This window comes from Pelecanus crispus, chromosome 6, assembly GCF_030463565.1.
Source record: "Pelecanus crispus isolate bPelCri1 chromosome 6, bPelCri1.pri, whole genome shotgun sequence".
Classification (NCBI taxonomy): domain Eukaryota; kingdom Metazoa; phylum Chordata; class Aves; order Pelecaniformes; family Pelecanidae; genus Pelecanus; species Pelecanus crispus.
This window is the reverse complement of record NC_134648.1, coordinates 20,225,601-20,297,689: the sequence shown is the minus strand read 5'-3', so window position 1 is coordinate 20,297,689 and position 72,089 is coordinate 20,225,601. Positions and strand designations below refer to the sequence as shown.

At 41.1% G+C, this 72,089-nt stretch overlaps 1 protein-coding gene across 1 annotated transcript; it reads left to right on the top strand.

The window, feature by feature from the left end:
• Window positions 1-15,152: 15,152 nt before the first annotated feature.
• MUC2 (mucin 2, oligomeric mucus/gel-forming) lies at window positions 15,153-71,755 on the top strand. The gene is made up of 51 exons (XM_075712437.1): window positions 15,153-15,222; window positions 16,737-17,001; window positions 19,501-19,615; window positions 20,301-20,391; window positions 20,789-20,898; window positions 21,138-21,354; window positions 21,786-21,911; window positions 22,627-22,744; window positions 23,064-23,202; window positions 23,860-23,970; window positions 24,988-25,057; window positions 27,668-27,805; window positions 28,374-28,538; window positions 29,136-29,230; window positions 30,161-30,291; window positions 30,944-31,195; window positions 32,097-32,149; window positions 32,427-32,536; window positions 32,967-33,118; window positions 33,582-33,720; window positions 34,286-34,396; window positions 34,674-34,853; window positions 35,983-36,222; window positions 38,156-38,312; window positions 39,630-39,758; window positions 41,682-41,829; window positions 42,696-42,739; window positions 43,299-43,496; window positions 43,870-43,899; window positions 44,272-44,766; window positions 45,669-45,893; window positions 47,285-49,891; window positions 52,056-54,630; window positions 57,587-59,471; window positions 60,650-60,824; window positions 61,393-61,640; window positions 62,733-62,916; window positions 63,048-63,252; window positions 63,573-63,751; window positions 64,409-64,478; window positions 64,799-64,899; window positions 65,064-65,095; window positions 65,271-65,448; window positions 66,049-66,153; window positions 66,773-66,813; window positions 67,465-67,587; window positions 68,048-68,146; window positions 68,810-68,938; window positions 69,606-69,645; window positions 69,935-70,064; window positions 71,500-71,755. Exons 1-51 carry the CDS (start codon window positions 15,153-15,155, stop codon window positions 71,753-71,755), a joined length of 13,986 nt encoding a protein of 4,661 aa, XP_075568552.1.
• The last annotated feature ends 334 nt before the right edge of the window (window positions 71,756-72,089 follow it).

The following is a 72,089-nucleotide window of genomic DNA, read 5'->3' as shown; positions in this document are numbered from 1 at the left end:
GGCATTAAGCACTTTACATAACCACAGAGTTGATACAACACAGTCAGTACCAGTTTGTGCTTTTTCACCCTGTCTCATCATAGTTTTGCTGATGCAGCGTGACCACTGGCAGTAATGAAAAATACATGAATTATTACTGCATTTGATTATGATTTGAGACAGATGAAGGCCTGCCTACAGAAGCTAGAAAGAAAAGAGGACATTCGTGTGCGTAAGACTAAAGCTATAGTGATGTAACCTCAGCACAATTATCTAAGTTGTTTTCCAATTTCTGGCCAAGGTAAAGGCTCTAAAACCCATTAACAATTAAGAAGAAAATTAATGGTCTACAGTGTACAGTACTATGCAAATCATGCTACCTGTTTCAGGCTTCATGCTTTTTGCTTCTTACGTGCCACCTTTCTCGATATTTATCTTTTGACCTTTTTTCCAATGTTTACTTTTATGTGTGATCACTAGAAAAGTTGCCATACTTGGAAATGTTTCTTTTCAAACTGGGTGTGCAGTGACTTTACTGTGACTTTAAGACGGCATATCAAAGGAAAAGGCTACGCTGTAATAACGTGCTCTTATTTATTACCCCTTAAACTCTGCTTCCTGCCCAATTGTTACTTTAAAAAACTGAGGTCAGTACAATGCACTAGAAGGCATGTGGTACTAATGGTACCAAATGTGAAGGAGGTGGTCAATCTATATGTCATATATGCGTATAAATGCATATATAATGATTGCAGGGCTTTTTTCCAACAATTATTATCATGTTGTAGTTCAGTCATCAAAGTTTTTCCTTCTCTTTTTGATGAAGAATATTAGATTGTCCCCAACAATCTATTGCAATGCAGGTATTAACAATACATGTTAGTTTTGCTACTGTCAAAATGTGTATGCTTATTACACACTCGATATGGCCATACATTTAAGAAGGGCATAACCATTCAGTGTACCAGCATAATTAACTCATGGTTAGCTACCAAGGGAAATTTAACACTTGCTCACACTTACTCAAACCCTATAGATGTCAAGAAATGGAATATAAATTATTTCTAGAATTCAAAAATGAGAGAAGGAAACTATACAGTGGAAGCTCCTGGATATGACATCATTTGAGTAATTTACAGCTACATTTAAGAAAATAAAAAATATACCCCAGAAAGCAAGCATGTCTGCAAAGAGCAGAGACAATGAAAAGAAGTGTGTGTCTCTGCATTCAAATAAATGTGGCAATATCTTTCAATCACATTTGTCCATATTCTTTGATAGGAAATACCAGTATCTGCATGATTGACCAAATATAGTTTTTTAGTCACTCGTCTTTAATGTGGCTTTTATGTGTCTGTCTTTTTTTGCAATAGTTCGAAATAGCTTTTATGATGTAAGAAGGAACTAGCACTAGCGTCCATAAAACTATTGTGTACATAAGCAGTTTAGTTTGTAAAAAAGATACATTTAAATAAAGTAGGTAAATAGGGGTGAAAAGGCAAGTCTCGTCTAAGAAATAAACCCTGTAAAAGAAGTCTACCAAGCACCCACATATTATATAACATCTCACCACAAAACTGACAGGAAGAGACAGTAATAAGCAGTCAGAGTAAGAGGATTAGTTAGTCGTTCTAATTGTGAGGCAAATTGGGGCTTTTATTTCACAAGTCCAATCTTGGCAGAAAGTGCTGAGTATTGGTGTATTTTCCCTTTCCTACATAATACTTTTTTTCTGATAATCCCAAACAGGAATTCAGAACTTTTTTTTTGCACTGAACGGTGTCTAAAACTGAACAGAAATCACTGTACTAACAGAAATCATAGTACTAGCTGTGGATACAGAATCCTGTCCTACTTTAGAGAAGATGCTGATTACATGTTAGGACTATGTTAATGCACTTTTGATTGTACATGCAACATAGAAAGAGGCAGAAGTGGAGGAAGGGGTCAGAAGAAGGAGAGAAAGCAGCTAAGACTGAGAGAACAGAGTGTGTCTGCTTAGTAGCATACACGCACAGCAGTTACATGTTCAAAAGAACTGGCACTGTTTTTTCTCACACTTTTTTGTTGAAGATGGTGAAATGGACTCTTGAAAACATACACCTGGGAAAAAACCCCACCACCACACCCAAAACCCAAAAACCTTTTACATTAGTTTGAAAAAAATGAATTACTGACTAAACATGCTTTCTGAAGAGTGGTCGCCTACTCTGTGAGTTCTCAAGCCAGTCAGACTAACTGTGGGACTGTACTGCAAACACTACAATGCTCTATTCTGGCTTGCTGAAGAAAAGACTTGATAAAAGGAATACTGATCAAAAATCCCATTGTTACATGAGATAGGACTGTCCCAAATAATGTGTAACCCTGTTAGGGTGTCCGTACTCATCATCACCTTTATTGAGAGGGTGTGGGTGTTGCATAAATAGAAATGGCCAAGATAGGGTACTTAAGAGTGTGTTGGATTACTTCTATTCTTGCAATGTATTATTCTTTATGTGCAAGTGACTGTACATCATTCTGAAGTCTTCTTTCAGAAGAATACTGACTAAAGACTAGCAGTCACATGTGCTTAATGTATGTTCCTAAGGCCTTTGAATGCAGCATGTTGTGAAATGGTTTAGCTCCAATGAACTTTACCATTTTACTTCAGTTGAGATTTTGGCCCCACACCTCCACAGGTGAGCAAGTTATGCTCCACTCTTGCAGTGAAGAAACTAATAAAAACATTTGCCTGAGCTAGTTTTTGTTTTCAGCACCATGGCCAGGGCACAAGGTAGGGAATATGTAACAGACACAACAAGAATGTACAAACTATTTGTAATAAAAAATAATTTTACCATGGATATGTTGCTGGCTGTACTTTCAGTGGATGGTCAGTAGCATATGGTCACCTATATTCACCAGGCATGAAACTGCTTGATTTCCTTCTCCTCCTGATAGTCAGCCATTAACAGTATATTTGTTTCTCCTGTAAGTCAGAGCTGCCAGCAAGTAAGGTAAATTGCAGCATTATTTATAATCTCTTAATTAGAAGTGAAAGACATTATTGATTTTTCCAGATTCTAAATCAGGCCCAAAGGGAACTACACTCATGTCCTCTTCAGTGGTGTCTTAGTTGGTTTCCTCCTTAGCACCACAAGTCAGGAGTTCAGATGTTTATTCTAGGAAATGTATCCCAAGTATGAGAAAAACACAGTAAGTATAAGAAACTCAAAACTGATTCTGAAGGTGTAGTTTAGCTTCAGGAAGTGAATAAAGAATACGAAGGATGTGCACAGTTGTACTTCTCTTTCTGTCTCTGAATCACAAGTGTAAAAATGGTTGTCTTAACTTGTGCCTCCTCCCCCCCAATCAGTTTGTAATCAATGGCATATCACTCTGTAAGAAAACTTCTGTAGTAATGTTAAATGTGGGATTTTATGGGAAAGGAGAGCGATACTTATTTACAAAAATCTCCAAATTAGTTTATTTTGTCCTCTTACGTTCCTTCTCTCCTGAATTTCACTTACTTGCCCTTGCACACCCACACAGTTACAAGCATTGAGCTTGGGATACCAAGTTTTATGAGGTTTGGCCAGGATTGTTGTTGTGCAAAGTAGAGGACAAGAGACACAGCTGTCAAGTCCCCATTGCATTTTTTATTTCTTCTTGATTGGTGGTGACAAACAGATTTGGACAGATCTGCATATACTTTTGCAGTCATTGTCTGTTAAGATGTGGTCCTTTGCCACAGAATATGGCTTATTTCAGCTTTCTTAAAGCTTAGGTCTTACTGCTTACTGTTTGTTTTTCTCCATTTGAATTACATGTCTTTAGTGTGTTTTCTTGGTGAACTAATGGGAAAAAAATGGTATATGTAACATGTTGTTTCTTCATTGCCATCCTCCTGATACCAGGATGCAGGGTCTTCTGCTGTCAGGTCATCTGTGCTGTGATCTTAGCAGAGTGCAGGTCTTTTTTTCTGGATATAAACAACACTCTTCCACTTTATCCCTGGGAGTAGTGTCTTGGGAACAGTGTTCTTTATTATAATTGTGTGCTATTCTTTCAACGCTTGTTCTGCTGCTTCTTCCAGTGCTTGAACACATACACATTTCCATTCATATTACATTCACATGCATACCAGCCCCAAATCATGTGTCATTAATTCTGAAAATGTTTTAATAGGCTGAACTGGATTGTTACTTTCATCTTGAACAGTTTTTTTTCAGAGTCATAACTAGTTGTGACTGAATGGACATTTCTGTTTTGGTCAGGTTGTAGAATTCATCTGCCTCACATACACTGTTGTTAATGTTGGCTGTCCATGGCCAACAGAAGCAAAAAAAAATGTGTGAACAAATACAATATTCCAAATGTAAGAGCAAGTCTGAGGAATTTGCTGATGCTTTTATGATACCTTTCAGGATAGAAACATCATTTAAGCATCTCAGGAGTACTCAACAAGAGATACTCTGTTTCATGGTGAGCAAGCAAAGCACATGATAAGATTTTCCAAAGCTCAATGCTTCTCACTTCCCCATTTTAAATATGTTGTTTAGTATACAACTCTCATCCTGGTGGCATTACTTGATGAATTAGTAATTTTGTTTCAGATGCATGACAAGGGATATTGTGCCTCTGCCAACTAGCCTGCTGTGTCCTATACTAAAGTGAATTTACTTGTTTTTAAATTTCTTCAAGAAAAAAAGTCTTTAAAGACCAATACTGTGGTTTTAGAGTAGACTACCAGAACATTAGTGGGTCTCACCATTACCTAGCTCTGGAAATGATTGCCTTTTAATGGTATAACCCACACTCAATGGCACTTAATATAAAACATATACCCTTAGCAATGGAAGAAATGATGTAGAAGACAGACAGCCATAGTTGTCTCATGTCCATAGCTGTCCAGTCCATGAGATGCCTCTGAAGACATCCAAGGTCCTTATAAGTGGTTAACAGATCATCACTAGAAACTTACAGATTAACTTTTTGACACTTACAGAACCATAGAATCATAGAATGCTTTGGGTTGGAACGGACCTTTAGAGGTCACCTAGCCCAACCCCCCTGCAGTGAGCAGGGACATTTTGAGCTAGATCAGGTTGCTCAGAGCCCCATCTGTTATGACCCAAACTGGGGTGCCTAGAGAGGATCGTGGAGGTTCTGTGATTCCCTTGGGCTAAATTAATGTGAAATGACACCAAATGATCAATTAAACACTTTATTGATGGTAAACACCAACCTGAACTTGGAAAGCATAATGGTAGGCAACCCAAACCAGGAAAGCACAACAATAGGCACCATGGGTTCTAATTCAAATACTTATAAGAGGAAAGGAAAAGTGTCCTGGTTTTGGCTGGGATGGAGTTAATTTTCTTCCCAGTAGCTGGTGTAGTTCTGTGTTTTGGATTTAGTATGAGAATAATGTTGATAACACACTGATGTTTTAGTTGTTGCTAAGTAATGCTTATGCTAGTCAAGGACTTTTCAGCTTCTCATGCTCTGCCAGGCGCACAAGAAACTGGGAGGGGGCACAGCCAGAATAGTTGATCCAAACTGACCAAAGGGCTATTCCATACCGTATGACGTCATGCTCAGTATATAAACTGGGGGGAGTTGGCTGGGGGGCAGCAATTGCTGCTCGGGAACTGTCTGGGTGTCAGTTGGCAGGTGGTGAGCAATGGCATTGTGCATCACTTGCTTTGTATATTATTATTACTTTTATCATTATATTGTTATTATTACTATTTTACTTTATTTTATTTCAATTATTAAACTGTTCTTATCTCAATCCAGTTTTCTCACTCTTACTCTTCCGATTCTCTCCCCCATCCCACTGGGGCAAGGGGAGTGAGCAAGCAGCTGCGTGGTGCTTAGTTGCTGGCTGGGGCTAAACCACGACAGTATGTAGTATATGGATAGAGGCATTAGGCTTGTAGGTGTTCTAGATCTAACTGTCTTTTCTAATACTGTGTCTCTGTGACTTTATGTTATAGAGGAGGTATGCAGACTAACTGGGTGTAGAACTGGGGAGGTATAGAAAGATCAGGCTGTGTCTTGTGGAAGTATGTTTGCAACTAGCAATGCTCAGGATCATTTGAATATTTTCATTAGGTTTTCCCCAGAGTCAAGAAAAAGGTTCTGGGGAAATTGTGCTGGTTTTGGCTGCGGTAGAGTTAATTTTCTTTATAGTAGCTAATATGGGGCTGTGTTTTGGATTTGGGCTGAAAACAGTGTTGATAATACAGGGATGTTTTCATTATTGCTGAGCAGTGCTTGCACAGAGTCACAGTCTCTTCTGCTTCTCACACCACCCCACCAGCAAGTAGGCTGGGGGTGCATAAGAAGTTGGGAGGGGACACAGCTGGGACAGCTGACCCCAACTGACCAAAGGGACATTGTATACCATATGATGTCATGCTCATCAAGCTGGGGGAAGAAGAAGGAAGTGGAGACATTTGGAGCGATGGTGTTTTGTCTTCCCAAGTAACCATTACACATGATGGAGCCCTGCTTTCCTGGAGATGTCTGAACAGCTGCCTGCCAATGGGAAGTAGTGAATGAATTCCTTATTTTGCTTTGCTTGCGTGTGTGGTTTTTGCTTTACCTATTAAAACATCTTTATCTCAACCCATGGGTTTTCTCACTTTCACTCTTTGATTCTCTCCCCCATCCCACCAGGGGGGAGTGAGCAGGCAGCTGTGTGATGCTTAGTTGCTGACTGGGGTTAAACCATGACACAGTCTCACTGCTGGCATTTTATAGTGCAGATGATCTGCTTCTGACAATTGACATTTAAAAAACTAGTAGCTGAAAAGAAGCATTAAGGAATGCTCAGAAGTATTTTTTGGTTTTCCTCCTTGCTTGTTCTCTATATTTTTCCCTTTGGGAAAAATGGGACGGCCTACATGGCACCAGGCTTGCTGGCGTCAAATGGGAGCCACCTTTCTCAAAGGGGAAAGAGGGCCTTTGCTCAGGAGCTTGCGGGGCTCATTGACAGGACTTTAAACTAGATGTGAAGGGGGAGGGGGAACATACCAGGCTTGCCTGTGACAAGCTGCGGGATGGTACGCAATGGTTAGAGGGTTGGGGTGCTACTGTGAGCCCTCAACCTGTTGCCCAGAGGCATGATGAGGACGCTGCAGCACTGCAGCACAGTTGAAGTCTTGCGGAGATGAGCTGGGGGCTCCTGAGATAGAGCTCACAAGGAAACCTCTGTGAAACACCCCAAGAGAAACAAGGGGTGTTCCACTAAGAAGGTGACACGGCCAGCAGCCCAGATGAAATGCCTCTACACGAACGCACACAGCATGGGGAACAAACAGGAGGAGCTGGAAGCTGCTGTGCTACTAGAAAGCTATGACCTGATTGCCATAACCAAAACTTGGTGGGACGAATCCCATGACTGGAATGTGGCTATCGATGGCTACAGGCTGTTCAGAAGGGACAGGTGAGGAAGGAGGGGCGGTGGCGTTGCCCTCTGTGTAAAGAAATCAATACAGTGTGAAGAGCTGTCCCTGAAGAATAGCCATGAGCAGGTCGAAAGCTTATGGGTAAGAATCAGAGACAGGGGAAACAAAGGGAACCTTGTGGTTGGTGTCTACTACAGGCCGCCTGATCAAGGGGAGCCTACTGATGAAGCCTTCTTCCTCCAGCTCTGGGAGGCTTCACGCTTGCAGACTCTTGTCCTACTGGGGGACTTCAGCCACCCTGACATTTGCTGTAAAGCAACACGGTGAGCTGTAGGCTCCAGGAGATCCTGGAATGCATAGACAACAACTTCCTAAGCCAGGTAATAGACAACCCTACCCGAGGGGATGTGATACTGGATCTGATGGTCACCAATGCAGGTGAGCTCCTTGGTGACATCAAGACTGGAGGCAGCCTGCGCTGCAGTGATCATGTGTTGGTGGAGTTCACACTCCAGAGGGACATGGGAAAAGCGAGGAGTACAGTAAGGACACTGAATTTTAGAAAAGCAAACTTCCAGCTCTTGAAGAAGTTAGTCAGAAGGACCCCCTGGGAGACGGTCCTCAGGGACAGGGGAACGGAACAGAGTTGGCAGATCTTTAAGGACACCTTCCATAGAACAAAAGAGCTATCAGTCCCCAAGTGTAAGAAATCAGGCAAGGAAGGGAAGAGACCAGCATGGCTGAGTCGAGACCTGCTGGTCAAACTGAAGAGCAAGAGGGAACTGCACAGGCAGTGGAAGCAGGGACAGGTGTCCTGGGAAGAGTGCAGGGAAGCTGCCTGGTTGTGTACGGAGGGGGTCAGGAAGGCCAAGGGGAGGATGGAGCTGAATTTGGCAAGGGTTGTAAAAAATAACAAGAAGGGCTTCTACAGGTATGTCAACCAGAAAAGGAAGGTTAAAGAAAGCGTACCCCCCTGATAAACAAGAATGGTGACCTTGTATCAACGGACAAGGAGAAGGCTGAGGTACTCAACAACCTTTTTGCCTCGGTCTTCACTGGCAACCTCTCTCCTCACCCTTCCCAAATCAATGGACCACAAGATGGGGACCAGGGGGGTAAAGCCCCTCCCACTGTAAGGGAAGATCAGGTTCGAGACCACCTGAAGAACCTGAATGTACACAAGTCTATGGGACCTGATGAGATGCATCCCAGAGTCCTGAGGGAATTGGCTGATGTAGTTGCCAAGCCACTCTCCATAACATTTGAAAAGTCATGGCAGTCAGGTGAAGTCCCCGGTGACTGGAAAAAGGGGAATGTTGTGCCCATTTTTAAAAAGGGAAGAAAGGAGGACCCTGGGAACTATCGAGCTGTCAGGCTCACCTCTGTGCCTAGGAAGATCATGGAACAGATTCTCCTAGAAGTTATGGTAAAGCGTATGGAGGACAGGGAGGTGATTCGAGACAGCCAGCACAGCTTCACCAAGGGCAAGTCCTGCCTGACCAACCTAGTGGCTTTCTATGAAGGAGTAACTGCATCAGTGGACAAAGGAAAAGCAATGAATGTCATCTACTTGGACTTCTGTAAAGCATTCAACACAGTCCCCCACAGCATCCTTCTCTCTAAATTGGAGAGAGATGTGTTTGATGGGTGGACTGTTTGGTGGATAAGGAATTGGCTGGATGGTCGCATCCAGAGGGTTGTGGTCAATGGCTCGATGTCCACATGGAGACCGGTGAAAAGTGGAGTCCCTCAGGGGTCCATACTGGGAGCGGTGCTATTTAACATCTTCATCAATAACATAGACAGTGGGATCGAGTGCACCCTCAGCAAGTTTGCAGACGACACCAAGCTGAGTGGTGCAGTTGACACGCCAGGAGGACGAGATGTCATCCAGAGGGACTTGGACAAGCTGGAGAGGTGGGCCTGTGTGAACCTCACGAGGTTCCACAAGGCAAAGTGCAAGGTCCTGCACCTGGGATGGGGCAACCCCCGGTATCAATACAGGCTGGGGGACGAAGGGATTGAGAGCAGCCCTGCGGAGAAGGACTTGGGGGTACTGGTGGATGAAAAGCTGGACATGAGCCAACAATGGGCGCTTGCAGCCCAGAAAGCCAACCGTATCCTGGGCTGCATCAAAAGAAGCGTGGCCAGCAGGTCGAGGGAGGTGATTCTGCCCCTCTACTCTGCTCTGGTGAGGCCTCACCTGGAGTACTGCGTCCAGCTCTGGGGCCCTCAGCACAAGAAGGACGTGGACCTGTTTGAGCAGGTCCAGAGGAGGGCCACCAAAATGATCCAAGGGCTGGAGCACCTCTCCTATGAGGCCAGGCTGAGGGAGTTGGGGCTGTTCAGCCTGGAGAAGAGGCTGCAGGGAGACCTTATTGCAGCCTTTCAGTACTGAAAGGGGGCCTACAGGAAAGATGGGGACAATCTTTTTAGCAAGGCCTGTTGTGACAGGACAAGGAATAATGGATTTAACTAAAGAAGAATAGATTTAGACTAGGCTCCTTCACTGTGTGGGAGGTAGCAACTCTCAAAGTGTTCTTCAATATACACACTTACATTCACAGTGTTGCTGTGAGATAGTGCTCTGTATTGACAATGTTGTCTTTTTGATGATTCAAAAGTTAATTATGAAGTAATGTTAGAAAATGTGCATGGCAGCTGGAAGACTTGCATATGAGTCAGAGGTAGTCTTCCATTTGACGTAGTTTTTCCCTCTCACACACAGCAGAAGGCACTATTAATTACATAACTGCTTATTTACATAACAGAAAAAAGTTAAAGTTTACGATAGCTATGGGAAGTGTAGTAAATTGTACCAGCAGGATCATAGTATTTGGTGGTAGGAGGAGGAAGACTAAAGATTCTTAGCTAAGTGTTCATGCAAGTGAACTCAAGTTTCTATAGTATCCTGTGGAACCATCACCATATTTACACCACAGCTCAGAATATTGTTTAGCTCAGTTATTTGACATTAAATCTTAAATTTATGAAATTCTGTCAGGTCAGTAGAAGTGTTGACTACATGCCATTAAGTAAGCCATTACATCAAGAGTTGAGCAAAATGGGAAAATTTAATCTATCAGCCAAGTTACTAGACTGGACATTTTGTAAAATAGGAGAATATACTGTATTAAGCAGGCATTCGGTGTAATATTTGGAGGGTCATCCAAAAATTCTGGTTTTGAAAGCTAAAAAATAACTCTCAGCAAATGTTGACTTGGAGGCTATATCCATATACTGCTGCAAAAAAGAAGGGAAGAGTGAAGTTTGCTCTCTAGTTTTGTTTGTGGCAGTACGGTGAGTCTGATTTCCCATATGACACCTGAAATTATTAAGTAAATGCAAATTTACTTCAATTCCACCATCAGTGTCAATAGGAATTTTGAGACAAGGAAATGGTAGAAAATATTAGTAGAGGAAATTGCAATTAAAGCAAGTATGCTCACTTTGTTTCTTGCTCAGACTCTCTCTAACATCTCATTGATATGTGAACTGCATTGAAAGAACACAGGTTTAGGTGCACAAGCTTTGCCTAGAATGTTACCCAGCTTCTTAGTGAGCTGTATTTTCAGAAAAATCCTTCTTCACAGGACAGAGGAAAAGGCACACATTTTCCTAGTATTTTACTTCCCAGTGTTTCCTAGAGAGAAAATAAAAGATTTGGTAAATCCCACTCCACTGGGGTAAAATTTCCAGAGAGAAATGAATGTGGAATGTAATTCCCTTGATGCCTTTTCCACATCATCTCTTCTTGGCTCTGTCCATTTCCTTGTAGTAAATCCCACAGATGCTCAAGCAAAAGTGAACTGTTTAATCTTTCTTTAAATTGTCAAATATTTTTCCATATGTATTGATATAGAAGCTGTTGTGCTGAGGCTTTTCGCAGGTGTCTACCTTTTCTAGAAGGTAAGTGTTAATAGGAAAGTTTACTAGTTGAAGTTATTACTTACTACATCCATTGCTAATCTCCAGTTATTGTGTGTCACATGTTTATCCCCATTTGTACTTAACTGGAAGAGGAAGAAATGTTTTGCAACCTTAGTGTCAAGAGTATGAACTACTGACAAAAAGAAGGAAGTATTATGAGTGGAAAATGGGTGCTAATCTTAAAATTTCTACGCCAAACCATTTAAGGAAAGGCATATGAGAATGTTATACTCCAACTAGCATCAGGAGATACCTTACACTATTGTATTTGTTTGAATAAAAAAGAATGCAAATAACCCAAAGACTTACTCAAGGTCACAGTGATAAAATTAGCAGTAGAGCTGAGATTAGTCCAATCAGAAATCTAATACCCTAGGGTAAAATGATAGGATAATTAATTACATTATATTAGCCCATTTCCAGAAGGGACCTAGGATCAATCAAAAGTATGTGGGTTTTTGTAACATTTCCTTAAATAAAAGCTTGACTGTTGAATACATTTAACCGGGCATTGGTGTATTAAAGTTCTTTTCGTAAAAATAGTAACCAGTGAGACTCCCCATTAGAAAGTCTGAGAGCGCAACAAATTGGTTATAGCCATGTTTTTTGCCACCTCTTTCTAATTTTTTAATAACATAAAACCCATAAATTAATAATTTCAGTAATTTTATACCAGTTGTACATCCATATAAATACTGGCTCCTTTTGTGTTGATAATTTTAGGTTAATCTGTTGACAGCATACATGTCAAAAGGAAAGGCATCCCTATTACTTCTACGTCATTGCTTTAACACTCTCTTTCATGCACTGTTCAGCCTTCTGCTGCTTGTCTCTGTGCTTTCTTAAGTTTTTGTCAAGGTGTGCTATAGAGTGCTTACCAGTGTCTCGGTCAAGGAAGTACTGTGATTGCATGTCAGACATCTCTTAATTCATAATCTGTCTATATTTTGCCAGAGCTATTATAGAATGGCTGCCAGGGAGTTCAGACAACTCACCTCTGTGCTTGAGATAAAGGTAGTGATGTGTATATCATGCAGTTGGATGGTCATGTGGAAGGCTTTGTGTACTCTGGTGAAATGCTGGAAGGTAGAAGAGTAGGAGAACAAAATCCCATGGCTACTTCTGCAGAGCAACATCACTGATAGAACATTGTTTCTTGGTTTGACAGCCTGTGATCAGCAGCGAGTCAGGAATACAAAAGCAGATATGGAAAAAATTTCAGTCACCAGGTATAATTATACTTTCTGAGGTATTTGTACAGTGGTCATCCTGTGATTGCTGTGACAAGACTGCAGTGAGATTTCCTCTTGGTATGTTAATGGATAGAAACAGACCCCAAATTCTTGAAAAATTATTCTTCCTAGAACAATAAGCCTAGCCAGGTCTCTGCTTAATTTTATCTTAAAGTAATATAAATTTTCCATAAAGGCTGTTTTCTTCTGCAGTGTGAGTCAGAATGAAGATAATCTTCTGTGTAGGTCCTGTTTTTAACAGAAAGTGTACTGCAAAATAAATTTACACTGTAATTAATACGAACGTTAAAAGTTAGCTATGCTGATGGAATGATTAGAAATAGTCTCATAAAAATTTAAGGGCAGGGAAACAATGCATTGACACAGCTATGACTCAAAACACATTTTTTATCTCTCCTTCTGCATCTGCTGCTATAACAAACACACTTGCCATGCAATCAACTTCTTTTTTTAAACTTTGAATTTTACCATTGGCTGTTGTAGCACTGGAGCTGGGGCTCCTAGGTCAGCCATATAGTGAAAGATTATGGGAACTTGTATTTCTACTCATGGACTTCAGGAGCTTTTAAAAAAAAATCTCTGTTAAGACTCAGCAGTGGGACCTAAATAGGAAAACACTCCTTCTCATCGCTTGTTCTGGTGATGCCACTTGCACAGTGATAGCTTTTACCCAGTTAGGATTCCCCATGTTTTCAGTTGTAGTGTCCCTACTGGGAGAGGATTGAAGTGCATGCAGAATTATAATAAGTATCATTGGTATTAAAGGCAAATGAACACCTAGTATTGGAAAGAGGAAGATGACTTCTGATTAAGATAACCAGAAGCAAGGAATGACATGAAGTTCTACAGACAGGTCAACTCAGATGTAGAGAACTGATGTAAGCTTAAAGGAAAGATGTTAGTGCTAAAGCAGAATTATCTTTGTTCCAAAATGGATTGATTACTTCAGGTTGTCAAACAATTTATAGTAAATAAATTAATACATACATATGGATGCAGAGTTATCTGTGTAGTAACAGTAAGATTCTTCTGGGTTAAAACATGTAATCCAATAATCTGTAAGGCAGCTGAGCATGGAATAAAACAAGGTGAGAGGCATATAAAGCAGCTGGTAGACAGGGTCATTACCCTTCTGGTGATAAGGAAACAGAGATGGTATAGTTTAGGACACTTTCTAATGCTAGGAAAAGTACAAATACTTACGAATTGTGAAGATAAGGTCTGTACTCACTTCTCAGACCAGCACGGCCATGTCAGTGCAAATTCCGTAAGAGTGGTCTCAGTGCTCAAAGGCATGTTGCTTTCCCTTATTCTCCAGTATGGAATGTCACAGTACGCTGCAGCTTCCTATATGTCAGAAGACGGGACAATGAGAAGTTGTTGGTTACTCTGAGAAGAAAAGACTGGAGAAGGAATATAGTCCTCTTAACTTTATAGCCCAAGAAGGAATCATGCTCCCTGTACAGGCAGGCCAGAGCTGGAACAGAGAAAATCAGTTACTAAAACTTAGTGGTGCTTGGCTAAGAGGGGTTAGAACTACCCATATCATCCTTCTTCAGTGCATCTCTCACCGGCATAAGAGAAAAACACCAGCATATTGAACTGAGGGATGGTGCATCTTTAGGTGAAGGATGATTACCTTTCACAATCCCAGCAAATGAATGAGGCTGGTTCCAGATCTAGAAGTTCCGTGGCAAAGAAACCTGACTGGAAAATATGCAAGTTTCCAGCTTACACCTGTGAGCATACACATCCAATGTAATTTAAAAAGGGGTCAGGTCTGCTGTGTACATGGAGTTGCTGTTACAGTTTGCAAAGACTGTATATGAATTAAGTCATGGGGATTCTTTTTTCTGGGGCAATAGTAGTTCCAGACATCAGACTACCTGGAAAAACACAGGAAGGAAAAGAAAAACTCAAAATAAAGTCCTTTGGGAATATTCCTAAATATTTTTAGAAAACATTTCTGAACTAAGAGGTTTGGTCCATAAAAGAAAATACAAATGAAAAGAATCCAACAATTGCCTGCAAAATAATTTTGCAATGCATGGTGTATCATTTTTATTTGTAAGGGTCACTGCTGTCTACAAGGAGCCTCACAAGCATTGTTTAATTTTTACAGAAGTCATTCTATGAGGTGGTGAAAAATGAAAAATCCTTTGGCTTTGAAGCCATTGTTTGAGGGTATCTCATCCTAAATTTCTCATCCTAAATTTCCTTCAAGGGATTTCTTTGTTCAGCCACTCCAAAATTCACTATTTGTTATAGGAGTTACTGAAGGTTAAACTTAGCGTGAGCATTTGAAGGATTTAAAAGCATAGCATCCTGTAGATTAAATAGAACAATAAAAAATTGCCTGATTACTGAATCAATATTATACCATTTCCTGTATACTGAATTCCTTCATTTATGGTGAAAAATATCTGTCTGTTTACTTCTTATCTTCTGTAAATATCACACCTATTTTTTTACCCCTTCTCTTTCCTCCTCCCTTTGTATCTCCTCCCCTGTGACAGAATCAATTGCATCAGTGGCTATTATATAAAGAAAAGTTTTCAGTGGAGTTTCCAATTCATCCACCTTAGCCACCATGGGGCTAAGAGTTGCCAGCCTTTTTATGCTCTGGCTGGCTCTTTCCTATGCAAATGAAATAAGAAAAGGTAAGCTCTAGAAATGAAATGGTAGCAGATTGCCTCCTAGGAAAGAGGGAGAGAATTAAAAGACCACTGCAGAGGTAGAAGGAAGCAGTGCATTTAAATAATGCACTGGAGTTTTAAGGTGCCTTAAATTTCTTAAACTTTTAAATACTGAGGCTATATAGCTCAGCCAACATAGCAATACTGCTGTCTTCAGAGAGGTTAGTACCTATATCTACTGCATTAATCTCTAGTTTGATGTGCTTGGAAAATAGTTTCAGTGTTACTTTTCTTTCCACGTGTTGAGATTTTCTTGGTATGGCAACTACTTGGTAGAAAGCAACTATAGGAGTTTGGGAGGTTCATTGTTACAGCAATGAAGAAAGTGGATGATTGTGCCTTCCATTACTTTGGAATTACATAAATACTTCCTTTGAAAGTGAATGTAGTAACATTGGACAAAGCTCATTTTTGTCATTCAGGACATTAATAATCCTTCTGTCAAAGCTCTAATTTACTCTGTTTACTACACCTTTGTTTGAAGTGTTGAAATGGAGCTGTCATACTGAAAACTATTTTTGGAGGAATAGGTGATAAATTTTGTGCAGTGATCAGGTTTGGGGTATTGATCTTGGTCTGCTGTGTCTTGAATTCAGTAATGGGAGGAAAGCATTATCTTGCATTTGGTGTCCCAGCTGTGAACTCTGGGAGAATCTCTGTGTAGCCTTCCTTCTGGGGAGAGAAGCATACCAGCTTGGCTGGATGTATCTGGTGTGACTGATACCATCAAAGTACAATAACTTAGATGTTCCCTTGGTAGTTTTGCTTTCTCAAATTAAACACTGCAAGAAAATCTTGTGAAGATGAGTGGCATGTGTGCTTTTGGTACCTTGGCAAGCTTCCCAAGTATGCTCAGCTCTTATGTTCACCCCTAATCTACAGCATCTTGAGATTTATCAGCTGCTGTGTTAATTTGTATTATTTGTTGGTATAGATGGCTGGGAAGGGAACAAATCATAGAATCATAATATCATCATCTTCACCTTTTGCTATTGCAAAACAAAAAATTTTTTTTCCTCCTACCATGGTTATTTTCTAACCTATCTTCTGAAGAATTTCTGTTCTGTAGTAATAGAAATAACTGCTTCTGTTAGGAAAAGAAGGAGTTCTTTGAAAACTCCTGTTGTGCGCAAGTCCTTTCATAACATTTAACCTATTTGCCTTCCAGAGTAGGAGTGGTACTTCCTTGGTTTCCTAACTCTGTTTCCTTTCTAGTGCATGTTGCATCAGGGAAGAAAATAGCTCTTAGAAATATTTAATATTGCTAAAAATAATACTGTGATTCAGAATAAATTAATACTTGGCAAAGCTGTTTCTTCTGCTTAATAGGCACATCCTTGATCAGGCTTGAGATCTGTGGAATCACTGTGCACATAATTGCAAGTGGTTTCTACTGTAAAATGCAACACAACCTTTTCTTGACACTAGCTTGTTCATTTCACTTTTTCCATGCCTATTTCTTTTTCAACACTTAACAGGAAGGACAAGAAGCCATGGCCACTATGTCTGCAGCACTTGGGGAAACAACCATTTCAAAACTTTTGATGGAGACATCTATCAATTCCCTGGCATTTGCGAGTATAATTTTGCTTCTGACTGCCGAGACGCTTACAAGGAGTTCTCTGTCCACATTCAGCGTGGTCTGAACAGCAATAACCACCCTGAGATCCAGTATATTCTGATAACAATCAAGGACTTTACGGTGTACCTCACACCAAAACTGGCTGTGGTGGATGGGCGGATGTAAGTTCCTTTAGTATAATAGTATTTCGGAGAAATGTGCTGGGAAACAGGACTGATTCTTTTCACAGCTGTCTGTATACCATTAAGGTAACTGCTACAAGCATTTCTACAAGCAAAAAAAAGCCCTTTGAAATCCAGCATAAAACTGCTTTGGGGAGGGGATTTAGTATTAATTGTCATTTCTACACTGGCATAAGGGATGATTTAAATGCAAGTCAGGAAGAGGTTTGAATGAATTGTTCTTCTGGTTGTGCAGGAAACAATGCAGCTCAGGAGCCAGATCTTTCACTGGCATAAAATAACATAGCTTCATTTGGTTTATGGCATCACCTTGAGTTTACCTTAGCAGGTGGTCTAGTAAATCCTCAAAAATGAAGATGCATTTCTTCAGGGTCTTTTTCTCTTATTTTGTGGCAGAAGAGAGGTGGTTTTTTCTGATCTTCATAAATAATTCTTAAAGGTCCGATGACCATTCCTCAAGGGATTATAACAGATACAATGCACATCAAAATTTACACTAATTTGTATGTGGCAATATCCACTTTTTCACAGTGAGCTGTAGTATTTTTCTTTTCCTCTAACATGGTCACACAGGTAACTAGTCTGACTCAATTACTGGTGCCAAGTAGTGTCTTAACCTAGCCTTTCCTTTTGTTAGCCTATCCTTTCAGTGTGTGTAGATACACTCTGAAACAAGTGAAGCAACTTGTAGGTTAAGACATAGCTCTGAAGATAGAAGAAACTGGCAGTTAGTATGTCTTAGCATAATTTAAAACAAACCCCTTTCTATTGTCATTGTGGGACTGGGTTTTGTCCAGAATTCAGTTTTTGCTCTGAAGTTTGGAAGCCACTGCAAGGAAAATCTGTTTGAAGATAGAAAATAACATTCAGTTTTCCAAGGTTCATATCAGAATGCATAACAAAATGACATGAAGTTATAAAAAATGCATTCTTGCCCCAAATTGAATGAGCCCTTTATTGTGTACTTGGGTCTTAAAAAGAACTCCATTAAAAACAAGTTTAGAAATCCTTTAAAAATTGTTTTTCTTAAACCAAGCCTCTTTTTGTCTTAGGTAGTGTTCATAAAACAATAGATCCCTTCTGAACAGGTTTTTGCTGCATGGGGGATTTAGTTTTTTGTAGAACTTAATTTCCCATATTGCTCTTTAAACGATGTATGATTCATTGTCCTGTAAAATAACATTTCACACTACTGAAGTGAAAACTGTAAAGTAGAAAAATGTATGAATTTGCCTTTTGGAACCTGATCCACTGATTGATTGAATGTCCTAGTATTAGAAAAAAAGAGAAATATTCCATGCTGTGATAGCTGAAAGGTGAAAAGCTGCCCAGTGTTTTATAATCCCTCTTCAAATCATGATCTTACAAGGCCTCATTGTCCAGAGGATGAACAATGCAGCCAAAAGTAGAAATAATGGCTTCTGAGTTCCTGCCTACTATTTAGATGTGTAAGTCATTTGGCCATGTTAGAAATGCCTGAGGTAAATAGATGGAAAAATCCCAGTGACAGAAAATGAGGAGATAAAATTCTCCCAGTCAAGAGACTAGTTAAGAGGAGATGTGCATAGACATACATGAATCCTGATAGTTAACAATTACATTAGCAAATCTGTAGAAAATGAACTGGTTATTTTGACTGGATTCCAGTTCACTCTACTTCTGTTTGAACAGACTCTAGTTCTTCAGATTTTATAGGATGAGGCTGCTTGCCACAATCGCTTTATTGCTGAATGAAATTCAGCAGTGTGTCTTGTTACATGGTGTGCTGTAAGACAGATGTACAAGGATAGGAGAAAGATCTGGTGAATTGATTCTTTATCAGACAAAAACATTGTGCTCAGCCTTCTGCAAAATATCTTCTGTCACATTAACATGCCTTGCTGTCACCATTAACAAGCTTGGTCCTGTCAACTGAAAACTAATGAACTAACTACTGAAACAAACTACTGAATTCCTTTTAACATGCTCCTCTCTTTTCAAACTTTTGTTGGCAGTCCTTGTATCTGCCTGTGCTTTTTGGACTCTCTCTTGAGGAGGAAGATCTTTGCAAAGGAACATTTATTGTCTCTGAAATGGTTGTCAGATCTTTTGGTAAAGAAAATCTTCCATTTATGTTGTTAGTTCTTTCATTGCAGTAACTTACTAGTGAGTGTTTGAATAGCCTCTATTGATACCACAATGACAATGGATTTTCCTTTGATTAAGTTGAAGACATCTGACATTTTGGCTTTTTTTCTTAAAGAACCTGTACCAGTGGGGAGGCTTTGCCTCTGAAGTTGCTTTCCTTTTTAAAGGATTGCATCAAGTGTCAGAGAGAGAGGATTTTATGCCTCATTAAAACAAGGCATCCCATGCAGCTAGGATCAGGTAGACACACACTGGTTTCTCTATTCGTTAGGGTATATTTGGCTTATTATAGACATTCATGTCACCCCTTATGTTTCTGTAGTAATACAAAGTCTCTGATTTTCTTCCTAGTGTGAAGACACCTTACTACAGCTCTGTTGTGCTCATTGAGAGCAATGACATTTACACCAAGGTTTATGCCAAATTAGGCCTGATTCTGATATGGAATCAGGAAGATGCACTCATGGTAGGTATGATCCAAGTCTTTTTTATTGGTATTTCCTGGGTTTAGCAGACTACTATATACTGAACAGAAGTAGAATTGCGTGAACTGAACAGAACTAGAATGTTAGGCTGACTCATCCAACTGACTCTCATAGTAACTTATTTTAAAAACATAAAGTTCCTTCCTCTGCAATGTGATAGAGGTAGCAGTATGGCATGCAGATGATCTTACTGGTCTCGAGAGAGAAGAAGCTTTCTGAGAAATAGCTAATGTTTTTCCTATAGCACCCCCACAATCCAGTCTGCATTTTCCTTCATCTGTCTTTTAAAGGACTGCCATCATCAGCTTTCCTAATTTATAGCAACACTTAAATTTTATCCCAGTAGGGAAAAAAAAAAAGAAAAAAAGAAGTCCTGTGATTTTAAGAATGCTTTCCTTTTCATCTTTATCACCATGGTGGTTACTGTCATTATTGAAATACAGGAGCTTCAGTCACTTCTTTCCGTTTTCTGTGTTACTTTTTGCATCTGTGTGTTTATCAACTATGTTACAAATTCATTTGCAATAGCTACTTCTCTAAGATTTTGGGTTCACCCTCACTTCTGTCATTTAGCAAATTCCTTTTCAAGTAAGTGTATTTGCTTTGGAATATCTTCATGCTCCAGATGATTCTTTACTGTTTTTTCTTTTTCTCTCCATTACCTAGGTGGAGCTGGATAGCAAATTTAATAACCATACATGTGGCCTCTGTGGGGATTACAATGGAGTTCCAATCTACAATGAGTTTATTGATGGAGGTGAGTCATCCTACCATACTGACAGTTGTCACGGAAGATAGGCTGATAAGCATTGCACATAGGAGCATCACAGGAGACCAAATTTCACCTGAGAGATTTCTGTGATTGCCCCAGAATAAACATTATGTTCCAGTGCTGCATTCCTGGTCTAAGGTTATTTTATTCCAGATGAATCATCTTGTTCTTTTCTCTCTGGCCTTCTTTTCTTCTTACCACTTTAAATTTTGAAGCACACTTAGACATAATAGACATAGTTCAGAGCAGACACCTGTGTCCGACAGGCATATTTGATACCATAGTAACTGTTTTCCTTGATCAGTAGAGTCCCAGGAATCAGATGCTCCTTCTTGTCAATTTTTGAAGCTCAGCAAGACCTCTTTGTAATTTTTTCTCATAGTTGTAAGCTACAATTCAATTACGTATGGGAATTTACAGAAGATCAGCAAACCCAATGCCAAATGTGAAGATCCTGATGAAACTCAGGCTCTTCCAAGCTGTAATGGACATGTGAGTATTCCTAGTGGTGAACTTCACTTGCATGGGCACATAGAGACATCCTTGTGCTATGGGGAGTTAGGGTGTGGGGAGCTGGGAAGACTTTATCCCTTCCAGGGCAAATGGTTTCTTCTTCCTTTCTTGAATAACTGTTGCTGTTCAGAAGACAGCAGTTTTCATGACAAGACAGGAAGTGTCTAGAAGCACAGGTGCTTAAAAATCTCTTTAATATTACAACTTTTCTTCCTTAGCGTGATGAGTGTGAGAGGTTGCTGACTTCCTCTGCATTTGCTGATTGTTGGTTACGTCTTAACTTGGAAATGTACATCCAAGCCTGCATGCAGGACAAGTGTGCATGTAATGGAAATGAGGACTCCTTCTGCCTCTGCAGCACCATCTCTGAGTATTCTCGCCAGTGTTCGCATGCGGGTGGCCGTCCGACTGAATGGAGGACACAGTACTTTTGCCGTAAGCAGCTATATAAATTTTACAAAGAAACAAATATTTCATGGATGTAGCCATGTAAAACATCTAAATTCATTCCTTATTTACAAAATTATAGGCATATATTGTAAATTTCATACCAGTAGTGCAATAAACTACATACTATGTTCTTTCTGTTTTCTTCTTCTACTACCCTTGTTATTAAGAAATCTTTTTCAGCAAGTAGAAATCCTGTTCCCGTGCAAAAACTGTAAGGTCTGATGCTGCAGGTGACTGGAATAATTTGATCTATTTGAGATCAAAAGAAGAAAATATAAAAATCAAGGAAAGCAGTTCAGAAACAGACAAACATGCTTTGCCAGATGGAGTCTGGCTTGGGATACCACTGACTTGAGGGAAGTAGGGGATGATGGACTTTACACTCAAATCTGGTGGTGTCTTTCTCATTCTTTCAGCCAAGACCTGTCCTGATACCATGATCTATAGAGAAAGCAGCTCACCCTGCATGGATACTTGCTCACACTTGGAGATCAGCAGCCTTTGTGAGGAACACTACATGGATGGTTGTTTCTGCCCTGAAGGCAAGTGTTATTCTAGCTATTGTATATGGAATGAAACCAAGGTCATAGGCAATGGTCATAGCTAAAATATTAAATGTAGTCAAATTATATCTTAAAAATTAGTACTGCTACTCATTATTCCCCCCCTAGGGGAACATAATTATAAGTTTTTTTTTTAATGAGGTAATAATTGATTAGTTAATCAATGATTTTATAGTTAAATCATATTAACACAAAGACAGGTAATAAATCTACTTCTTACTTCTCAACAAATGGACTTCTGCTAATATATAGAAAATCATGGGATTTAGGTTGAATAATTCTGAGACAATGCACATCATTTGCCCAGAGGGTGTTAATAAGGGACCGTGAGTGAAATTCTCAAACTTATGGTCAACCTTAGGAAAAAAGATCACAATAATAGTCTACAGAGTATGCCAGAAGGACTGAAAATCTAAACATGTAAAATTCTGAGATTGTTCTTGTATACTTATATTAAGCTTTTCGTCTGTGTATGGTTATATAAATGCGTAGACTTATATTTTCAAAGCTGGATAGAAGTGTTTTCCATGTGTCTTATATCACAAAAAGTAGAAACAGTATTCTTCACAGTTTTGATACTCTCAGCCTCTGCTTTCTGTGTCAAGTTGAGAGCATGCCTCCTCCGAGAGTTTCTCCTCTGAGGAAAAAGCTTATTTCAGCAAGCACTAGAATAGTTTACTATTGTGTTTTACAGGAACTGTGTATGATGATATTACTGAGAAGGGCTGCATACCTGCTAGCCAGTGCCACTGCAAACTCCATGGAAAGGAGTATCCACCTGGAGAAAACATTACCAATGAATGTGAGGAATGGTAAGGATCATGGTTGTTTATACATCTTTCTTTGTATGATTGTAAATGGGTCTGCATTTTTCAATCTTCCACTTAGTTATAGGAGACTTCCTGAAAACATTCTGAACTTAATGTTTATGTTGCATGTCTATCCAACCAATATTCTGAAATGTTTTCTTATATCTGTGGCATATGGCAGAGGGGAAATCTTAAGGAAATGGTCAAAGATACGGTTTTAAAACACCTGGGGATATCTTGTTTGCTAGGCATACAGATGCTTACAGTGCTCTCAGCTCTTGTAATATCTACGAGCATTTTTTAATTATTTGTGTGTTTATAGCACCTGTGATTCAGGCAGATGGATGTGCAAAGATCTGCCCTGTCCAGGCACATGTTCAGTGGAAGGAGGTTCCCATATTACCACTTTTGATGGGAAGAAATACACCTTTCATGGAGACTGTTACTATGTGTTGGCCAAGGTACTGTGTACTGTAGGGCTTTTCTCTTGTAGAGTAAATACAAGTGTCTGTGTGCTGATATGTAACAGCCATGACTTGTTGTTTTATTCCATTTTTATGGGATGAGGGAAGCAGAAATGCTGAACTGGAAAATTGAGGATGGGCTGCAATAGCTCTAGGGGGGAGTTGGGCACTTACCTTAATGGGTGGTTAACTTAGTCAGATAGTAGACTCCATATGCTGTCATTACCCAGTGGAGTCCTTCGTGTATAAGAAATCAAAGGATCACTCTGGCTGCATGGATAGGTAGACTGCAAAAATTGGCAGTTCTCAGGATTAGAAGCTCTCAGCTTCTAATAGCAACCTGTAATAGCTGGTTTTGTATCTGAGTGTCAAATTCAGCTAGGGAAAGGAGCTAGGCAGCTATTTCATTCATCTGTCCCTAAAATATCTGGTGCCTGTTCTTCTAGAGAATGACAAAGATCTTGTTGAACTAGAAACCATACCACTGAATTTGAAAGATGGTTCAGCTTCCAGAGCCAGTGCTGAAATGGTGGTCTTAATAGCTATGTACTATAGTAATTGTTATTGTAACTGATTACTTCAGTTGTTGTTTTGGAAATCATCTTGTGATATTTTTGATTGGACTAATGGATATTTATTTCTCTGTGATTGTAGGGTACTGTAAATGACAGTCATGCTCTCCTGGCAGAGCTGGCTCCCTGTGGCTCTACAGACAGGCAGACCTGTTTGAAGACTGTTGTGCTGTTAGTAGATCACAAAAAAAATGTAAGTGTTCTGTGCCTTCTGCTAGATATGTTGAAAATTAGCATATTTTCCTTACTGTGGAGTAGTAACTAATTCTTCTGGAGTCACTATTGTAGATAGATAAGGCACCTCAGACAGGCTGAAAAACAATCAGGCTTCTGCGTTGAGAACTCAAAATAGACCTAAACTGAACAAAAAGATGAGATGTAATTAAGCCAACATTTTCCCCTCTTCCCTTCTCTGCTCTAAGCTATATGATTATTCTCACTGTATTCCAGGCTGGCTGGAAGTGAGAGTACCATTCTTCCTCCCCTCACAGTATTTTACTTTATTCAGATACAATTTTATAGATCTAATTGAGTTTTTTTCAGAAGAGATCACATCTTTGAATGTTGATGCAATCCAACCTTCTTAAATATTTATATTTTCATTTATTTTAGTATTCTGTTTGGTTATGGGAATATCTAGACTGTATTTATACATAATTCTACAGACATGTACACATAATTTTCCTCCTGTGTTTCTGGTCTTCCATGTCCTTGCCAGCATAACTAGAACCAAACCAAACCAAATCAGAAACCCATCATCTTATGTTTCTGTATGTACAGACTAGCATTTTATGAAGAAGTTTAACAAACTGCTTTCTTATCATGCCAGAATCATACTAAACCATTACACTGAAGTGGTGGCACATGCTTTTATAGGGAATAGGAACTTGCTATAGATCCTGAAGGCCCAATATTTTTTTTTACTTGCTAAAACCAAGGTGCCCAATATAAACGAGCTTTGCATTTCGTTACTGCTATAAATTGTTGTAGGCAGGTGTAAGTGAAACACTGAGTAGCAAAACAAAATCTTGCGTGTATCCTACAGATCTACTGCCACATGCAATTTTCAGACAGATTCTTCCTTTCAAAGATTTTTAAGTTCTAGTCACAGTCTAAATGTGCAAAATGCCTCCCTTCTTAATCTTTTTTTTATTAGTTCCTTTTCCTCTCAGTACCTGGAACCTCATTGATTCTATTTGCTGTTACACAGGTGGTGGTTTTCAGATCAGATGGCAGTGTGTTACTGAATGAGCTGACAGTGAATGTGCCTTATGTGTCAGGTAAGGGACATAGCCTTGTGTGTCATGTGTCACACACCTGACTTCTCATGTGGGGGTGTATTTTTTCAGAGGCAAAAGTAGAAGAGAGGCATATGAAATTTGTTCAGATTTTGGAATAACTTGGGGATGTGATTTAGTAGTCGTCACTGAGAATTTCATGGGCAGACTGACTCTGTACAGTGGATGATTGAAAAAAAACTCCCTTGACTTTTTTCATGAATCTTGAATATACTTTGGCATGTAGCTTGAGAAAGAGGAATTGTCATGGCTTAAATTTAAAGCAGATAACTTAACCTACCTATAAAGATGGGTATTTAGCATTTTCTAAGTCTGCCTACATGGTGTGGTCATGTCCTAGCTCTCAGTCATGGTGAGGCCCAGGCATGTCTACCCCACCCCAATACTTACCCATGCTTTCTTTTTTCCTGTGGGGAGAAAGCTTGGCAGAAGGTAACTGCTGTATTTTCTGGTCAATGAGGGCAGGAAAGAAGAATGTACTGTGTAGCACCCTCTCATCTTCCCAGCTTACTTAGACATGAGCATCTTTTTATATAATCAGTGGATTTAGACAGACACTTTCAGAGGTTGACTCAGATCACCTAATTTAGGAACCTAACTTCTGGTGGAAGGTCACTATCAAACAGCAGCTGTGAGCTCTGGGAGTAACTTTTGAAAGGAACGTAGAACTTCTCTTTATCAGTCCTTTTTGGATATGTTCAGGCAGCATACTGACACAGTATGTGTTGCTTCTTATTTACTGGCCTATCTGCAGATGGCAAGTTACTTGCTAGAAAGATTCTTTACCTGAAAGGACAAGTATTCATGGGATGATACATTCATGAGTGCTTGTGCAAAAACAATTACAGTTCATAGCTGAACGTTTAGAGAAATTAAAGTGCTCTAGGAAATAAAATAGACAATCTAATAATTAGATTAAATAGATAAATAAAACATATAATAGCAGATTTCCCATAAGAAATTTGTTAGCCAGTAGATGTTGTTTTTTTGGACTTTAGCAAAGCTTTTGATACTGTCTCTCAGAGTATCCTTCTGGACAAAATGTCCAGCATACAGCTAACAAGTCCATAATACACTGGGTGAACAATTGGCTGATGGGTCAGGCTCAAGGAGTTGCACTAAATGAGATTACATCAGGCTGGTGACCAGTCACCAGTGGGGCTCCCAACGGCACAATTTTAGGGCCAGTGCTCTTTAATGTTTTTATAAATGGCATGAGTCAAATGTATATTAAGTAAGTTTGCCAATGATACTAAATTAGGAGGAGCTGTGGACTCCCTCGAGGGCAGAGAGATCTGGATAGACTAGAGAGCTGGGCAATCATCAGCCATATGAAATTTAAGAAGAGCAAGTGCCAGATTCTGCACCTGGGATGGGGTAATCCTGGTTATACTTACAAACTAGGGGATGAGAGGCTGGAGAACAGCTGCACGGAAAGAGATCTGGGGGTTTGGGTTGATGGCAAGTTGAATATGAATCAACAGTGTGCCCTGGCAGGCAGAAGGGCCAGCCGTATCCTGGGGTACATCAAGCACAGCATAGCTAGCTGGTGAAAGAAGGTGATTGTCCCATTCTATGATGTACTGGTGTGGCCCCATCTTGAGTACTGTGTGCAGTTTTGGGCACCTCAATATAAGGACATCAAACTATTGGAGTGTGTACAGAGGACGGTGACCAAGATGGTGACAGGTCTCGAGGGTAAGTCTTGTGAGAAGCAGCTGTGGTGACTTGATTTGTTCAGTTTAGAGAAGAGAAGGCTGAGGGGTGACCTCATCACAGTCTACAACTTCCTCAAGAGGAGCAGCAGAGTGGGAGGTGCTGATCTCCTCTCTCTGGTGACAAGCAATAGGACATGAAGAAATGGTATGAAGCTGCATCAGGGGAAATTGGACATTAGGAAAAGGTTCTTCACTGAGAGGGTGGTCGGTCACTGGAACAGGCTCCCGAGGGAAGTGGTCAGGGCACCAAGCCTGTCAGAGTTCAAGCAGCATCTAGATGTTGCTCTTAGTCATATGGTTTGGTAGTCCTGCGAGGAGCAGGGAGTTGAATTCAATGGTCGTTACAGGTCCCTTCCAACTCAATATATTCTATGATTCTGTGATTCTAATTAGGAAGCCCAGTTCCTCCACTATGCTGATTTTGTATGTCAGTTCTGCTGATTTTTCTATAATGGCTTGATTAACTTATGTATAAGCATCTAACATTTTATTAGTAGTAGTATTTAGCTATGTATTGGCCTGTAGAGACACGCCTATTACTCACTGTGTGTAACAGTGCTGGGATAACACTTTCTCATAAAATCTCTTGCACTTTAGATTGCTCAGTGTTAAGGAGTTAGCACTGAAACTGTATTGCAGAAAATCTGCATTTGGTTCTGATCCCAGGGATGAGTCATTATAGATAATCAACTTGTTAAGTTAGTGGGGATCAGCATTATGTCTAGCTGGCCAGAGATTTTTAGAGGAAACAAATTATTAATTTGATCCTGATCTCAGAGTTTTCATGGCAGGTGATACCTTAGAATCTAATAAGAAGTGTTTCTTTTGGCAGCCTATGTGTGTGTTTACTGCACAGTTCATGTTTTTTTTTCAGCCAGCTTCTCGGTATTCAAGCCATCTTCCTACTACCTTGTTGTACAAACTTCTTTTGGGCTTCAGCTGCAGATCCAGTTGTTTCCAGTCATGCAGCTGTTTGCAACTGTGGATCAGTCAGTTCAAGGAAAGCTTCAAGGCAAGTGTCTATTCAAATGGGAATCAAAGCCATGCTGAAGAGTCATGTATTCTTTACATGAGTGATAATTTGTGCTACTTATTGATTCAAGAGGAGGAAACTAAAAACAGAAACCAAAGCATTGGAAGAGAATTGACTCAGGCAAACTAGAAATGCATTTTTATTATTTCATATTGAAGTGACCTATCACTCTGGTGCCAGTACATGAATGTTTCGTAGACTATTTCTTACTTTTGTATTTAGTTTAATTTTTAACTATCCACAAAACCAGGCTTATGGTGCATTTTGTGGTTTTAATATCATCAGGAAGCATAAAAAATAGAGGTTAGGGCAGTGACCTCCTGAGGCTGAGATATCTTCCTGAAAACTATTCTTCTCAAGAGGTTAAAGATTTAAAATAGGGCTCCTAAATCTTCAGTACTTATAGTATGCATGAATATTGAAGTGGAATAATCAGCTGTATGAAATTTTGTTTCTAATGTTTGTGATCAGTTGTCCCTTTCAATTTGACCTTTTAGACTGAGAATGAGTAATAATTAGGTAAATTTTCTACCTTCTTTTTCAATAGGTCTTTGTGGAAACTTTAATGGAATGGAGGGTGATGACTTTAAAACAACTAGTGGGCTGGTAGAAGCTACAGGATCTGCCTTTGCTAACACATGGAAAGCTCAGTCCACCTGTACAGACCAGGTAGAAAAGCTGGAAAACCCTTGCAGTCTCAGCATTGAAAGTGGTAAGCACACTAATAAGTCACATGGTTGGCTTCTGCCAGAATGAGCTTTTTTTGCTGTGTATTACTGCAACAGGTATGTAAGAGTTGTAGTGTGGTATTGAAGTTTTATAGAGGACTGTCAAATTAATAACTAATTTCTGCAAGTATGTATACTTATGAGCACTGATTTCCCATCAAATTGAAGTGAAAGTTTAGGGGGAGATTGTAGAGGAATCCTGAGCTGGAAGATAGGGAAACAAAGTCCTTAATTTATATTTTCTGCAAAGGCAGCTTGTATTTCCTAGTATTATTTTTCCCTATGTTTAACTTAGCTTTATGGTCCCCAAATGGAAAGGGTTGTCACAATTCCATGTAGACAAGTTGCAGCAGTAAGATACGATTTTTGATTTTATGACTGCGCGTCTACTGCTAGATAACTGAATCAGAGAATAGAAATATATGTGCAGTGATTGCATGTAGTTTCTCCACTCCCCAAAGTGCACACTACTCTCATTTGTATTGTTGCATTGCATTTATGTGACAACATAAATGGCACAAGGAAGATAAGTGAATGTAATGAATATAATGATATAATTTCATTTTTCTCCTTTTTTGCAGCAAATTATGCTGAGCATTGGTGTTCTTTGCTGAAAAACTCAGAGGGTCCTTTTGCAAGATGTCACCCAATCATTGATCCTTCAGAATACTATAAGGTATTGTAATCTTGCACTCCTTTTAGTACTGCTTTTTTTTTCAGACAGATGGCTGTAGACATTTATCATTGTTCAAACATTTCAAACACTGAATAGCTTGCCAATAAGAGCTGGTGAAGTTTTTGCAGTGATTAACTGAGGCAGCATAGCATGCATCCAGTTATCTCCTATGATGAGATTCTTATGGAATGGTGCTGAAGAAAAAGGTAAATTTGTTCTTCTGGTTTCTTATGTTTTGTATTTAATGTACATTTTTGTTGGATTGGGTATTTGAACTGGAAAGAAGATTCAAGAGATTCAGGTGTGCACAGAAAGTTTAAATCTGCCCTTAAACATTAGTTGCTATTAAGTCAGAAAAAAAAAGGTAAATATTTATTAAGTTTCCTGTATTTGTTGCAATGTAACACCAAATAATTTTCATGCCAGGATCACCATGGTTTCTTTTTCCCCTGAGCTCATCACTGTTAAGTGGTAAGTGAGGCTTACCTGAGCAAAAAAGAAGAAATACCTAAGTCTTTGCTCATACCTGGAACTCAGTCTGAGCTCAAATTTTGTGAAGATCTTCATAGATCTGGTTAATATTTTGCCATTATGATTTTTAATTTTTATGGGTATCTGCTTTTCTAAGTTGTAACTGAGAACGAATGGTATCAAAATCCTTTAAGAAAGGTGTTGTTAGGAGGCTGACTACTTTTTAAAGGTTCAAGAGGCTTGGCTTAGGTTAGGATAAGCATCCAAACATTTTCATTTTGTATGAAATGAAGCAGCACTTCCAATCTCTGGTCTTTGTCCATTCCTTCCATTGTTGTCTGATCATAGGAATTAATAAAAACAATGTCAGAAAAAGGACACAGGATATTTCATAGGAACTGAGTAGCAATTGGCCGTTGGTTTCCTGTGGGCTTACTGACTCTTTTGTTCTTTTTTCAGAAATGTAAATATGACACCTGCCTCTGTGAAGACAATGAAGAATGCTTGTGCGCTGCCCTGTCTTCTTACTCAAGAGCCTGTGCTTTCAAAGGGATCATACTGGGAGGCTGGAGAAAAAGCGTCTGCAGTAAGTGGTGGAACTGTAATCTCTGTGGAATTAATCAGCCATGAGAAATAAGCAGGTTCTCTCTGAATTTGGTTGTTGGTGATCTCAATGTTAAGGGATTTGGAGTATCTTAGAAATGTCTAATAGATTTAAAAGAGACAGCGCTTATAATGTTTACTAATTCATGTTGTATTCTTTAGCTGTCATGTGTTCATGACATTTAAAAGTAGAAAGCAGTATTTTTCACTTTCATCTTCTTTCCCAGTTTAAACAATAATGCTGTTTCTATCTGTGACTAATGGAATCCCAGCCATCATGGCTTTTACATTGCTTTGCTTATCAGTGTCTTTGTTTATCATTGTGCTTGCTTTTCATCAACAGTACAGTATTGTTGAGACTAGGAGTTTATTACATTGTGCTCTCTGATTATCAGTATGTGAAACATATGAAAGTAGAAAGTATTAGTAGCAGTTAAAAAGATGTCTTCAACTGGTAAACAAAGTTAGGCTAGCATTACTTTGGACTTATGATGTTTTTGTACTTTAATAGAATCTAAGGCAGTGTTTTCACCATTACATGCTGCACAGCCAAAGAAAATTCCAAAACGGAAATGTCAAGGTCAAGTTGTCCATCCTATATCCCTTATTTATCAGTTTGTTTATTTTCTGTCCAGCTAGTGAAGTGTCTTCCTGCCCAGGAAATCAAATCTTCCTTTACAATCTTACAATGTGCCAGCAAACCTGTCGCTCCCTTGCTGATGGTGAAAAGCATTGCTTGCAAGACTTTGCTCCTGTGGATGGCTGTGGCTGCCCATATAATACATATTTGGATAACCAGGATACCTGTGTACCCATCTCCAAGTGCCCATGTTATTACAAGGGATCGTACCTGGAACCGGGGCAATATGTCACAAAAGATGAAGAACGTTGGTATGTTTTATTGTGGCTTCTTTGTGGGGATAAAAGACCTTTTAAAATTTGCTTATTAGGTGTAAGCTGGTTAGCTTTTTTGGTGCTTTAATGAACATTTGTAATAGGTTTCACACCATCTTCATGCTGAGCAAAGCATCATCCTGTTGCAATGTAATTTATTACTAATTGAGAAGTGCAGCTTTGGAGGTGTGAGTACTGGCCTTCACAGATAAATGCTACTCTGAAGCTGCACTGTTAATAGGGCTTTCCTGAGCAGAGGGGTAAAAGGAAGATAAAAGGCCAGTTATAATACTATGTTGCTGTTTCCTTTTCTGTCAGAGACAGATTGCTTGTGTTTTGCACTGGAGGAAGGTCCCCTTGATATGTATTTACTGTAGCATAGGCTTTTGAAAGCAACTTTCACAATTCACTTTTTTTATTATGGACTCTGACAACTGTTTGCTGCATGAATCATCAGTGCAAACTATGAAATACTTCCTTCTCTCATCTAGCAGATGAAGCATACACGCCAAAAGATTTGCAGCCTATGAGTTGAATAGGCATGAAGATATACTGTGTATCCAAATGAAGGCTTTGATTTAAATTATCATTATTATCTGTTTCATTATTATCTGTTTCATGAGTCATCAAAAAACATGGTATTAAGGATTAATAGAACAGCTGTCATTCCTTAAAACGTAACCTTTGTGCGCATTATTCCTAAAATTTTGCTATACTTTTTCTCCAAGTGAAAATTCATGAGTGCACCAATAGAGTTCAACTTGAAATATCAGTGGAAATTATGCAGGATATGTCTGATAAATACTCTCAAATTTATATAAACAAAACCTTAGATTTAAATTGAAGACAGTGAGCTTACCTTTTTTTTTTTTAATTTCTACTTACATCACTTTTCTAGTGTTTGCCGAAATGCAAAGATCCAGTGTACTTCAGTGACAATAAGAATGAGAAGTAAGTGACATTCTATAAAGTAAAATAAAAACCATAACCCAACCTCCAAACCCAAAACTACACTTTCCATTTGAATTCTCCACTTACTTGTTTTGCATGTTTGTTTTTTCTCTTTATGTGAAAAAGTTACGCATTTTCACTTTGTTCTGTCTTCACTGAGCCTTTTTATTCATAGGGATAGACGTACCCTGAGATTTCTGTCTCAGTAACTACCACCTTTCACACACATTTCTTTTGCCTTTTCTTGATTCATCTAAACCAACAATGTACCTTTCAGGTGCAACAGAATGTTCTTCTAACAAGACATACTTTAACTGCAGTGCATCCCAAGAGCAGACTTCGCAAATGCCTGTACAACTTAGCTGTCATACTCCTCAAATGCATTATGTATGTATGCGGTTTTTCTCCATGTCATGTTTTTGTTATTCTGTATTCTTTAAATGACACAGTACAACACAGAAAGTGCAGTTGTAACTGACACTTTATTTGTCTTTGGTTTAATCTTCCTTTCTTTTCTCACCAATGATACTAGTCTGTTGCCAATTTCATGACGAGTCCCCTTATGGCTTCCCTCTCCTTTTTCTTTTTACTGTGTCTTCAGTAGAGTCGTACCTCCCAAGTGAAATACGATCTGGGTTCTTAGACAATCAAAAAAGAAAAGAAGAACATGAGAAACCTAGAAAGGAAAACCTTGTAAAACTAAATAATATTAGGCTCTTTGGTTATAAATGCAGTTTTTACCAGAGCGCTTCTGAAGAAGTGGAAGAAAAATGCAGTGCTTTTTCATAAAATAACAATTTCTCCTTATATTCCTTAGTTGCAGGCAGAGTGTGTTTCGGGCTGCGTGTGTTCTAAAGGTCTATATGATGATGGGAAAGGGGGCTGTGTTGAGCAGAAGGACTGCCCATGCGTTCATAACAGCCAGTGGTATTCTCCTGGACAGAAGATAACAGTGGACTGCAACAACTGGTAAGTTGTAATTTTGTACTCTCTTCTAGAATGTATTCTATGCAATAAATTAATAGTACTGTCTAGGCTTATGTACTACAGTGGCTGCAATAGCTGCAAGTGTAAACCTTTATTTTCAAGCATGCTTTTTGCTATCTGAGGAAATACAGATTGTGCTGAAAATATTGGGCTAATAGCTACCTCTGTTTTCAGTATGCATCTCTTATTGGGAAAGTGCACTAATTTTTTAAATATACATACTCTCAGATCTAAAAAATGTAGCTGGCCAGAGGTAAAAATCATGTTATAGGCTAAAAAACAGGCTGAAATATTGAAGTTGAGATGTAAGGCACTCTGTAATACTGAAACGGGTATTGTGCACGTTACCATGTTGTATCAGGTAGCTGCTTGGTTTGTTCTGCCATTTTCCAAACGGCACACTCTTGGTGATATCTGAAAATTCAACTCTTCTGCTCTCTTCTAGTACCTGCCAAAATGGGCTTTGGAACTGCACTGAAGATATGTGCTATGGGACTTGTATGATATATGGAAGTGGCCATTATATCACCTTTGATGGAAAATTCTATGACTTTGATGGGAGTTGTGAATATGTGGCTACTCAGGTAATGCTCATCAGTAGGGCTGAAATGGCATTTGATTGCCTTGAGATCTGCTTTCCTCTTTGGTTTTGTCATTCCTTATTGCCTGCCATCACTGTTCCTGAGGTGTTTACGCATTCTGCCAAGATAAATTCTGTATCTTCAGTGCAGGCAAGCTGTGTGAATGGGTTTTTTTCTGATACAGTGGTCATAAATTGTATGTAACAGGGCTGTTTTATAGTGAGAGCTAACAGCTCATTGTCAGGAGTGGAATAAATCAAAATTCTAAGTTTACAAGACAAAGACGTTTATATTTAAAGATATATTCCTCATTTTGTTTTATTGTCCCACTTGTTTCCCAGGTTTTGCCACACATGAGACTGTATCAACTGTTTATATGTATGCAGAGATGTATGTGTATATGTTCATGAATCTGGAAAAATATATGTATGTAACATTTCACATATGAAGCAGCAGTAATGATTTATACATTGTGGAGATTTAAATGATTGTAATTATTATGACATTGAACTAAAAATTAAATAGACTACCTAATTTTCTTATGCTCATTTTTTTCCTTTTTCAATAGGATTTTTGTGGTGACAAAAATTCCAGCGGCTTGTTCAGTATCATCACAGAGAATGTCCCTTGTGGAACTACAGGAGTCACCTGCTCAAAGGCTATTAAAATGTTTCTAGGGGTGAGTAGTGATGCTTAGTGAGTATATATCAGCATTCTAGTATTTCAAAAAAAGTAATGCTCCAAAGTCACATCCCTAAAATCAGCTATAACAAGTAAAGGTTAGAGGCCCTATGAATTAATCTTTAAAGTTGTAGATTCTCAGATACTGAAACCTCTCTCAAACAAAGGTGCTACACCACTTTCTGTCATCTTGGAAAGTCGTATTGTTACGAATGTCTAATATTTTATCTTATCATAAAAGTTAGTGTTATAATATTTCTCTTCTTATCTTTCAGAAAACTGAACTGAAATTGGAGAACAAAGATTATAAAGAAATTCAACGAGATGTTGGTGATGATGTGCAGTATTGGAACAGGACAGTAGGCCTCTACCTCGTTATTGAGGCTAGCAATGGTGTGATGCTTATTTGGGATAAGAAGACTACTCTTTTCATCAAGCTGAGCCCTGATTACAAAGTTAGGAGCTGTCTGTCTTTTTCTGAAGTAGTAGTATGAATAGATAAATGAGATAAGGAAACATAAATGTTCTTTTATTCTGACTCCAGAATAATGAATAATAATTATATTAATAATTAATGATTAACATTATTATATTATTAATATTAATATTATCATAATGAAACATTATAATAACAAAAATAATTAATTCTTACATCATCTGCACATTGATGAATAACTTGCATTATTACTATCACAGCTTGCTGCATTTGTGACACTTGCAGAGGTGCTACTGGGGTTCCTTACTGTCCATCACAATGCATTGCAGAGGATGCATAGAATGTGATTGCAATAAAGCCGAACGTCTAAGGCATTCTGAGTTTGTGAATATTAAAAGCCAAGCATCCAAAGTAATTTAAGGGATGCAGACTGACTGTACATGCACTTGGAAACCTGCATGGAATCTCAGCCCTGAGTTAAAACCGAACTCCCTATGCAATGTATGGAGATGGTTCTGATTACTGAAAATCAGCATGCTGAATTATAGAGTACTGAATTCATTGGGCTGAATGAGGAGGTGTGGGGTTGTATAAACAGGGACATACTGTTGATGTACCTTAAATAGCACTACCAAAAATTCACTATTCTGGGTAAGTTGCTAAATTCTTTCTTTTGGGAAAAATGAGTCCCTGTCATTTTTCTTCCATGGATAAAGAAATGGTGTTAGAAGCTTTTAATAAAAACAGTTTTGAGCAGAATGAAATTCCCTCAGGCTTGTATTAATAGCTGAGTTATGATAAATTGTGAAGAATGGAAAATAAGTTAATTCTTCTCATCTGAAGGAGGCTTAGCCACTCTTTAGTATTATAAATTGGGTGAAGGGCTGCCACAGAGACATGGAAATACACTAGATATAATTGGTTTCAAGGGGGGAAGACATGGCAGCTGAGTAGTTTGCTGAGTACACAGACGAATAAGGAGTTTATTTCTGTACAGATGATTTGGAAGTAAAGATGAAAATACATCATTTACACGGAGACTCAGTTGTCCTTTTTAATGTCATTGTTTTGCTCTTACTTCACTAGAGTCTGTTTCTCACTTCCATGGTTTGTTTAAAAGCTGTGAATATGTTAATTTTCTTTTTCAGGGCAAAGTGTGTGGTCTGTGTGGCAACTTTGATGACAAGTCTAACAATGACTTTACAACAAGGAGTGGGCTGCAGGAGACTAGTGGTCTGAAGTTTGGGAATTCCTGGAAACAGTCTTCCATGTGCCCAGATGTCACACAAGAGATTAAGCCCTGTGAAGTGAAACAACATCGGAAGTCCTGGGCAGAGAAAGAATGCAGCATCATCCGGAGTGAAGTCTTTGAAATTTGTCACTCCAAGGTTTGTAGAGGGCAGTAAGTGATGGGACAGCACAGTGCATTTCTGTTACTGCAGAAGCAGAGAGATCATCAGAAATTAATGAAGAGATGGTTAAATAGAGCGATCTTCAGTTAAGTCTTCAGTACAGCTACAGGTGCCAGCACATTTCAGCTAGCCTTAGTCAAAGTTGACTAAGTATCTGTGGCAATGGGACTGTAGCAGTAGTGGTGCCAGCCCCAGCTGTACAAGCCTATATTCATCACCACAGTTCACTGCTACTGCTGTGCAAGCTAGCTTCATAAATCTAGCCTGAATAGGTCTGTGTGCTGCAGTTGCACCATCTCTTGTTGAGAGACTGTCACTACTGTAAGTTCTGAAAGGCCTTGCAATCATCAGACCCATCTTCTGACAGAAATGCATACTATATTTGAAACATGGCTGTTGAAGAGACCACTGCTCCTTCTAATATTCAACCCACAGAAGGGATCTTAGCTGCTAGTACTGTGCCTCCAAATTGCCATAGCATGCAATATGTCAGGCCCACAGCTTCCAGAACACAGTGCACAGAGAGCACTCCTCTCTATTTCTTGTCTCTTTCCTGATGTATGGTAATATTAACAACAGCTTGTTCTTAAGTCACAGTGAAAAAGTCACAAAGAATTATTAATTAATATTTAACTTAGAATCATAGAATCATTTAGGCTGGAAAAGACCTTTAAGATCATTGAGTCCAACTGTTAATCTAGCACTGCCAAGTCCACCAATAAACCATGTCCCTAAGCGCCCCATCTACACGTCTTTTAAATACCCCCGGGCATGGTGACTCAACCACTTCCCTGGACAGCCTCTTCCAATGCTTGATAACCCTTTCGGTGAAGAAATTTTTCCTAATATCTAATCTAAACCTCCCCTGGCTCAACTTGCAACCATTTCCTCTCATCCTCTCACTTCTTACTTGAGAGAAGAGACCAACACCCACCTCGCTACAACCTCCTTTCAGGTAGTTGTAGAGAGTGGTAAGGTCTCCCTTCAGCCTCCTCTTCTCCACACTAAACAACCCCAGTTCCCTCAGCTGCTCCTGATAAGACTTGTTCCCTAGACCCTTCACCAGCTTCACTGCCCTTCTCTGGACATGCTCCAGCACCTCAATGTCTTTCTTGTACTGAGGGCCCAAAACTGGACACAGTATTCCAGGTGCGGCCTCACCAGTGCCGCATACAGGGAGACAATCACCTCCCTGCTCCTGCTGGCCACACCATTCCTGACACAAGCCAGGATGCTGTTGGCCTTCTTGGCCACCTGGGCACACTGCTGGCTCATGTTCAGCCGGCTGTCAGCCAGCACCCCCAGGTCCTTTTCTGCCAGGCAGCTTTCCAGCCACTCTTCCCCAAGCCTGTAGCCTTTCATGGGGTTGTTCAATATGTGTTTCTATGTTGATACCTTCAGCAGCTAAAATCCAGTCTAAGTTTCTCCTCTTTCAGTCCCAAGCAAAAAAGTGGAAAAGTTTTGCTAATGTGTCATTGGATAAACTCCAAAAACTGGCAAACACAAAATTCTCTGCTTGATATTTGCTGTGAAGTGTAGTCTTTCTGATATTGTTCACCACTTGGTTGGCAAAGGTTGCTGGAATATGAGACTTCATTGGCATCAATCCAGCTTGGTTTTGAGAGCAGTAAAATGGAACTCTGTTAGAAAATGTGGGCACTGCCAAGGGCTCTTATTTTATTCTTTCAGTCATAGCAAATTATGAAGGTGCTATATTACTTTAAGTCTATTATTATCCAAAATATATTAAGCAGCTTTAAACCTATAATGTTTGTTTGTGATTTGGTAATTCTTAGAAACAGTCTCATTCCTGCCCAGCTCAATTCCCATATCTCAAGAGATCTCTCGGGCTTACTAGATTGAAAACCAGTTTGGAGATGAACTGGGGCATCATTTCTTTCCCCAACAGGTGGACCCACGTCCTTTCTATGACGCTTGTGTTCATGATGCCTGCTCTTGTGACAGTGGTGGAGATTGTGAGTGCTTCTGTTCTGCAGTTGCTGCATATGCTCAAGAATGTATCAAGGCTCAGGCCTGTGTTTTCTGGAGAACTCCTGATATATGCCGTGAGTAACAGTTAAACACAACTGTATCTTTCTGGCTGCTGTCAGAAAGCCTATCAAATAAAACATTAATACTATCACTGCAAGGTCATGCTGGCTATGCGATGCAATTTATTTTCACAGCATGTCAGGGAACAAACAGAACTAGTAAATCTGTATATTTCAATTATCTTTCATTCAGCCTGGCTTCTTTCCTTTTCCTTTTCCTTTTCCTTTTCCTTTTCCTTTTCCTTTTCCTTTTCCTTTTCCTTTTCCTTTTCCTTTTCCTTTTCCTTTTCCTTTTCCTTTTCCTTTTCCTTTTCCTTTTCCTTTTCCTTTTCCTTTTCCTTTTCCTTTTCCTTTTCCTTTTCCTTTTCCTTTTTCTTTTTCTTTTCCTTTTTTCTTTCTCTCTTTTTTTTTTTTTTTATTAATGCTAGGTTTCAAGTCATCCTTCCATTTTGCTTGATAATTGGTGAACTGTAACTCCTGTTATCTTTCTCCTCTCTTGTTTTTTCAAATTATTCACAATCTGATTTTAGTAAAAGTATATAGCAGTACTCCTGTGTAGATGAATCTAATCAGTATTGAGTATATTAAGCAGTGTCTATTAGTGGTGCTAATGCTTATACCAATACATCATAAAATAATGCAAAATAATATTTAAATTAATATTTCCCCCAAAAGTGATCAAAACAAAATTTTGAGATTCCAAGTGGCAGAAATGTAATTTTTTTTAATTTTAAACATTCATTCTGATTCAGAATTAAGGCTAGTTGTAGTTTTTAAGTGTAAGAAGTCAGTGAAACAGAGGTTGTAAGTTTCAGTCAGCTCTGATATGTAAGTTTGTAAAAGCTCCTTCCTCTGTCCATAGTGACCTAAGCTGAATTCTGTTTTCAGTTGTATCCATAATGTCTCACATGCTTGCTCTTGGCCTGTTGGAGGTGACTCTCAGCACATGTGATACAGCAACGTAGAACTATTTTGAATATGCTGCAAGAGTTTTTAGGAGCTTGCTAGCAGCTAGGGAAGAAAAATACTCTCAGAAATTTACCCTTAATTTTAAATGAAAATCAACACTAATTCTTTAATTTTTCTGTGATTTGAATCAAACATTTTCACCCTGCGGCTTGAGTGTTTAATATGAAAATCTTGGACCCCAGAGTTTTGACCCCAAATTTTGATGTACCCTATCTTTTAGTAAAAGAAAGTCCAGGTCCTATACCTCAAGAGAAATTTTGCTGGCTTAACATGTAGATTCATTTAGCTTATACCTTTAAAGACCTGATCAGAGCTGCATTCTGGCAACCATGTTTTTAATCAGCTTCTCTTTTTTCTCATCAGCGATATTTTGTGACTACTACAACCCTCGTAATGAGTGTGACTGGCACTATGAGCCTTGTGGCAGTAATATCACAACCTGCAGGATGATTAATAATGTCAGCACCAACTTTTCAGTACCATACCTGGAAGGTAATAAGTTCCTTGCCATTTTTGTGTTTTATTTCATATAACTTTGTCTGGGTATCATTTAATGAATATGGAATAGCCAGTCAGCTTGACAAGACGTTCCTAAATCTGTTATGTTGAATCTGTCTCCAGTCTTACATAAATGTTTCCCATAATGTAATTTATTATTTGTTATCATCAGTGGGTGATAGTTACATTGCTGTCAGCCATAAAATAGGTCTCTGCTTGGTTAATATCCCGAAACATGCAAGGTTATTACACCATTGTTATTTTGCATCCCATCCTAAGGGCATTTCAAGAGAAGGAAAACCTTTTACATGGCAAAGAAACAAGTTACTGATAGTTGGGGTTTTTTAACCTAATCATTCTTTATGCATCAGATCCATCTTGACTTTATTTGATTAATGTGCAGCATCCTTCTATCTTTACGATGGAAAATATCTTAGATATCAGACACATTGATGCTGCTATATATTGGATCCTTAATGGAGACCACAAAATGTTGTCAGAGGGCTACTGGGGACTACCTCCATTTTTAGTGTATTTCATTTGCAGTTTTCGTTTAGGCTTTAAGACCAAGCTGTGAGGCTAAAACAGGTTATTCTGTGTTCCATCACACTTAGAAGATGCATAAGCCATTTAAATCCCATTGAACCCCTCAAAGTATGTAGAGATACAATATTAGTAGGTGAAAGTCCTTGTGCTTGAAAGGAATTTTACATTATGGGGACTGCAATGATCCAGAATGCAAATGACTTTACAAATATCTTCTGTTTTACCGCATGATAAAGTTGGAAAAAACAGCCATGTGTTTGGCCACACAGTCTTTTTGGTCTGGACTGGAAGCAGTTATCTCCAGTTTAGGGATTGGAAAGAACTGCCCAGAGTTTGACTTTGCTATTTTAATCCTTGAACTGCTGGTTTTGTCAAGAAAACGAACAAACAAACAAAAAAACCCCACCCCAAACCCAAAACCTAAACAAAATATTTGAAGAAAAAAAAGTTAACACTGTGTTTTGAAATAGATTATCTCTTAGACTATTAGAAAGATTTGTAAAGTGTCAGAAGGCAGATTATTATATATCTAATTATCTTTCTAAATTATTTTTGGCTTTTATCTTCAGTGGAAATACAGAGCACACCTACTTTTGTTGGGACATCTTTAGTACAGTCTGGCAGCGTGAAGTGACTTTCAAGTACCATTAATTACATGATCATTCAGTTTATAGGCTATTTAGAGCTCCAGTACAGTATAAAGAGGACTTTATGTAATTAAGAATTGAATTTTATGAGAGTTTATTTGGAAGCAAGACAGAGTAATTTTTTAAAAGTGTATTTACATGAAAAATGCAATGAGAATTGACAGACAATTAATCCCTTGCAGGTACGGTTTGGGTCACTGGCCAAGGGTATGGAAAAATGCAGATAAATTATCTATTTGGGTTGGAGGTACCTGGTCTATTAAAGGCACATAAACAAGGTTCCAATAAATGTAGTGAAAAATCTGTTTGTTAAAGAATCCTCTTCCATATTCTTCACAAAAGTGTTATTGATATAGTGATCACCTATCAATATCTGTAGAAAAATTGGGATGTTTCTTTGTCTTAAAATTACTAGCTGCCCTTAGAAATTAATGTAAATTAGAGGTTTCTCCAAAACGTGAACTAGGAAAAAACAACTTCCCTAGTTTTCATGACTAAGCGCTTATTTAATCCTCTTCATCTCAGTATTATCAATGAGAATTGTTTGATTTAAGTCTTTTGGAAAGACTAATTGTCCAGGGATTAATTTGAATCAGAGATTTTGTATTTGTTTCACTATGCTTGATTCAGTGAGAATCATTTACCTTCAGAAAGTATCTTATCATTGAGTTAACTCTTTATACTTTTTCTTCATCCTGTATACTGTTCTACCTGTCATCAACAGGTTGCTACCCCAGATGCCCTAAGGACAAGCCTGTTTATAATGAAGAGACAAAGAAATGTGTGTCTGAAGATTACTGTCCATGCTACGTCAATGGAATTCCTTTTCTCCCTGGGAATGAAATACCTACAGAAGAGAACTGTACAAAATGGTATATAAAAAATGCAAAACGAATTGCATTAATTCAGGAAAGAATTTATATATGCTGAGACCCTCATTTACTTTACTGGGCGTCAAGCAATAGAGACACAACTTCAGCTGAAGAGCTGGTATATTCTAGCATTTATCTGTACAAATCAGAGGAACAATGCTGTTTATTCCAGTTGAGACTTAAACTCAAAAAATGCTGCACTTACAATATGTATGGTTTCTAAACTTTTAATTCATAATTTTCCAAAGCCATGATAATCCAGATTTCAGGTCGATAGTGTCGTTATAGTAAGTGCATTAGCAAATTCATTAAATATACTTTTTCAAGGCTCATAAATGGTATATTGGCATGAAACCTGTGTGTGTCTCTAGAACATTTTGATTCTCATGGCTCTTTGGGAAGAGAGGGGCTACTCTGCCTTGCATTCTCACTTAAAACTGGGATTTCAAAATCACTGTAATCTGAAATGATCTGTACTAGCCCTGAAAGTGATAGCTGAATCGTCAAAAAATGCTCATTCCTAGAGCCTTGCTAATGGTAGCACTGGCATCTATGACTTCACATGGTGATCAGAGACATAAACCCCCTGATCTAGCTCTGAAAAACAGTTATTATTGCACCATTGCAACTTGCAACACAAAGTGGTTCATGATAGTTTTAAGATGTTGTGCTTAAAGAATAAAAGTGATGACTTGGTTTGAATGAAATAATGATAGGCAATATTGGAAAATATTGCACCCAGAAAAATATCCAGTAGTATGAATGAAGATCAAATGACAAATGTCTGTATTTCTGTGCTCTTGGCTCTGCTAACGGGTGCAATAAAACATCTGCAACATTTTAATTTTTGAAAATTTTGTTTTTAGTGTCTGTGGCCTCTCAGGATTCATAAATTGTACACAAGTTACAGGTAAATAATGTTCGGGTTTTTCTACAAATAAAAAGAAAAAAATGCATAGAACTGCTATGTCTGTCTCTACAAGAGACTTAGTACTCATTTGGAATATTTCTTTCCAGTGCAAGTGAAAGTTGTGGCCAAAGAAATTTGGGCAGCACTTTTGTTGAACCTTGCTGTTAGTACTTCTTGTTCAACCTTTTTCTCATGTCCCTTTATTCTTTCTCCCCATGTCCCATATCCAAACTAATGGATTTCACTACAAGAGTTTGCACTCCCAGAACATGCAGTATTATAGAAAAGTGTCAGAGAGTAAATTACTATTGTTATTTCTCTCAGAATATCTTAAAACCTGGTTGGTAAGTCTGTTCTTCCAAGCGTTTTATGCAGGGCTTTATTAAATATGTTTTAATGCTCCTCTAAATGTAAGGATAAATTAGTGCGAAGTATTAGATCCAGGTATAGGTCTGAAAGGAGCATACATGACATATAAATGCTTACTCGTCCATAAGTATTTTGCCTTCATCTCTTACCTGGTAGTAGAAAAATTGCACAGTAAAGCTCTTTCTTGCAGGGTGTCCTTGTTTCATCAATGGAACACGTTATGAAGTGAATACAACTGTGGGACAAATACAGGATGGCAACATATGTATAGGATACATTTGTGCAGAAAATGGTTCTATAGTTGTTGGAAGTACTTATCCTTGTCCAACACCTGGTGCACCTACAACCATTTCAACCTCCTCTCCTACCAGTACTATTACCACCACAGGTAAATCTTCAACAGAGATGTGCATCTAAAATTATTTTCTTTAAGAAAAATACTTTAAAGATAGAATGTACCAGTATATGGGCTTATAGTTGATACAGATGGAGTTATTCTTGTGAATAGTTTTATCACACTACACTAAGAAACATTTTTAACACTTTGAGTTGATTTACTTCTCATGGAAGAAATTGTAACTATAAATGTACAGGGTACCTTCCTAATTCTGAAAAACATGTTAGCATCTCAATATCCTGTTGGGATAGTAGAAATTGTCTCAGTAGGCTCAGCAAAAAAATATAATTAAGATATTTAAAACTACTATTATATTTTTTCTAAAGCTTGCAGATGATGGAGTAATCTCTTTTTTCTATTTCAGTTACCACTACAAGCTCTCCAGCAACTTCAAGTAAGTTTTAAATACAAAACTAAATTGTTAAAAAAATGTCCAAGGAACATTTAAAGGAAGAGAAAATTAAAGACTGCCATTACAGAAAAATATGTTTAAAACAAAAATAAATAATTTTTTTAAAATTGCAAAAATGTGGCAAGTATAAAGAGAAGAAAGACCTTTGAAGGCTTCAGCTTGGTGATTTTATTTTGATGCAAAGCTTCCTGTTAAAAAAACTGGTAATATAGAACCAATTTTAGAACTCTCTCTCTTGGAAAAATGTCAAGTTGCAATGCATTGCTCTAGTCCTTAATGGAATAGAATACAAAATTAATCTTCTTGGAATGTTCTCTGTAAACTCAGATGCTGAATCTCTGTCTTTTCTTGCAGCTCCATGCTTTGAATTAATCTGTTCTTGGACTGAGTGGTTTGATGTTAGTAACCCTGACAAAGATGATGGTGACTATGAAACCTACAATAAAATAAGAAAAGAACATGGAAGCAAAATATGTGAAGCTCCTGAAAAAATTGAATGCAGGGCTAAAGATAAACCTGATGTGAGCTTAGAGGAACTTGGCCAGAAAGTAGAGTGTAATATTGCATATGGACTAATCTGTAAAAATGAGGAGCAAGATGCAACTATATGGCGACTTTGCTATAATTATGAAATCAGGGTAAATTGTTGTCAGCAGCATCCAATACCTTGTGGGACAAGTACACCGAGTCCAACACCAACTGCAACTTCAACCACCACCAGCACGACAGTACCCATCACCACTACAGTCAGGCAGACAACAGCAATTACCACCACGCCCATACCCACCCCAACCATTACAAATGAATTCACACCATCAGTCACCACCCCAGTAACTTCAACCTTTTCAGGTATTTAACAGACCAATACTCTCTGCTCTTGCTTTGCCATAGGAGAAATAAAGGGCTGTTGGCTACTAAAGGCATGTCGTCTCCATAGCAGATATTGAGCTGGCAGGAAGTCTTACTTATGCTGGTTTGGAGCTCTAAGTTTCTGCTGGAGAGGAGATTCCCAGAAGGACCCATTGTGTGAGAATAGAGTAGGCCTTGATTTAGAGTACCATCATTTTAGGCATTGCCTGTGTGGCACTGTGCAGAATTCCTTCCCTTTCTCCTCCTGCTTTCCCTCTGTTAGTGCTAACATTTGCCTATGGTTATAGATCTAGGAAGGAAGGATTTCCATGGCAGGCTTTCAGGAACAGTTTCACTCTGCAGGCTGTCACTTGCTGTGAACTGTGGTCTTTGGCTGCTGAGATCCGCTACTATTCTGTGAACCTCTTCATCAGGCTGACAATGCACTGAAGGGAAATTACATGACAATCAGGCAGGAACATATTCCTGCACATACTTTCTTCCCAGACCACAGCTTCCTCTCTCAGTTCTTACGCCATGAGACAGCAAGGTGTTCTAAGTAATAAGGCAGAGATAGAAAGCTTCACAGAGCCTTACTCCTCCTCACTTCTTACCTGTTGGTAGGTACTTTTGATTTAGTGAGAAGCACATTACAGCAAAATCCCTAGTCTCTTTGCCAGGAAAGGATTGTCATGACCCTGTCTGTGCACTAATTTGGAACTAGTCTGCTTTCTGGGGCCACAAAGGAAGGCCTCATCATATAGGCCTTTAGTATGGTAACAGTGGGCTGACCACTATCGGATTGTGGCAGATGCCTAATGTGTAACTTATGTTCAGTGCATATTGTGTCTTTCTCACGCACCTTGCACCTTTGTTTTCTCTGTTCCTGCATTTTCTAACAGCCCCACATTCATCCACAATGAGCACAGTGCCCGCTCCATCCGTATCGATAACCACTCCCACGATAACGCCATCGGAGCCTCTCAGCAGCACGTCCACCACCACAATGCCCACCAGCAGCACCCCGGTGACAACGACAACTGTTCCTGGCACATCAACACCCACCCCAACTACTGCAAGCACATCCATGCCCACACCAACATACACCACCACCCTAACACCTCCAGGTACTTGTCTGATTTGTGTTCTTGTGTGTTGCCATGCTGCAGGAGAAATGAACACCCGTGAGCACCTTGACTTGTACCTTCTGTATAGGATCATGGGTGGGAGTAAATGTTCTGTGTTCCCCAAAGTGACACGTGCCCAAAGCTAGCCCTTGCCCTGGCTGTTTCAAAAGTGAGGAGGGTGCAGAGCTCCTGGGTAGGTCTTACATTCCCTGACTCAGCAGGGCTCCAAGGAGGTTTTTCATGTTGGTGCCTCTAGCAAGCTTAGTTACTGAAGTGATGGGAAGCCTAGGTTTGTTGTGGCCAAAGTTGGCAAACTGGTGTAGCAGTGCCTGAGGGAGCGTGCGCAGTGGATGTCCAAAGCACCACAGGTTGTTCTCCAGCTGTCTGCACGCCGCTGGAAAGCAAGCCGATATTTTGGCAGCCATGCGAGAGCCCCTAACGTCCCAGTGAATCAGCCTCTGTGACAGTACACCATCTGTTCCTGTATTTCCTTCTGAACATGAAGGGGTTTGCCTGTCCTCACCCAAATGTGAATTAATTTTAGTTGAAGGACTGTCCCTGCGGACTGTGTGGGCAGAAGCAGCATGTCTTACTTCCTCCTATCCTCCAGCATTGTGACTGCACTCTTACTATGTAGGCAGTGCTTCTCTATCCACCATGTGTGTCTTACATCGTGCTGTAAAAACAGAAACAGATGGCTCTGAGGCTGGCCTCTGAGTATCATGAACAATTTATAAATGCTAATCAAAAACTATTTTAAAGGAGCCTGCATTAGGGCCCATAATGAAACCTGGCTAGGTCACGTGAGAAGGAAAAAGCAGAAAAGTGAATTTGGGGTTCCTAACATGGCAAAATAGCGGGTGGGTGAGCAGTCTAAAAGGCCTGGGGGTTAGGTATGGCACACAGATTGCTCCAGCAGCTGCTCAGTTTCAGTGGAATCAAATGACTCTGAGGATAATCAGTGCTGGTATGAACGAGCTACATGAAGTAGCACAGGGAACAGTGATCTGTCTGTAGAACGACAGCAATACAGAATTAACCAAAGAGTTCACCAATCACCTCAATGAGTTCCCCTGGGTTTAGGACTGCTGAACTCTTCCCTGCAGTATAAAGTTTTAACACTACAGGCAGCTGTTCCATCCCACACTGATCGTCGGTGAAGTGTTTACGTTGATGACTCCCATGCAAGATGTAGGAGATTTTCCTAATAATCCCTCTGTTTCTGTTATGCAAAAGCCATTAATAAAACCGATTCTGCTTTATTCCTGTCTAAATACCCTATGCTTAGGTTTGTTGAATTTCATTTGCTTATTAGAAAATGAAATGAAGTTATAAACAAATGCAGTTTGCCTACTTAAAATGAAATGCTGTGTTTTCTCCCTGTGTTAAAGAGGGTACATCACCTGCATCGGGAACACCGACAAAGACCAGTACTACAGTTACTCCATCAGGTACCGCACTGCCAACAACTAGAACGACGGAAGTAGAAAGTACAGTGTCTACCGTGGGCACCACTGTTCAACAGTCCACACCGTCGGTATCAACAAGTGCACCGATAGTCACCACCTCTGGAGTCACTGAAACAGGATCCACCACCAAAACCACCCCTTTTGTCTCCACATCCTCAAGCCCCTCTCCCCAGAGCACCACACTAGTCACGGCACCACCTAGCCACGAGACCACTACCACCGGGACTCGGAGCCCTTCAACAACAGCGCCTACCACCACCATCAGCACCACAACCTCAGGACCACCCTCCACACAGCCTCCATCCATCACTACTGGGACACTGACACCAGGGTCAACAAGTGCACCGATAGTCACCACCTCTGGAGTCACTGAAACAGGATCCACCACCAAAACCACCCCTTTTGTCTCCACATCCTCAAGCCCCTCTCCCCAGAGCACCACACTAGTCACGGCACCACCTAGCCACGAGACCACTACCACCGGGACTCGGAGCCCTTCAACAACAGCGCCTACCACCACCATCAGCACCACAACCTCAGGACCACCCTCCACACAGCCTCCATCCATCACTACTGGATCACTGACACCAGGGTCAACAAGCGCACCGATAGTCACCACCTCTGGAGTCACTGAAACAGGATCCACCACCAAAACCACCCCTTTTGTCTCCACATCCTCAAGCCCCTCTCCCCAGAGCACCACACGAGTAACGGCACCACCTAGCCACGAGACCACTACCACCGGGACTCGGAGCCCTTCAACAACAGCGCCTACCACCACCATCAGCACCACAACCTCAGGACCACCCTCCACACAGCCTCCATCCATCACTACTGGATCACTGACACCAGGGTCAACAAGTGCACCGATAGTCACCACCTCTGGAGTCACTGAAACAGGATCCACCACCAAAACCACCCCTTTTGTCTCCACATCCTCAAGCCCCTCTCCCCAGAGCACCACACGAGTAACGGCACCACCTAGCCACGAGACCACTACCACCGGGACTCGGAGCCCTACAACAGCATCACTTACCACCACCATCAGCACCACAACCTCAGGACCACCCTCCACACAGCCTCCATCCATCACTACTGGATCACTGACACCAGGGTCAACAAGCACACCGATAGTCACCACCTCTGGAGTCACTGAAACAGGATCCACCACCAAAACCACCCCTTTTGTCTCCACATCCTCAAGCCCCTCTCCCCAGAGCACCACACTAGTCACGGCACCACCTAGCCACGAGACCACTACCACCGGGACTCGGAGCCCTTCAACAACAGCGCCTACCACCACCATCAGCACCACAACCTCAGGACCACCCTCCACACAGCCTCCATCCATCACTACTGGATCACTGACACCAGGGTCAACAAGCGCACCGATAGTCACCACCTCTGGAGTCACTGAAACAGGATCCACCACCAAAACCACCCCTTTTGTCTCCACATCCTCAAGCCCCTCTCCCCAGAGCACCACACGAGTAACGGCACCACCTAGCCACGAGACCACTACCACCAGGACTCGGAGCCCTACAACAGCATCACCTACCACCACCATCAGCACCACAACCTCAGGACCACCCTCCACACAGCCTCCATCCATCACTACTGGGACACTGACACCGGAGTTAACAAGCACACTGATAGTCACCACCTCTGGAGTCACTGAAACAGGATCCACCACCAAAACCACCCCTTTTGTCTCCACATCCTCAAGCCCCTCTCCCCAGAGCACCACACTAGTCACGGCACCACCTAGCCACGAGACCACTACCACCGGGACTCGGAGCCCTTCAACAACAGCGCCTACCACCACCATCAGCACCACAACCTCAGGACCACCCTCCACACAGCCTCCATCCATCACTACTGGGACACTGACACCAGGGTCAACAAGCACACCTGTAACGCACACAGGGTGTCCCTGCGTGTGGACGGACTGGATTGATGTGAGTTACCCAAATAGTTCTGACAGAAACAGTGGTGACTATGAAACCTTTGGGAATATTCTGAAGAACAACCCCTCCTGGGTCTGCGTGAAAGCTGTGGATATTTCATGCAGAGCACAGAAATTCCCTTACATTCCCCTTGCAAATTTAGGGCAGAAAGTGCAATGCAACGTTAACACAGGGCTCATCTGTAACAATAGGGATCAGGTCACAGGAGGTATAATACCGATGCCGGTCTGCCTCAATTATGAGATCCGTGTCTGCTGCCTCCCTGACACGTTAGACTGTACTAGAAGTACCACCACGAGCACCACGACAGCCCCACCTCCGTCCGCAACGAGCACAATGTCCTTTCCACCCATATCGACAACTGCTCCCACACCAACACCATCGGAGCCTCCCAGCAGCACTGCCACCACCACCATGCCCCCCGGAAGCACCACCAGCAGCACCCCGTGGACAACGACAACCGTTTCTGGCACACCAGCACCCACGCCAATTACTGCAAGCACGGGCTCAGCACCACCAATAATCACCAAAACCGCGCTGCCCCCAACTTCAGCACCACTAAGTAATTCTGTGGCTGTGTTGTCTTTTGTTGCCTTGCTATGGGAGAAATCAAGGTTTATTGGCAGCTTAACGTGTGTCTTAATTTTTGTACTCTGAGGGAGTGTAGTTGATGTATGTTTAAAAAAACCCCATAGAATCATAGAATAGCTTCAGTTGGAAGGGACCTTTTTAAAGACCTTTTAGTCCAACCCCCCCTGCTATGGGCAGGGACGTCTTTCACTACATCAGGTTGCTCAGACCCCCATTCAACCTGACCTTGAACGCTTCCAATGCTTGGGCATCTACAGCTTCTCTGGGAAACCTGTTGCAGTGTCTCATCACCCTCATCATAAAAAATTTCTTCCTTATGTCCAGTCTGAGCCTACTCTCTTTCAGTTTAAAACCGTTGCCCCTTGTCCTGTAACTACAGGCCTTGGTAGAAAGTCTCTGTCTTTCTTATAAGCCCCCCTTATATATTGCAAGGCCGCAATAAGGTCTTCCCAGAGCCTTCTCTTCTCCCAGCTGAACAACCCCAACTCTCTCAGCCTCTCTTCATAGGGGAGGTGTTCTAGCCCTCTGGTCATTTTTGTGGGCTTCCTCTGGACCCACTCAAACAGTTTCATGTCTGTCTTGTACTGGGGACCCCCAAGCTGGATGTAGTACTCCAGGTGGGGTCTCACAAGAGTGGAGTAGAGCAGGTCCTGTACTGAGCTCTCTGTTTAGGAGGGAGAGTGCTCAACATGTTTCTTGTTCTCAGTTCCATTCCTTTGATTATCGGGAACATTAGGAGTTTTTTCATCCTGGTCCCTCTGCCCAGCTTAGACAGATACTGAACTGATGGGAAGTTTTGCTTTTGCTGCTGTTGGACCTCGTCCTTCAGCTGGAGAGAATGTACTCTTGCAGGACCCATGGTGTGCAATGGGAGTGGGGCTTGGCTTTGTGGCACTGTCATTTCAGGCACTGTTTGGGTGCAGCTGTGCAGACTTTCTTCCCTTTCTTCTCTTGCATTGCCTCTGTGGCCATTGCTGCCACTCACCTGCAGTCTGGCTGTAGGAAGGAAGGTTTGCCTTGGCAGGGTTTGGGGAAAGCTTTCAGACCACGGGTTGCCCCTTATTATGGACAAAAGCTCTGGGCAGCTGGGTTCTCCCAGCATTCCCATGAGCATTGTTCTCCAGCTGTCTGCACGCCGCTGGAAAGCAAGCCGACATTTTGGCAGCCATGCGAGAGCCCCTAACGTCCCAGTGAATCTGCCTCTGTGACAGTACACCATCTGTTCCTGTATTTCCTTCTGAACATGAAGGGGTTTGCCTGTCCTCACCCAAATGTGAATTAATTTTAGTTGAAGGACTGTCCCTGCGGACTGTGTGGGCAGAAGCAGCATGTCTTACTTCCTCCTATCCTCCAGCATTGTGACTGCACTCTTACTATGTAGGCAGTGCTTCTCTATCCACCATGTGTGTCTTACATCGTGCTGTAAAAACAGAAACAGATGGCTCTGAGGCTGGCCTCTGAGTATCATGAACAATTTATAAATGCTAATCAAAAACTATTTTAAAGGAGCCTGCATTAGGGCCCATAATGAAACCTGGCTAGGTCACGTGAGAAGGAAAAAGCAGAAAAGTGAATTTGGGGTTCCTAACATGGCAAAATAGCGGGTGGGTGAGCAGTCTAAAAGGCCTGGGGGTTAGGTATGGCACACAGATTGCTCCAGCAGCTGCTCAGTTTCAGTGGAATCAAATGACTCTGAGGATAATCAGTGCTGGTATGAACGAGCTACATGAAGTAGCACAGGGAACAGTGATCTGTCTGTAGAACGACAGCAATACAGAATTAACCAAAGAGTTCACCAATCACCTCAATGAGTTCCCCTGGGTTTAGGACTGCTGAACTCTTCCCTGCAGTATAAAGTTTTAACACTACAGGCAGCTGTTCCATCCCACACTGATCGTCGGTGAAGTGTTTACGTTGATGACTCCCATGCAAGATGTAGGAGATTTTCCTAATAATCCCTCTGTTTCTGTTATGCAAAAGCCATTAATAAAACCGATTCTGCTTTATTCCTGTCTAAATACCCTATGCTTAGGTTTGTTGAATTTCATTTGCTTATTAGAAAATGAAATGAAGTTATAAACAAATGCAGTTTGCCTACTTAAAATGAAATGCTGTGTTTTCTCCCTGTGTTAAAGAGGGTACATCACCTGCATCGGGAACACCGACAAAGACCAGTACTACAGTTACTCCATCAGGTACCGCACTGCCAACAACTAGAACGACGGAAGTAGAAAGTACGGTGTCTACCGTGGGCACCACTGTTCAACAGTCCACACCGTCGGTATCAACAAGTGCACCGATAGTCACCACCTCTGGAGTCACTGAAACAGGATCCACCACCAAAACCACCCCTTTTGTCTCCACATCCTCAAGCCCCTCTCCCCAGAGCACCACACTAGTCACGGCACCACCTAGCCACGAGACCACTACCACCGGGACTCGGAGCCCTTCAACAACAGCGCCTACCACCACCATCAGCACCACAACCTCAGGACCACCCTCCACACAGCCTCCATCCATCACTACTGGGACACTGACACCAGGGTCAACAAGTGCACCGATAGTCACCACCTCTGGAGTCACTGAAACAGGATCCACCACCAAAACCACCCCTTTTGTCTCCACATCCTCAAGCCCCTCTCCCCAGAGCACCACACTAGTCACGGCACCACCTAGCCACGAGACCACTACCACCGGGACTCGGAGCCCTTCAACAACAGCGCCTACCACCACCATCAGCACCACAACCTCAGGACCACCCTCCACACAGCCTCCATCCATCACTACTGGGACACTGACACCAGGGTCAACAAGCGCACCGATAGTCACCACCTCTGGAGTCACTGAAACAGGATCCACCACCAAAACCACCCCTTTTGTCTCCACATCCTCAAGCCCCTCTCCCCAGAGCACCACACTAGTCACGGCACCACCTAGCCACGAGACCACTACCACCGGGACTCGGAGCCCTTCAACAACAGCGCCTACCACCACCATCAGCACCACAACCTCAGGACCACCCTCCACACAGCCTCCATCCATCACTACTGGATCACTGACACCAGGGTCAACAAGTGCACCGATAGTCACCACCTCTGGAGTCACTGAAACAGGATCCACCACCAAAACCACCCCTTTTGTCTCCACATCCTCAAGCCCCTCTCCCCAGAGCACCACACGAGTAACGGCACCACCTAGCCACGAGACCACTACCACCGGGACTCGGAGCCCTTCAACAACAGCGCCTACCACCACCATCAGCACCACAACCTCAGGACCACCCTCCACACAGCCTCCATCCATCACTACTGGATCACTGACACCAGGGTCAACAAGTGCACCGATAGTCACCACCTCTGGAGTCACTGAAACAGGATCCACCACCAAAACCACCCCTTTTGTCTCCACATCCTCAAGCCCCTCTCCCCAGAGCACCACACGAGTAACGGCACCACCTAGCCACGAGACCACTACCACCGGGACTCGGAGCCCTACAACAGCATCACTTACCACCACCATCAGCACCACAACCTCAGGACCACCCTCCACACAGCCTCCATCCATCACTACTGGATCACTGACACCAGGGTCAACAAGCACACCGATAGTCACCACCTCTGGAGTCACTGAAACAGGATCCACCACCAAAACCACCCCTTTTGTCTCCACATCCTCAAGCCCCTCTCCCCAGAGCACCACACTAGTCACGGCACCACCTAGCCACGAGACCACTACCACCGGGACTCGGAGCCCTTCAACAACAGCGCCTACCACCACCATCAGCACCACAACCTCAGGACCACCCTCCACACAGCCTCCATCCATCACTACTGGATCACTGACACCAGGGTCAACAAGCACACCGATAGTCACCACCTCTGGAGTCACTGAAACAGGATCCACCACCAAAACCACCCCTTTTGTCTCCACATCCTCAAGCCCCTCTCCCCAGAGCACCACACGAGTAACGGCACCACCTAGCCACGAGACCACTACCACCAGGACTCGGAGCCCTACAACAGCATCACCTACCACCACCATCAGCACCACAACCTCAGGACCACCCTCCACACAGCCTCCATCCATCACTACTGGGACACTGACACCGGAGTTAACAAGCACACTGATAGTCACCACCTCTGGAGTCACTGAAACAGGATCCACCACCAAAACCACCCCTTTTGTCTCCACATCCTCAAGCCCCTCTCCCCAGAGCACCACACTAGTCACGGCACCACCTAGCCACGAGACCACTACCACCGGGACTCGGAGCCCTTCAACAACAGCGCCTACCACCACCATCAGCACCACAACCTCAGGACCACCCTCCACACAGCCTCCATCCATCACTACTGGGACACTGACACCAGGGTCAACAAGCACACCTGTAACGCACACAGGGTGTCCCTGCGTGTGGACGGACTGGATTGATGTGAGTTACCCAAATAGTTCTGACAGAAACAGTGGTGACTATGAAACCTTTGGGAATATTCTGAAGAACAACCCCTCCTGGGTCTGCGTGAAAGCTGTGGATATTTCATGCAGAGCACAGAAATTCCCTTACATTCCCCTTGCAAATTTAGGGCAGAAAGTGCAATGCAACGTTAACACAGGGCTCATCTGTAACAATAGGGATCAGGTCACAGGAGGTATAATACCGATGCCGGTCTGCCTCAATTATGAGATCCGTGTCTGCTGCCTCCCTGACACGTTAGACTGTACTAGAAGTACCACCACGAGCACCACGACAGCCCCACCTCCGTCCGCAACGAGCACAATGTCCTTTCCACCCATATCGACAACTGCTCCCACACCAACACCATCGGAGCCTCCCAGCAGCACTGCCACCACCACCATGCCCCCCGGAAGCACCACCAGCAGCACCCCGTGGACAACGACAACCGTTTCTGGCACACCAGCACCCACGCCAATTACTGCAAGCACGGGCTCAGCACCACCAATAATCACCAAAACCGCGCTGCCCCCAACTTCAGCACCACTAAGTAATTCTGTGGCTGTGTTGTCTTTTGTTGCCTTGCTATGGGAGAAATCAAGGTTTATTGGCAGCTTAACGTGTGTCTTAATTTTTGTACTCTGAGGGAGTGTAGTTGATGTATGTTTAAAAAAACCCCATAGAATCATAGAATAGCTTCAGTTGGAAGGGACCTTTTTAAAGACCTTTTAGTCCAACCCCCCCTGCTATGGGCAGGGACGTCTTTCACTACATCAGGTTGCTCAGACCCCCATTCAACCTGACCTTGAACGCTTCCAATGCTTGGGCATCTACAGCTTCTCTGGGAAACCTGTTGCAGTGTCTCATCACCCTCATCATAAAAAATTTCTTCCTTATGTCCAGTCTGAGCCTACTCTCTTTCAGTTTAAAACCGTTGCCCCTTGTCCTGTAACTACAGGCCTTGGTAGAAAGTCTCTGTCTTTCTTATAAGCCCCCCTTATATATTGCAAGGCCGCAATAAGGTCTTCCCAGAGCCTTCTCTTCTCCCAGCTGAACAACCCCAACTCTCTCAGCCTCTCTTCATAGGGGAGGTGTTCTAGCCCTCTGGTCATTTTTGTGGGCTTCCTCTGGACCCACTCAAACAGTTTCATGTCTGTCTTGTACTGGGGACCCCCAAGCTGGATGTAGTACTCCAGGTGGGGTCTCACAAGAGTGGAGTAGAGCAGGTCCTGTACTGAGCTCTCTGTTTAGGAGGGAGAGTGCTCAACATGTTTCTTGTTCTCAGTTCCATTCCTTTGATTATCGGGAACATTAGGAGTTTTTTCATCCTGGTCCCTCTGCCCAGCTTAGACAGATACTGAACTGATGGGAAGTTTTGCTTTTGCTGCTGTTGGACCTCGTCCTTCAGCTGGAGAGAATGTACTCTTGCAGGACCCATGGTGTGCAATGGGAGTGGGGCTTGGCTTTGTGGCACTGTCATTTCAGGCACTGTTTGGGTGCAGCTGTGCAGACTTTCTTCCCTTTCTTCTCTTGCATTGCCTCTGTGGCCATTGCTGCCACTCACCTGCAGTCTGGCTGTAGGAAGGAAGGTTTGCCTTGGCAGGGTTTGGGGAAAGCTTTCAGACCACGGGTTGCCCCCTATTATGGACAAAAGCTCTGGGCAGCCGGGTTCTCCCAGCATTCCCATGAGCATTGTTCTCCAGCTGTCTGCACGCCGCTGGAAAGCAAGCCGACATTTTGGCAGCCATGCGAGAGCCCCTAACGTCCCAGTGAATCTGCCTCTGTGACAGTACACCATCTGTTCCTGTATTTCCTTCTGAACATGAAGGGGTTTGCCTGTCCTCACCCAAATGTGAATTAATTTTAGTTGAAGGACTGTCCCTGCGGACTGTGTGGGCAGAAGCAGCATGTCTTACTTCCTCCTATCCTCCAGCATTGTGACTGCACTCTTACTATGTAGGCAGTGCTTCTCTATCCACCATGTGTGTCTTACATCGTGCTGTAAAAACAGAAACAGATGGCTCTGAGGCTGGCCTCTGAGTATCATGAACAATTTATAAATGCTAATCAAAAACTATTTTAAAGGAGCCTGCATTAGGGCCCATAATGAAACCTGGCTAGGTCACGTGAGAAGGAAAAAGCAGAAAAGTGAATTTGGGGTTCCTAACATGGCAAAATAGCGGGTGGGTGAGCAGTCTAAAAGGCCTGGGGGTTAGGTATGGCACACAGATTGCTCCAGCAGCTGCTCAGTTTCAGTGGAATCAAATGACTCTGAGGATAATCAGTGCTGGTATGAACGAGCTACATGAAGTAGCACAGGGAACAGTGATCTGTCTGTAGAACGACAGCAATACAGAATTAACCAAAGAGTTCACCAATCACCTCAATGAGTTCCCCTGGGTTTAGGACTGCTGAACTCTTCCCTGCAGTATAAAGTTTTAACACTACAGGCAGCTGTTCCATCCCACACTGATCGTCGGTGAAGTGTTTACGTTGATGACTCCCATGCAAGATGTAGGAGATTTTCCTAATAATCCCTCTGTTTCTGTTATGCAAAAGCCATTAATAAAACCGATTCTGCTTTATTCCTGTCTAAATACCCTATGCTTAGGTTTGTTGAATTTCATTTGCTTATTAGAAAATGAAATGAAGTTATAAACAAATGCAGTTTGCCTACTTAAAATGAAATGCTGTGTTTTCTCCCTGTGTTAAAGAGGGTACATCACCTGCATCGGGAACACCGACAAAGACCAGTACTACAGTTACTCCATCAGGTACCGCACTGCCAACAACTAGAACGACGGAAGTAGAAAGTACAGTGTCTACCGTGGGCACCACTGTTCAACAGTCCACACCGTCGGTATCAACAAGTGCACCGATAGTCACCACCTCTGGAGTCACTGAAACAGGATCCACCACCAAAACCACCCCTTTTGTCTCCACATACTCAAGCCCCTCTCCCCAGAGCACCACACGAGTAACAGCACCACCTAGCCACGAGACCACTACCACCGGGACTCGGAGCCCTTCAACAACAGCGCCTACCACCACCATCAGCACCACAACCTCAGGACCACCCTCCACACAGCCTCCATCCATCACTACTGGATCACTGACACCAGGGTCAACAAGCACACCGATAGTCACCACCTCTGGAGTCACTGAAACAGGATCCACCACCAAAACCACCCCTTTTGTCTCCACATCCTCAAGCCCCTCTCCCCAGAGCACCACACTAGTCACGGCACCACCTAGCCACGAGACCACTACCACCGGGACTCGGAGCCCTACAACAGCATCACCTACCACCACCATCAGCACCACAACCTCAGGACCACCCTCCACACAGCCTCCATCCATCACTACTGGATCACTGACACCGGGGTCAACAAGCACACCGATAGTTACCACCTCTGGAGTCACTGAAACAGGATCCACCACCAAAACCACCCCTTTTGTCTCCACATCCTCAAGCCCCTCTCCCCAGAGCACCACACGAGTAACGGCACCACCTAGCCACGAGACCACTACCACCGGGACTCGGAGCCCTACAACAGCATCACCTACCACCACCATCAGCACCACAACCTCAGGACCACCCTCCACACAGCCTCCATCCATCACTACTGGATCACTGACACCAGGGTCAACAAGCACACCGATAGTCACCACCTCTGGAGTCACTGAAACAGGATCCACCACCAAAACCACCCCTTTTGTCTCCACATCCTCAAGCCCCTCTCCCCAGAGCACCACACGAGTAACAGCACCACCTAGCCACGAGACCACTACCACCGGGACTCGGAGCCCTTCAACAACAGCGCCTACCACCACCATCAGCACCACAACCTCAGGACCACCCTCCACACAGCCTCCATCCATCACTACTGGATCACTGACACCGGGGTCAACAAGCACACCGATAGTCACCACCTCTGGAGTCACTGAAACAGGATCCACCACCAAAACCACCCCTTTTGTCTCCACATCCTCAAGCCCCTCTCCCCAGAGCACCACACTAGTCACGGCACCACCTAGCCACGAGACCACTACCACCGGGACTCGGAGCCCTACAACAGCATCACCTACCACCACCATCAGCACCACAACCTCAGGACCACCCTCCACACAGCCTCCATCCATCACTACTGGGACACTGACACCGGAGTTAACAAGCACACTGATAGTCACCACCTCTGGAGTCACTGAAACAGGATCCACCACCAAAACCACCCCTTTTGTCTCCACATCCTCAAGCCCCTCTCCCCAGAGCACCACACTAGTCACGGCACCACCTAGCCACGAGACCACTACCACCGGGACTCGGAGCCCTTCAACAACAGCGCCTACCACCACCATCAGCACCACAACCTCAGGACCACCCTCCACACAGCCTCCATCCATCACTACTGGATCACTGACACCAGGGTCAACAAGTGCACCGATAGTCACCACCTCTGGAGTCACTGAAACAGGATCCACCACCAAAACCACCCCTTTTGTCTCCACATCCTCAAGCCCCTCTCCCCAGAGCACCACACGAGTAACGGCACCACCTAGCCACGAGACCACTACCACCAGGACTCGGAGCCCTTCAACAACAGCGCCTACCACCACCATCAGCACCACAACCTCAGGACCACCCTCCACACAGCCTCCATCCATCACTACTGGATCACTGACACCAGGGTCAACAAGCACACCGATAGTCACCACCTCTGGAGTCACTGAAACAGGATCCACCACCAAAACCACCCCTGTTGGGTCAACACCCTCAGGATCCTCTCCCCACAGCACCTCAACCAACCCCATGTCAGTCACCACGTCTGCTACAACTCCAACAGCATCTTTTACCACCACTTCAGGAACAACCTCTAGTAATTTTACCGCAATTGCTGCAACCACCACCACCTCTGAAATTGTTCCTCCTGCCTCAACTAGTACCTATGGGCCAACTACAACAACAAGCGCAGTCACCATTGCAGGAAGTTCTTCGTACAGTACAGTTACTCCATTCAGTGCTTCAAGTTCCACTAAAAGTCCACCACCCACCCCTTCTGGAAGAAATTGTTCTATTTTTCCTAATGAATCTTACGCAGTGAGTACATTTCATGATTTTTTTTAGCATTCTGCTTTCAATGGATACTAGGCACATAAGTTCAATGTTTGTAACGTTCAGAGTAGGTATTAACGTGCATAGAAAGGGAATAATCAGCTCATTCTATTTCTTTCTGTTTTCTTGTGTATCAGCATGACTTCCAATGATACCTGATTTGATAGGTTATATACTGCTATTTAGTTCTCCAAGTATAGTTTTAAAAAGGCTTTCTTCAAGGAGTTAGATCACAGCTCATTGTTTCTCTTTATTGTAGGATAGCTTTGGTGAAGAGGTAACCAAGGGCTTAGTGGTGCTAAGCTATCTTTTCTGTTTCTGCTTTTGAATATGTCCAGAGTGGGGAAAAGTTGTTTGTGTGTTTACAGTGCAGCCCAACAAGAAACCACAGGGCTGAACCAGTCTGAGTTTTGAACGAGTCATACTTGGTCATAGTCTGGTTTCAGGAGAGGACTGTGAAATAGATCACCACATTCAAATGCGTGTGAAATTTGACTCAGGAGTTCTGAGTTTTTTTGGAACCCTCCGGCTCTGACACAGGCAGGCTAATATCTTGTACATTTCTAAAGCCTCCTCACAGCTTAGATGTCTACCAACTTGCTCAGTAGATATGCAGGTATTAAAATTATACATGGCTAAAAAACTGGTGGAAGATAGAAAAAATGCACACAATCACAATGCATGCATGTAATTGCCTTAGACATTACTCCCCAATTAGCTGGTGTTCACTGTAGCTTTAGCTGTTAATCTGTTCTAGGCATTCATGGAAGGGGATTGATCATATATTGATCACTGATACTGATCAGTGTCTTTCAATGTCGATTAGAGAGGGACTCTAGGTGATGAGATTAGATCAGACATCTAACTTTTAGATAGATGAAACTAAAAAAAGGCAATTCCCACTTCATGTTACTGGCTTGGCTTTTATAAGTACTGCTTTTCACTTAGCAGCTCTCTGTAGTGCTAGCTCACCTTGTAGGCCTTGAAGGTGCTGACTGCTGCACTTCCTTCCCATTTTCAGACTTCTGGTGGGGAAGAAATTGTCAATAAACATATGGCATTTTAAAACTCTGCAAAAGATATTCAGGCATAACTGTTGTCAGTCTGACTGCTTCGTAATGTTTCTCTCTCTCTTCCTCCTCCCCCTCTCTTTCCAAACACAGCCAGGTCAGTCATGGTTGCTCTGTAACTGCACTACAGCAGTATGTATAGAAGACAATAAAATTGAGCTGTTTCCCATAATCTGTAAACCACCTCCTAAACCTACATGTGCCAATGGGCTTTCTCCTGTGCAAGTCATTGATGAGGATCAATGCTGTTGGCACTGGGAGTGTGATTGTAAGTATATATTTTGTTGCATATTTTATCTCCTGTGGGAACAATACTAGTGTCCAGAGCAAAAATATTTATCAGGGGACTACTATCACACAAGCCTGTGACCCTCAGACTTCTAGTGTTGGTCTGTTTGGAGTGCTTCATTGATTCTTTTCAGCTAATTGGGGGATTTTACTTAATTTGCCATCATTTCTACATAACTGTTGCGTTAGTAGAATAAATTGGTCTCCCAAGGCAGGATTTAAATGTCCAGATGCAGACATCTATAGGCTAGAAGCCTAAATATAAGTTACTTGTTCAGACTATCGGTAAAGGTATATCTAGGGTGCAGTTAATCTTATTCTCAGTTGTCTATCAGAAATAAGTCAGATGAACTGTGCCCTTAAAGTGCCTGTTTTTCTCTATTATTGATGAGTTCTAGAAAATGAGCTCATGCATCGAAATATACACTTTAAAAATTTAAATGCTTGAAGTTAGATGAGATGAATCACACACGTACAGATTTTTTTTGTAATCTGATCTGATTCTGTATGTTGCCATAAGAAGCTAACCTAGCTGTATGTTTTGGTAGGCTACTGCACTGGCTGGGGCGACCCACATTACATGACTTTTGATGGACTGTACTACAGCTATCAAGGGAATTGTACATATGTCCTTGTGGAAGAGATTAATAAGACAGTTGACAACTTTGGTGTCTACATTGATAACTACCACTGTGATACACGGGATGTAGTCTCCTGTCCTCGAACACTCATTGTGAGACACGAGACTCAGGAAGTGCGCATAGCAACAGTCAAACAAAACGCTCTACAAGTAGAGGTACTGGAGAATGTTACTTTTGATTTCTTGATTAAAATACTAATACAGCATCAACGTGATAATTATATTCACAATGTTAGGGAAAAAAATTTAAAAAGAATCTGTGTTTTAGATTTAATACCGGTTTGGATTATAAACTAGGACTACTTTGAAAGACTGCTTTTTTGACTCTGAATATGGGGGAAAAATTTCTACAGCTTCTTACCTTTTTTATCTCAAATATTTGCAGTGACTTATCTCTCCTAAATACACAAATATGGACAATTGCTAAGAGTTAAGGATATAAAATAAATTAGTTTATAATTAATGTAACAAAGGAAAAGAATAAATGTTGAATGGGAGGATACAATGTAAACTAGACATAACAATAAAGTAATGGGCTTAAGCATTTTTTAAAAGTACCATTACTAGCTTTGATTCGTGTCACCTTTTTAGTTTTTCAGAATAGGGGCTCTTATGTGTTTATTTCATTGATAAACGCGATGCCCCAGCTTTGGGGCTTCAAAATTGGGTGAGAAGTCTTTTGGTTTAGGTTTTTGTGGGGTTTGTTTCATTTATTTTTGTACATTACTGTGTGGGAATAGTACAAGTTAGGTTGCAACATATTGTTGAAAATTTGCAACATTTAGACCTAATTTTTTCCTTCAAAACAAGGAAATCTACCATTGTTGAGTAAAAGTAGTAGTGTTAGTTCCATAGGTATATCATGGCTACTGTATTTAAATAAATAATGAAGATTTTGGCTTATTTCTTTCATTTAATTTTCCTACAAGCATGTCCCCTTTACGCCAAGAAAGTTAAAACTGTGTGCACTAGGAATTTAGCAGAATTTTATACTGCACTTTCACAGGGTGTCCTCAATGCCATAGTCACTCTAATAAATCTGTGGAGTGTTAGAATTTAGCTGAAACTCTGAATTTTAGCCGAGTTTATCAGTGGCTGATAGACTTTTTCTTTGGCTCAGAGACACCTGTTACAAACTAAAAGCACATTATTTGCCTTTACATTCTATCTCCAATTGAAAGTAATGAACAGTCAATTGTTTTCTAAAGTCAAACTAAATATATGTCTCTTTTCTGTTTTATTTATTAGGTGACAGTAAACAAACAGGCAGTGGCTTTGCCTTATAAAAAATTTGGCTTGAGCATCTATGAGTCAGGCATAAATCGTGTAGTGGAAATTCCTGAACTAAAAATGAATGTGACCTACAATGGCTTGTCCTTTTCTATCAGAATGGCCTACAGCCGGTTTGGCAACAACACTCATGGACAGTGTGGTAAGGCTTACTCTTGTAATTTTTGTACTCTCGGAAAACAACAGACAGGTAAATGACAACCCTGCCACAAAGATGAATGGAATTTGGTAACAAATCTGTGAGTGAATTCTTTCTCCCCTTACCAATTCTAGGTGTTTGCAATAACAACACGTCAGATGACTGCATGTTGCCAAATGGAAACATTGCAGAAAACTGTGAAACCATGGCAGATCATTGGCAAGTTGTTGATCCCTCCAAACCACAGTGCTCTCCAGGCCTAAATCCTACAGGACCACCTACCACAACCCCAAAGCTGCCTTGCAAAGAATCTTCCATCTGTGAACTTCTTTTGGGAAGGTAGGCATTCGTCTGGGGTTTATAAGCCTTTGATCTTCAAATTAAGTGGCAATTTTAGGATTAATTTCTCAATAAAAAGTGTTTCTAACTATTGCTCCATTTCTTGTAGCTTAGTGGGTTGCTTCCATTCCTGTTACTGGTTCTCGATGTCATTCTTTGCTGATAGTTTGTTTCCAACCTTCTGGCTGCTACATCAACCTTTTTTTGATGTTCTCACATTCTTCTATGCTCTCTGCCCTCCACTGTCCTGTGCTCTTGCCTTTTCCCACACTCACTTAGCAGAAAACAGGGTAACTAATGATAAATATTTCTGTTTCTAGTGTATTCAAGCCATGCCATCACGTTGTCCGGCCTGAAAAGTACTATGCAGCCTGCGTTTTTGATAGTTGTGTACTTCCCAACTTAGACCTGGAATGCTCAAGTCTGCAGATCTATGCTACCACCTGTGCTGATCAAAATGTATGCATTGACTGGAGAAGTCATACCAATGGTGTTTGCTGTAAGTATTTGGCCATTTATCTTGAACTGTTATGGAAGCTTATATGGAACTGTTTCAGCAATAATGTCCTGACAGTAAGTCATATTGCTTTCTGAGCAATGAAGACACCAATAAATCACGAGCTGCTTTCCTTAAGTAATTTTACAGGTAACATTTTTAACAATGGAAATGATAAATGAGCCTGCAAAAATATACATCTATTGACTGTGCCAGAAACATCTGTATCAGTAGATACTTTTTTGTACACTTGCAGTTTTGTCTTTTGCAGCCATCAGCAGATCACTCTGTATTTAGTGACATATACATTCATTTTCAGCTGTAGTAAGAAGAGGACAGAGGGTGGGAATACACTCCCCTTTGAGAACTTATGCAAAAGAGACTGAAATTATGAAAAAAGTTGTAATCAAGATGTAGACTCTTGGCTTTATCTCCTTAATGTAAAGTATGGTGCTCTATCTCTATGGCTAAATTGCATAAAATAATTCCATTCAGAGATATGAGTCTGATATCTCCTTTTTTTTTCCTCTTTGCTTCTCAAGATTGTCAAAGATACATAGGAAAATGAGTAGTCAGTGTTTAATTTCTTGGCATAAGGTCATGGGGCTTTTATATGATATTGTTACTGAGCTCTTACTCTTTTTTGTTCTCCCATTCCAGCTTATAAATGCCCTTCAGATAAAGAATACAGAGCATGTGGTCCTATTGAAGTGGAAACCTGCAAATCAAGGTAACTAATTCCTTCACTATTAGTTATAGCTCATACAACTGTTCAGTCATATCTAGTGCATAAGTGGAGGAGAGAAATCAACCTCCTGTCATGTCTTAAAATGACTGTCACATTTGGCACTGCTGTTCTCTTTATCCTAAATCTGTGTGCCTGTACAGTTTATGTTTTTTGGCTATGCCAAACATGAACATTGACAATCTAGAGATCACAAACGTGCAGATCATTTGCCATTGTATCTTCAATGAAAGGTTTTTGACATAATCTTCCTCTGCATGCCTATGACAGTAATGGTGTTCCTCTGAACATTTTCTCTCATACAGTCAACAAAACAAAACTTCAACTAAACGAGTGGAAGGCTGTTTCTGTCCTAATGGAACAATGCTGTATGACTCTGGTGTGGATGTCTGTGTGAAAACCTGTGGTGAGTTTTACTGCTTCACTTGGATGCATGTTTCTTTCCTCTTTGTTGTTTCCTTCTCATGTATGCAACATGGATCTGACTGTATGCAGTACTCATACAACATATAGTAGAGATGTCTACTGTTATATGAGTCGTAATGGAAATTTATTTTGATATTTTCACAGGCTGTGTTGGAGTGGATAAGATACCAAGGGAGGTATGCTGCCATATGCTTTTGCATTTCAAGTAGAGGCTGGGGGTGGGGAGAGGAGAGTGGTCTCCACTGGTGCAGTCTTCTTTTGTGGTCTCCCAACTTTTCATTCCTGTTTTTACTTCTGTTCTTTTTAATTGGTAACCATGCAATTACTCACTTTATTTCTTTTTAATGACAGTTTGGGGAAAAGTTTACAGTAAACTGTCAGGACTGTATTTGCCTGGAAGGTGGAAATGGCATTGTATGTCAGCCTCATGAATGTGTCAAACAACACAAGACCAGTTGTGATGGAGAAGGCCTCTATGAGGTCACTGAAGTCAATTCTGAAGACTCCTGCTGTCCTATTGTCACCTGCAGTGAGTTTATACTTTTGTTTTTAGTCTTTCTATACCTTTTAGGAATAGAAAGGAAAAGAGAACTGAACTAGTTTAGCACCAGAGACCTGCAGCAGGGAGTCACAAAATAGTGTCTTTCCTCATGCTTTTTAAAATCAGCTTGCCCAATGTTAAGGAAAATACGTTTTAATATTGCAATGACTCAGCATAACTGAATTTACAATTATGGGACTCAACATAACTGAATTGGTAGTTCTTGAGTACAGGACCACATTTTATTCAAAGAAAATGCAGATAGATTATGGAATTCTATGTGGGTTTTCATTTTGTGGCAGTTGCCTGCAACCTCAGAGAGAGTAATAGTTGTCCACTACTTCTCTGCAAAGAATTGTGGTAATTTTTTAACACTTGGTAATTACATAGTAGAAAAAGTTTCATAAACTAGTGCAGTCCCCCAGTCAGTGCCTGGATTCACCAGGAAAAATGTGTTCTCTTTCTGCAACTTGTTTCTTTGGAGAGGATCTAGACTGTTTCCTAGCAATGGAAAGTCTATCCTATATGCATTGATGGATGCCTATTTCTAGTAGCCACATACTTTCTGGGTTATTCCTTTTTTTTCAGAATGCAATGCAAGCTTGTGCACAACTAAAGCCCCCAAGTGTACACTGGGATTTGAAGTTCATTCTCATATTCCCAGTGGTCAGTGCTGTCCTGTGTACCAGTGTGGTAAGTCCCTTGGAAATATATTACAATGACTGGCATTATACATTACATAATTTAGCATCACACTTAAGACTGTTTGCAATAGCCTATTGAAAGAGGTGATAAACACAGTCAGATTCTACAAATTGGTTACTATTATCATTGGTTACTATTGCCATGGTTATTACGAACAACTATGAAATCAGGTATAGCTCAGGTAGCTCAAGTTCAATTTTCCTGGTTGTAAGTACATGTAAGAACAGCTACAGAATTAACTGGGACTGTGGTCTCAGCTTAGTCTAGCAAAATATCCCTGTAAGCATCCCCAAATAGCTCTACAAAGTCTGCTTTGCTTTTGGTAACTGAAACAAGAACTATTTGTACCTGTTAAGTGGACTTTCTTTGCTATGAACTGTGCTGCATCTATTGGGCCAAATCTTCCTCCCTTTTTGCACATGCAGTATTTGTTCTTATACTTTATATATGTCATATATATATATATATGCTACCAGAAATGGGGAATAACCAATGTATTTGACCATATGCATTGTGATTCATTGTGTAAGAAATGTGTTTGACTAGAGTGGGATGAAAACTCTTTTTTTCCCTGTATGTAACCACCTAACTCCTTGCTTGTTAACAGTTCCCAAGAGGGTTTGTGTACATCAGAATGCTGAGTTCTTGGTAAGTTCCTATTTCAACAGTCTTCTGACAATGCTTAAAAGACCAGTTAGTGTACTTTATCAGAAGTACTATGAGGAGGTTTATCTGGTACAATCAATATTATAGAAATTTTCAAATTCTTGTCAGGAGTTCATCAATTTTGCAAAGCCTAAATCTTGTCTGAAAAGGTTGCTATGTATGAAAGAGACTGAAGAGTTGTTCATATGTCAGTATCAGAGAGAGATTTGGGTTTAGAGTTACGTGTGCATGCATTTTAAGAAGTCACTCCACATCTACTGTCAGCACATTATTGCAGTTTTAAGACTCTGCTTTCAAAAATGAAAATATTTGTAAATAAATATTATTCTAAACAGATTCCTAATAAATTCCGTTGGGTCTAGTAATTGTTTTATTGCAGATATTTGTATGACACCTGTCTTTTTAATATCCAAGTTCATCATTGCTATATAGGACTTCAGTAAAGACATATGCTGAATTAAATTCAGTATTTAAAATGTTGTCTTCATAAATGGCTAGCCAAATAGCTATGCAATAGCTATGATTGTTTCCTTTTCCATTGCTTGGTTTACAGATTTTTTAAAATTACGAAATGTCTGTCACACATGTCGTATCTCATTAATATATGAACCTTTTTTTTCTAAAAATTTGTAGCCTAATTCCTCAGTCTTTGTTGATAAGTGTCAGAATTGTTTCTGCACTAACGAAGTTAACATCAGCACTCAACTGAATATCATCTCATGTGAACATATTCCATGCAACACATATTGTGAACCAGTAAGTGACAAACTTAAAACAAACATAAAAACCCCCTAAAATACCCATGTACATGAAAAGCAGTTTGATCAATGAGTGTTATAAGCAAAGAACAGGGAGCAGAAATCCAGAGTCCAACTCCAGCGTAGATACCAACTGTCCTTGAGCAATCTATTCCTCAAAGCTTGACTGTGTAACTTAGAGTATTCAGTTCGCATTGGGAGGATTAGCTGGGAGATTTCGTAGAGCACTTAATAGAGTGATATTTAATTATTAGGCATATTTATTATAGTGCTTTAATTTGTTAAATCTATAGCCTGTACTTGTATTCTGTTGGGTTGGAACGCAGAAGGGCACAGAAAGGCACAAATCTAGAGTGCACTTCAAAGCATAATCAATTAGTGGGTTAGTATGTTTTCCTTTATTTCTCAAATATGCATCTATCATAGTGCTTTTATTTTTAATTAATTTTACTATCTAGGGATATGATCATCAACCAGTGAAAGGTGAATGTTGTGGAAGATGTGTGCAGACTAAGTGTGTTATACATACAGCAAACAACTCTGACTTCATCTTGAGTGTAAGTATGCTCTACATCTTACATCTCTACCCAATTTGTAAAGTTCCCCCTTTCAGAGACGGAACATCTTCTCAGAGACAAGGCTTAGTGCAAATGTGCACCTGAAAGGTCAGAGGCTCACCTAAAGCAAACCCTATCTACAATTTTTTGGCCTGAAGGAAGGAATCATGAAATGAAATTTTCTGGAAGGTTCTTCCTGGAATGACAAATCCAATACCGTTGGAAGGGTTTTTCTTGTGATGTCTGGAAACTTGGGCTTTTCTATATTATTTGATTTCTGTGTACTGAAAAACACTAGTAAAGGCTGCATATGAAACAATATTATTGTTCCTGTAGGGTGAAAGTTTAGGGTTGTTCTTAATTACCGTGCAACAGTTTAGCTTTCCCTAGGCAAAATCCATTGGCATGGATGATTTTGTTAATAACTCTAATGTACTCTACATACTTTAGAGGGATTTTTCTTTTCCAAGGGAAATCCCATGTAAAACTGAAATTCTCCACGTATGGCATACTGCAGTACATGTAATAACCTGTATCCAAAATGGCTGTTAACCTAAAAATAATTGGCTGGGAAACAAGAGGAAAGTCATTGTCAGAGGACAACAAAATTTCTGTCTGAGGTCCCTTCAGCTTTCCTTATTACATTCTGTATTTCGCTTGCAGCCTGGAGAGTTTAAAAATGATCCTTACGACAACTGCACCATTTATAGCTGTGTAAATATCCACAACCAGCTTATCTCTTCCACGTCTGAGATTACCTGCCCAGCATTCAATGAGGAGAGCTGCAAACCTGTAAGTAAATATGGAAAACTTACCCTCTACTCAATGCATAGATTACTTCAGCTTAGTTCAGCCACCAAACTAGCAACAAAAGTCAAATTAAGCTCTGATGACCTTTCACCAAAGTTTTTCAGTCCCAAGGGCAAAAGTTCCTGCTGCATCTATGCACAGACCTCTAGATTGTATAAAATAAGATATCTGGGTGAGAGTTCAAGGCTTATAAACTGGCAGCTCTTGGTAACCAAAACACCAGTCAGCACTGAGATACGAAGTCCTGCTTTGTGCAGGGTCCTTTCTGAACAAGAACCATGTTTTCTTGAACATTACAGAAACAACACCTGTTCAGTCAGTAGGCTGCCAGTAACACCATGCATACTCCCTATTCAAATATAGAAGTCTCTGAGAAAACACTTTTTTTTAATTGTTTCTGAGGAAAAATTGCATGATGTTAACTGTAGACTTCCTTCAAAGCATTATCTTTATTTCCACAATCCTTTGTAAACTGATAGATTTCAAGTCTGGAAGAGATCATTATCTTTGTTTATTCAGAACAATGTTACAGTTTTCACTGGTTGTTTTCAGCCATTGAGGAATTGCTCTCCTCAGTTAGTGGCCTAAAAGCCTCTTTAATACGGGGAAAGAAAATAATATTATTTTTCCTGTTTCTTTGTTCTTTTAGGGTACTATTACATTCTTACCTAATGGTTGTTGCAAAACCTGTAAGTATGCCAGTGTATCTGAATCAACAATACAGAGAATGACTTTTCTCCTTAAATAAACCCATTTTCCAGCCATAGAGGTTGATATGTTTGTATTTAAAAAGATACTTTTGTATTTGTTTCTTATTCCAAGCTTTCACTGTCTGATCTCTCTGGGAAAGTTTAAACTGAAGCAGAAATACCACTTAAGACAATTCTTTGAGTACACTAGTGAAGTCCAGAGAGTGCTGAACTGCAAGGAACTTCTGGAGCCATTTCACTGCAAGTATTTTCTGATCTTTCCCTATAGGTGTACCTCTGGATAGTCGCACACCATGCTCTGTCCGTCAAAGAAAAGACTTTATTGCCTATAAGGGCTGCCATTCTGTGGACAGAGTTGTCATGACTGAATGTGAAGGAACATGTGGAACCTTCTCGCTGTAAGTAAACTGATCAGACAATGAGATTTGAATTCTGCTGTCACTGAGCTTGTTTATATAAAAGGAACAATAAATAGGTAGACTACAGAATGGTAGAAGACCTGAAATTATGAGCTTGCCAAATTGTGGGCACAAAATCATGAAATCTGTGACTGGACAGTTGATTTGTCTTAATACAAATCAGAAAAGGGTATTAAATTGCCTTGGGATTCAGACAGCTATGATAAGGTCTGTTCATCCATTAAAAGCTGGTTTGTCTGTCATTTGTGTCAGACCCCCTGGGCTAGAAATCATCACAAAAGAACATGGATTATTTCCTGTAATGGGAATGAGCCCAGAGAGCAGTCAGACCTGATGCTCATAAGCTGAAAAGCTGCTTCTCAGTAATTAACATCTAAAACGAAATACACATACATCTTTTAAAGGAAGATTCAAACATGCACAATTTTTATACAGTCTTTACTGTAATCAGAAAACAAATACTTTAGGGGTGGTGCTAGTAGGTAGTTTCACTGTGTATTTTTCTCTGAAATGAGAGAATCTACAAGAAAGTGGCTATAAGGAAGTGGCTATTGGACACCTGGTACTGAGTTATTAAAACACTGGAAAAACATAATTCTAACTCCCCAAAGAAACTGTCATTTGCTGCCTATCACTGAATATGCCACAGGGCACCTTACTTGGGAGAAAACTGATCTTTAGTGTCAGATTGAACTCCAATTAACCTGTGGGTTTACTAGTATTTTGAAATACCCTATCATCTTATAGTCTTGCTGTGGTTGCCTCAGCACACAAATACAAGAAAAAGATGGCTCTTGACACAGTTTATAGCCTGATATTGACAGGTTCTGCAGGTTAGGAATGGTGGTCAGGAAGCTGATGAACACAAGGCTGAAAAATATACTTTGCTGTGAGGAAGGAACAGAAAGAGCTGCTTCTTCCCCTTCTTGTTAATACTGCCTAGTTTGGGATATGCACTTTGATTCACACGTTGCAATTGTAGCCCTTGTAGCCAATTGATTGATGTGATGCCATTGTAGATGACATTGTAGCTACTTGTCTATGCAGTTTTCTTACTCAGGTCATGGCTCTCTCTGCCCTTAATTGTTGATCTGGTGTATTTAACATCCACCAGCACTGGGTTGATGAGAGGAATCTAAGGAAGCTGAGCTCCTAGAACTCACTGGACTTTTTTACTAGGACTTCAATACGAATTGTTTTACCAGAAAAAATCTTGGCAAACGCAATGAATTTTAAAAGCATATTGTTATAACCACTGCTCTGTCAGATGAACTTAGCACTTTCATTAGCCACAACTGTGGCTCTTCTACGTATTATTCCAGACTTCTCACAGGAGTTCTGTACCTAATTTCACCCTCTCCTCTGTAAGCTGGGTTCTGGCACAGAGTAATGTTATCATTTTCCATGTTAACAGATACTCTGCTGAGGCCAATTCTATGGAGCACAGCTGTTCCTGCTGCAGGGAATCAAGGACTACTGTGAGGGAAGTGGAACTGAAATGCCCCATTGGACATTCAATTTCACATAAGTATGTATACGTGGAAAGCTGCAGCTGTCAGGACACGGAGTGCAACATCTCCCAATCCACTGAGTTGCAGAATGCAGAAGAAAATGACAAGGCGAGCACTCTGAACCGTATCAAGAGAGCCATCAGCTTAACATTGAAATGAAGGGGAAAAAACCTAACAGAATTCAGATAAAAGGACTATGCACCATTCTCATCTTCCTTGACTGCTTTTGAACTTTTCCCAGTTACTGTATCCTGTTTGTTCTCTGATTATTTTTAACAGTGCTGTATTTATTTGTGCACAAAGAAGACAAATTTGTATTCCAAGTGCACAACCTCTTGGGTCCTTTTACAATCAGCTTATTTTCTCTGAATGATTAAAAGCACATTTCAAAAAACATGGGTTTTGTACTTATTCACATGCTGTCTTGATGAGCCTGAGTTTTAGAAGTGAAGAAAAGATCTTTTTCAAGACACAGGACGTCAACTGACATATT

Coding starts and splice junctions, on each gene's coding strand:
- MUC2 (XM_075712437.1), top strand. CDS start 15,153: ATGGGGCTAAGAGTTGCCAGCCTTTTTATGCTCTGGCTGGCTCTTTCC. Junction 38,313..39,629: donor GAGAACTCCTGATATATGCC/GTGAGTAACAGT, acceptor TTTTCTCATCAG/CGATATTTTGTGACTACTAC. Junction 65,449..66,048: donor CTGTCCTATTGTCACCTGCA/GTGAGTTTATAC, acceptor CTTTTTTTTCAG/AATGCAATGCAAGCTTGTGC.